Raw genomic sequence first — 72,089 nt, forward strand, 5'->3', positions numbered from 1 at the left:
AATTCGCAAATTACCACCAACTTTTAGTTGATGGTAACTTGCGAATTCTTCAAAAAATGCATATTTGAGACACCCCTGCACCCTTGAAATAATTCTCAAATTGCGATTAGCAAATTGCGAATTCGCAATTTGAGAATTATTTCGCAATCATTCCTATGGGCCTCCTGGCCCATAGGAATGCATTGGAAATTATTCCTTAATTGCGAATTCGCAAAATGCGAATTCGCAAATAAGGAAGATTAAGGAATCGCTAAATAATAGCGATTCTTTTTTCATACATACCATTTTGCAATTCCTAAATAGCGATTCCTTAAAAATCGCTATTTAGGAAATGCAAAATAGTTTGTTGATACATATGGCCCTAAATGATGCATACATTTTAGATTCAATATTCATAAATTTCAGATACGATGTTCATGAATTGTTTTTGTTGGTTGCAGAGCTGAAGTTATCACCCCTGGGGATGTGGATCTTAAATATTACAGTTGAGGACGATTTATATGAATAATGCAGATCTAACCCTCTTCCATCTAAAAAAGATACTCATATTGCAGTAAATAGAATTGCCTCTCAATTAGCAAAACATCTGAGAAAAACCAGAGAAAGCAAATACATACAAGACATTCTGTCTGCTAATGGAGCCATTGTAAAAACAGAAAAGGCATAGGCATTCAGAAATGTTTATAAAGAGTTATATTCTAGCAAACCCTGTTCTGCAGACTACCAACCAATACCTGAGCGAGATCCCCTGCCAACTCTATCACTCTCATTCTCTCGCTCTCTTTCTCACTCTATGCAGCGAGGGACAGAGAGATTGAGAGAGAGACGTAGGACATCCTTAAATCATCAATATCTAAAGAATGAATAAGACATTAAAAAAGATGAAGAAGAACAAGACCCCGGGGACATGTGGCATCTCAAGCAACTTTTATAAGAAATTTGCCTTCATATTGTTATCTAGACTGGAGAAAATATTCAATTACATGGTGGAACAAGGAGAAGTCACACCCCACTATTGGGGAAGCCAGCATTAGTTAAGCCGAGCTGAAATCCCAACTCTGATCCTCGTACAATCCTATAGCGCTATTTAACCAGTATTGCAGTATTCTAAGCAATATTCTAGCCACCTGAATAGATATTTTTCTCCTGGAGCTGATTAATGTCAACCAATTAGGTTCCAATTGCCTCACGACAGTCCCAAAATCTATACTACTATAATAAAGGAAGAACTTTGAGGCGGGTAAACTCGGGAACCACAGCGCCAATCCACACATCCGATACACCGTTGGAATTGTCAGGGTGTGTAGATGGTTATATAGCTATATAAATGTTAAAAAAAAACGTGAGGAGTGGCGGCTGAGGTAAGGGAGCGGCGGACATTGCGCGGGGGAGGAGCAGTGATGTGAGGAGCAGCGGACAGGCCAGCGGCGGTGCGAGAAGCGGACAGGCGGGAGGAGCGGCGGCTCAGGTAAGGGGACCCATGTCGGGGCAGGCGGGGCTCGGGGCAGGCGGGGGACGGGCCGGGCCGGGGCCCTGGCTGCTGCACAATGTCGGGGCAGGCGGGGGTCAGGGAAGCCTGTTGCACCCGGACAAGGTCGGGACGGGCTGCTAGTAATATAATAAAAGGCGCACAGTTTGGCTGGTTGAAAAAAAACAAAATAGGGTGTTAGGTTATTAGATTAAATTTCAACTATGGTAGAAATTTTCATTTTGTTCTTGTTGTACGCAACATTAATTTGTGTTGTTATTATGCTATTCTCTGTGGTTATTTTAGATGTGCTAAGAAACTTGTTAGGGCTGTTGAAATAAAAAACACTTTAGTTAACGTGTCTTTTTCATAGTGCAGTTTGTGTGTGTAGGTGTGTGTGTGTGATAGTGTAAAGAGCAAACTCGGTTTGTTTCCAATTACCATGGCATCCCTAAATGCCTGTTTCAGGACTGTTAGTAACGCAAAAGCATTGATGCCACTTCAACTATGTATTGGTTGGGGTTCTGTGGGACTACAACTGCTGACTTTCACTTTCAAACATTGTTGCATTGAACTAAGTTCACTTGTATTACTCGTGGGTGTGAAAACAAATCTTGTAGAGCTAAGTCAGAGTCAAACAGCCAGATTCATCAAGCTAAATTGCGCTTGCAAAGGGCCAGATTCTGAGAATCTGGCCCTTTGCGAGTGTAATTTTTGCATTTGGGATTCATCATCCCAAATGCAAAATTCGCTAATAAAGAATTCGCACATTTGCGAGGAATTGCATTTAAGTTATCTCTATTTGAGATTCCTTAAATGCAATTCATGAACCATTTTAAAATTGCGAAATCGCAATTTTGTGCCGCAATTTACCGCGAGGTCAAACCTCGTGGTAAATTGCGAAAACTTTTAAATGCATTTTTCTAAGTTGCATGTTACACACACACACATGTCCTTTGGACATGTGTGTGCGCAACACCAATGTAGATTACATTTCAGGGGTGCTACAGGGTGTCCTTTGGACACCCTGGCACCCTTGAAATCGCATTCTGATTTGCGATTAGCTAATTGCTAATCGCAAATAATGAATGACTCCCCATTCATTCCTATGGGCCTTTAGGCCCATAGGAATGAATGGGGAATTATTCCTTATTTGCGATTAGCAATTAGCTAATCGCAAATAAGGAATCAGTGGGAATCGCAAATTCAATTGCGATTCCTACATGAATCCCGTTTTGCAAATCCTTAATAGCGAATCCTTAAAATTCGCTATTAAGGACTCGCAATTCCTTACCTTGATGAATCTGGCCGTTAGTCTGCACAACACACCTTACTATGCAAATAAGGTGCCACTGCAGACAAAAATATTTTTGAATTAGGATAGGAAAACTGATTGAAACGAAAGGGGTGATATCCAAACTGTTCAAACTCCTCATAGAGGTCCTCCAAAATAAAGAATGGTCAGACATAAGTAGATGGTGTAAACATCTTGACAAACAAATTGATTCCAGGGTATAGGACACAGTGAGGTGGGATATTTGTAAACGCTCCATATCCTGAGCAATAATGAGATTTATTATAAGGGCCTCAGAGTCAAACAATAAACCTAATATTCTCAAGAGGTTCCAGTAGTGGCTGGGGGAAATGTGGAGTGGGGGAGACACATTGTACAGATGGTGGGGTTGCCTTAAGCTTTTATCCTTTTGGACACGGGTAGCTTAAACAATAACAACTGTGCTGGCGTTCCTACTCCACTTTCACCTAAAGGCATTGGTTTTACACAAAAGACCAGATAATTATGAGCACCTTGCAAGGGTGGAGTGATATATGGCTCTTCAGTGCTTTGATGCAGCAAAGTTATCTAGCGCTTTTCAGTGAAAGAGACAAGACTGCCTCTCTGTCATAAATATCATTCTTTCTTTACCTATTTAGGGCCTGAGTTCCCCTTCTGTGAACAATATGTGCTAACTAATTGATCAACTGTGAAAATGTGTGATTAAATCATGTGCACATTCTTTTAACCCCTTCCGTGCTCCCGTCGGCCATTGGCCGTTGCGAGCGCTACCTGGCTGGTGCTGCGAACGGCCGACGCAGCCCCGCCCACTCCTTAGAACGCCCGCACTGTGCCGAATTTAACGGCCGCGGTAAACGGGTTAATATTGTTCTGCTATTGCAAATATATTAAAGTTTACATGTATATAATCACATGACTTAATCATTGTAGTTTATCATCCTATGTTTAATCATAACGTAATGATGGAGTTTCTAGAAAGTTTATAATTGCGTGTTACATGGTGTTGTCTTTGCCAAAGAACGCCGCCAGATAGCGTGAAAATAGCCGAAAGGTCCTTACACCATTCCATTCGCTGTTGAATAGTTATTATTAAAGTCTTCAGCAAAGCTCTGAATTTTCTTTTAAAAAACTGTGCATACTGATCAAAAAGTCAGACCCAGGCAGGCACCCGCTTTAACTGGAGCTGGGAAGGAGTCAGCCTTCACTAGCTGTTTGGCTGGTACTTAGGGCCCGATTCACAGAACTAACTTAAGACAAAATCCTAAACTTACTACTTTTGGTATTCACAGAAGTTAGGATTGTGTCTCAAGTTTGTCTTAAGACAGACTTAAGACAGACTTAAGTTAGGATTTTGTCTTAAGTCTGTCGTAAGACAAACTTAAGACAAAATCCTAACTTCTGTGAATACCAAAAGTAGTAAGTTTAGGATTTTGTCTTAAGTTAGTTCTGTGAATCGGCCCCTTAGTCCTGTTGACTGTGCTTATCACAAGCACACACACCTGCCTTTGTGAGCAGAGAATAGAACTTATTGTTCTGGAATCACATATGTGGATGTGAAATATCTTTTAATGCACAAGAATGCTAAAATGAGTATAGTGCTTAGAAGTAGTCAGGATGCTACAGCTTTAAAATCTATAGCACAAATGTTGGGAGTACTTTCTGTTGTGCACATTACTCATGAATGTCATTGCTTCCTTACTGTTTGTTTTTATTGCAGTTACAATTCATCTTCTGTGCACCAGACAAGGGTTTTAGTTTTATACTGAATAGTTTACAACATGTTCTGTTTTCTAGAGATCTTTGAGTGTGTTGTTGATTTATAAAGAGGATTTACTGCTCCACTAATAGTCCGTGTCATGTTTTAAGGGACTGAAAGTTACCTGAAACACATCTTACACAAACATTTCTCAGTGGGTTGTGTGTGTGTTGCAGTCCAACTGGTTTTCTGATTCAGGTTGGCACATTGACAGAGTCTTCAGTGCCAGGGAGTCAGCAAGCCACCCCCTGAGACTCTAGAATAAATCTAGAGAATGTAACACCTCAACATCTCATAGTTACTACAGACTGTGGTCCGTGCAGGTGATGAAGAAATTCATAAGTGACATAGAGGGCACACACACTTTGTGAGGGTCAGTGTGAGCTGCTGATGAAATACTTTCTTGAGGGGATACCAGCTCTTACGGTGCCCTGAATTTTTTCAAATAAACTTTATTAGGTTTTTGTTTTCTTTACTGTATTTTCGTCATACATGAGTCGTGATACGTAGAGTAACTGCACAGTACCATTTCCTATGACTTATAATGCTTGTTACATACATGATTACGCCCTCAAACTCGTGTACGTTGCCCTGATAATCGAGAAAAAATTGGCATTTTTCCTCACGCTGAGGGGAAAAAGGATTGGGAACGCAAACCAGCCCTGGCAATTATGCCAGACCGGCCCCAGGGAGGATAAAGCATGATTTTGTTATTCACCTATATATAGTTAATGAGACTACAGTGCAATACAAAGCTTTTTGGGGGAGAGTTGTGGGGATTAGGTGTAGGGGATAGCTAACATGTTGAGGTGGGAAGTATTTTTTGTGAACACTGTGTACTACAATAGTCTATATGATCTGTGAATCTTCTTGTCTTGTTGAACTGTTAACATTCAATAATAATTAATTTGGGTACTAATGAGCAATGCCATCCTCCTTTATAATACTGCCGCTGGCAAAGACACCTGTTAGTTCTTTCTGGTCGAAATAACCACCTTCTTGTTATCTGTGTGACTCAAGACCTGGCTATTCAACTGATGCCACCTGAGCAGCTTAAACCTCAGCTCCTGGACACCCTTGCGGGTGATTATCTGTTTTTTTAATCCTGTTTGTTTAATTGATTGATTGAAGTCAGGGCACTGGGCTGCTGGAGTTAAACTAAATGTATATTTTCCAAGTACAACCCGTGTTCTTGGAAGCCTGCTAGATACAGTACGGGATTGGACCACATTTTACATCAGCAAACACAAGGAGATGATGGATGGAGCGCTGAAACTTTTCAGACACTCACCCCCAGTCACAGATCTGGGCTGAATTCATCATCGTTCTTTAGCTCACTTTGCCACCTTCAGTTCAGACCCAGCTATATGCAAATCAGTCTTGACCATGTGCCTCATGGGAACAGTTCAGCCCGAACTGTCCGGCCAGGTCTTCCCTACACTGGAAATAAGTATCCTGGGACCGGTTTTGGGGTAACACCCCTCATCAGCCAAGCTAACTTGAATCCAGTGGCAAAGTGAGCAAGGGACCCACGTCTAGGCATACCCTGCCAACTTAGGGCGTACAAAGCAAACACAAAGAGATGATGGACGGAGCGCTAAAACTTTTCAGACACTCACCACCAGTCACAGATCTGGGTTGAATCCATCATCGTTCTTTAGCTCACTTCACCACCCCAGTTCAAAACCAGCCATATGCAAATCAGCCTTGACCCTGATCCTTATGGGAAAGGCCAAGCCAGGTCTTTCCTGGACCGGAAACAAGAATCCTGGGAGCGGTTTCGGGGTAACACCAGATTTTACTTCAGACAGGCCCACACTGCAGGAATTATCCTGTTGAAATTTCTATAGCTGGTATTTTATTGGTAACAACTGCTTGAAGGCACCTGGCCTGATCCAGTGGATATAGTACCAGCCGTGGAGTCAGATGTAATGAGAGGAATCCCTTCCTCGCTTGCACTAGGCGACTCAGTTATTGGTACAACTTGAAAGTGACCATAGCAGATGTGGGTATAAGAATGTTAATTAATCGTTAGGCTATTCACCCCAGAGATCACCTCCATCTGAATGACTTCTCCTTACTGGAGCCACCCAGAATCCTTTACTAAAGCTCACGGCAGCACATTCCCTGTCCCCCTAAGTCCCCCTGCTAATGGTTGTCAGCACCAACCTCTACATCAAGCAGACATGACTGCATGATATAGAACAGGGGTAACCGGTGTATGATACATTTTCAGGGTAACTCTTTAGATGTTTAAATGAGATCAATTTACACTGACTGCATGTAAATATAGCTAAGGTGGTTGTGCTGATGATCTGGCCTTCTTGAACCCACATTGGACACCCCTGACATATAAGGGACAAGCTACGAGAACCGGTGCCTCATCAATGCGTTTACTGAATTGTTAATATAAGACCTTGTGAATGTGTTTGCTAGGGTTAGAGATGTTTTGTTACACTGTGCTGTGTAAAATTTACCATGGACCACCCTGCAATCTATGGAGGCTTCCGACTTTGATTAAATGTGCAGCAGAAGGACAGATTATTTCTGGAATAAGGATTATTGAGCAAAGACATCCTGCAGCAAAATCGTCTAAGAAGAGCACTGTGCGCGTAATGTATAGTCAGGTAGGCAGGAAACACATGCCTCGTCCCAAAAATGTACTCATCTCAGACATTTTTGGGAAATGGATGAGGAAGGCATTAGCTAAAAAAACGGAAAGGACTTATTTATGCACCAAAATTAGTAATGCATCTTTAGGAGAAATGTATCCATGTGAGAAATCTGCCTTCTCTGACATTTAACATCTGTATTATAAGCATTTTAAAACACACAGCTTGCCGTTTGTCTTTTGTTTGTCGAATCCTTTTAGAATAGAAAGTTAAATGTGTTTTAATGGGATGTATGACGTTACAACGCAGGCTATTACAACGCCTGCCTTTAAAACGCGGTTTTTACATCGCAATCCATTACAACGCATAGTGCTTTTGGGTGTTGGATAGTGAATTATTTAATTTACTATTCCAACACCAGTCCCCGTGGACACTAGGGAAGGTGTTGGATAGTAAATTAAACGTATTCCCTATCCTAGAGCGCCCCCAGTGCAATGCGTTGTAATGGTTTGCGTTGTAATGACCGCGTTGTAATGGTAGTGCGTTGTAAAAGTTTCGTTGTAAAGGTTGTTTACCCTTTTAATGGTCATGTAGTTAACCTAATCCCAACTTCAAGACTGAACACAAATATGTGTGGTTGTGGGCAAATTGCTCTATCATATTGTGCCTGAAATGATAAAATATGTGTGATTTTTACAACCCCTTGGTCAGTGTGCAGATGCAGTTGCATGTTCATGTCAACCTCCCTCCTCACACACTTATTTATGTAATTGGGTCTTACATGGAACCTATCACCTTCACACTGTCCGACTTACAGTCCCTCATGTTGAGGTGCTCAGGCTGTAATAAAAATACACCCAGTAAAGTGCTCACTGTTCTCTAGAAGTAGGCTTGTTGCAGAGAAAGAAACTGAAATAGATTAAAAGAGAGCTTAACAAGCAAATGGTCTCTTCAATTTTTAAACTAAAAAGAATAAAAGTAAAAAATATATGAAATGGGGTCAGATAAGAAGCAGTGTCAAAATGAGTCAGTGGACACTGTTCCTTAAGGGTGTTTTAATGCTTTATAAACCAAGGGTTCCTGAAAAAGTACCTGGATCTCTTAGCTCCATTATTATTCAGAAGAAATGCATTTGGGAGATCTGTTTTTGAATGTGTCAACATCTCTAGCCATTTTCTACCTTTCTATAACATTTGTTTAAATCCAAGGTATCTCTTTTTACTCTTTTCACCAGTGGAGAGTTTTTCTCAGCTGTGCTTTCAGTCGCCATGCTAACTCTCTTTAATGAATGTCACTCGTTTGGTGGGGAAAGAGTCATGAAGTGAAGAACAGAACTCTGTATTATTTTTCTCCTGGACAGTCACATTGTTGGGAAATGCATTTGTCGAGAAATGCCTGAAAGACAGACAGGCGAGTTATGTGTGTGTGTTGAGTAGAAGAGTGAACGTCCTCTCCTTTAAAGTAAGATGTAGCATTCAGAGTACACTTGCCCTAGCAAGAGAGCCATGCCTTAGTTTTAGATTGTCAATGAAGGGTCCATTCGCCATCATCATGGTCATCTCACTTCACCAATACTGAGAATCTCACTCAGTGTAGAGGACTGACTCTCAAGACATACTTTGCATTTTTGAAATTTGTCTAGGTCCTGGTAGACCCCTTGGAAGGTACACTATCACCTTCTCTGCATTTCCTATTGGCTAACATTTAACACCATCTTACAATGCTATCCTATGAGGTAGTATTTGTCTTGCGTTGATGCCTATAGCAAATTTTTGTTTTTCATTTTTGTGACTTCTTTTGATTATTTTGTCCTTTTAACTAACTTGGTTCGGATTTTTGAATGTTATTTCTTTGCAGTATTGTTGTTCCGCTAGTTGTTGCTCTTGTACCACATTCATTGTGTCTAAAAAAGCCTGGTTTCTTGTGCCAGGCTACCAAGCCTTAGCCAAGGCTTCCTACAGAAACCAGTTTACCTTTGGGGTCCAATAGTTTGGGCTTTATGGAAGGATAGTCACAGCTCACATTAAGACAGCGACTTCTTGTCTTAATACTCTAGGAGTCACATGTACTTTTGGTCAATTTACAAAATCCTAATTTGCAATTCTTAAGAATTCTCATTTTGTGATTTGATAAATGAAATGTACTTATTGCGTGTATGTTCCGAATAGCAATTTCTTAGGATTCGCTTACCTAAACTACCTGATGTAAAAAAAAAAATTGGTAGCATTCCAAAATTGCAAACGGCACCCAGATATGCCAAATGATAATGAGGAAATACAGATTGTTGAAATTTCATTCAAAAGCACAGGAGCTGTTGGGAAACAAGTTACCAGCTTCTGGATTTACCAGCAATCGTATGTCAGGAAAGGCCGCAGGAGGACTCTCCTGGAAAAAGGAATCAGACATTTTAGGATGAGGAAAGAGAAATCCAATGAGCAGCTATTTGGGAAAGATTCCCTAATTGTTCCTGAAGCAACTAAAAAGCACATCTGGAACCGGATTCAAGATTGAATTAATGCGGTGGGGGTTACTACGTGCAGTGTGGATGAGATACGGAAAAGGCGGGATTACCTTCGCTCCTGAACAAAGACGAAGTTGGTAAGTCAGAGGAAGGATGTTGCAGGCACTGAAGGGGGCCCTTGCTTCCACCAAGGGAAACAACATTTACAACGCAACCATTACATCGCACTACACTTACCACGCAGTCATTACATCGCAACATCCTTTACAACGCATGTCACTACAACGCAGGCATTACAAGGCATACCATCAAAACGCATGACACTACATCGCATGTCACTACAACGCAGGCATTGCAACGCATACCATTACAATGCATACCATTACAACGCATAGTACCCCTACACTATCCAAAACTTACCCTACGGTTGCACCCCCTGGAGTTAGAATTGTAAAGGTATAATGTGATGTAATGGAATGCGTTGTGAAGGTATTTTCTACAAATGCGATGTAGTGTCATGCGATGTAATGGAGTGCGTTGTAAAGGATGTTGTGATGTAAAAACTGCGTTATAAAGGCATGCGTTGTAAATGTATACGTTGTAACGTCATACATTCTTCCTCCAAGCCACCACCCACACCTTTGTATGAGGAAATGGAAAGCACCTTATCTACAGGGGCTTTATCTGGACTTACACATCAGAACTTCCTCAGCCAAACTCAGGTTAGTGTAAAATTGAAAAACGAATACATTATTTAAAATGAATGAGTCATGTTATTAGATATTAAACATACTTCTTATGAAACAATTTTAAGTTCACAAAAGTAAATTTCAAATAAAAATGCAGTATGTTTTGCTTACATGTGGAAATACATTTGGGGATTTGTAGTAGATTACAATTCTTACAACTTTTCTATTTCAAAATTAATTAACACTTCAATATATGATTTGCCAAGTGGAGCCTGTAAGAAAAAAAGTAAGCCATTAACTTTATTTTCAATATTCATGTAAAAAAAAACATTTATTAGAGACATACATTTATCATACTGTTGCTTGTATATATGTCCATTCAGCATATAACACAAACTAACATTTTTAACATATCATATTACACTATTTCCCTACAGGTATAGAAGCAAAGATTTCTAAGGGCCTTGATTATCACAATCTGGGTGAGGTAGAGTTTCAGAGCACTACCTGCAATGATCTTCCTACACCAATGGACATTACAAGGGCACCTACATTTTCTGAAACAAAAGTGTCTCCAGGAAGACAAGCTGCTAGAGCTTCTAGATATGTACGTGTGGTAACCCGACGCAAAACACAGTTTTGCATCCAAAGATATGGAGTCAAAGATTCATACCACTAGGACCACAGCTTTCTCAAAGGCATGATGGAAGAGGTGTAACACCATCTAGAGAAGAATGTGTGCATATAGCACAATCCATCGGCCAGATTCATCAAGGTATGGAATTGCGAGTCCTTAATAGCGAATTTTAAGTATTCGCTATTAAGGACTCGCAAAACAGGATTCATGTAGGAATCGCAATTGAATTTGCGATTCCCACTGATTCCTTATTTGCGATTAGCTAATTGCTAATCGCAAATAAGGAATAACTCCCGGCCTAAAGGCCCATAGGAATGAATGGGGAGTCATTCCTTATTTGCGATTAGCAATTTGCTAATCGCAAATAAGATTGCGATTTCAAGGGTGCCAGGGGTGTCCAAAGGACACCCTGTAGCATCCCTGAAATGTAATCTACCTTGGTGTTGCGCACACACATGTCCCAAAGGACATGTGTGTGTGTAACATGCAACTTAGAAAAATGCATTTAAATGTATTTTTCTAAGTTTTCGCTATTTACCACGAGGTTTGACCTCGCGGTAAATAGCGGCCCAAAATTGCGATTTCGCAATTTTAAAATGGTTCATGAATTGCATTTAAGGAATCTCAAATAGAGATTCCTTAAATGCAATTCCTCGCAAAAGTGAGAATTCTTTATTAGCGAATTTTGCATTTGGGATGATGAATCCCAAATGCAAAAATTGCACTCGCAAAGGGCCAGATTCTCAGAATCTGGCCCTTTGCGAGCGCAATTAAGCTTGATGAATCTGGCTGCATGTTAGAAGTTTCAAAATAAGCAATTGGATGCTATAATATGATTGGCAGAACCATGGAAGAAGGTTTGCCCGGAATGATTAACAGCACTGATAACTTGAATTAAATCATGAATTATTTTCATGCTATTCTTGGGGAGACTGGGCAACAGAGCAAAAGACATCACCAGTGCTCAAGATGCAAAATTATGAGAAGAGTGTTGACAAACTGGCAGCTGCTACGGGGTTACTCAGCAGGAGAAGCACACAGATTCATCAGGAAATGGCACACTAGAGCAAGGATGTTGCAAAAGCTTGGAGCGAGTTACAGCTTTACTGGAATTGCCGCAAAATATGCAAACAAATTCCTGTGATCAGGAAACCCCTGTTCTGGAAAGTGAGGAGGCTTCCAGCTACAACACTAGGCCTGTGCCTGGAGGTCATAAGATATAGGCATACTGGTAGTCAGGCTGATGAAAAAGAAGAGGATATTTTGCAGACAAACATACAGAGGCCCACTCCAATCAAGCTAGAATGAAGCACTGAAACCATTTTGTGATAATCAAAACAGAAATGTTTCTTTTTTTCTATCAGTTTGCATTTTTAAACATGCTTAAAGCATGTTTGCTTATTTTACCTTTGTGTATGTTCAAATTTCCTTTGAATAAACATGGAAATAAGAGTTACTTGTCAACATTGTGACTCTGAGTGTTAACTTAGAGATCACATGTACTACTTTTAATACACTCACCACAACATTTGTTTGTATTGTGTGTTCTTCCCTTCCACCTGCAGGCATGGTGGCATCTTGTGATGGTTTTGGTGGTGGACAATTTTACTCCTCATCTGAGCTGTCTACCTCATGCTGGATAGGAAGCCCCCGCCAGGTTTCAGTTTTGTGCAACATAGCACAAACTGCGACTATCTTGCAGCCACTGGTGGGGAATATTGAATAACTCACCCATTTTTATGACATCCCTGTTTCATCGGTGGGCAATCTTATATTTGCGTTAGCTACGTGTAGTAGCATTGAAGTATGGGGTCATAATCCAAGTCAGCAGGGCATAAGCACTGTCATCTAACACAAAAATAATGAAGAATTTTACACCTGTGCAAAACAACGTATTAATATAGATTCACATGAGTATTGTAGTATTTCACCCAACTTGGGGGCAGATTTACAAGCCCTTTGCAACACTTTTGCGCTGCCGTTGCATCACTTTTGTGGTGCAACGGCGGCGTAAAAAATGCAGCAAATTTAGAACGTGACGCATTTAGGGAGATGCGTCACGTTGTAAAGCCCTGCGTGACATTATTCCTGCGTCAGGTATAATGTATGCAGGGTGGGATTTCCAACGCAGGAAAGCCCTGTAAAAGTGGCGCAGTGAAATCTACAAGATTTCACTGCGTGACTTGTAGGACGACACTGCGTCAAAACCTTACACCTGCTTGAAGCAGGCGTAAAGAGTGACGCAATCTATTGGGAATAGGCTGCAACTCTCATTGCTGGAGTTGCGTCATGCTTGCGACACAACTCCAGCGATGCGCGACTTTTCCACCAACAGATGCGTCAGAATTTCTGCCATAGTGCACTGCATTGTAAATACGGCGCATCTATTGTGGCGCAAGGATTTTCACTCGGGCGCAGGGAAACTGACGCATCTATAGAGATGCGTCAGTTTCTTGTAAATTTGCCCATAGGTGTTTAGGCTTCTACCCTATCTTACAGCCCTTGCAAAAGCTCATTGCTTTCATTGGCCTCGCATGTAAAAGGAGATAACGTTTCTTACTGATGCGCTGCCACTTTTCACCCTGGGACCAAACTAAAGTTGAAAAGGTCCTTCAGCACATGCTTGGGTCCTTTAAGACGCATATAATCTCCAACTTCTAATTCTTTGATGTTTTTGGAATAATGACCGTCAAATCGTACCTCACAGGTTAGCCACTTTCTCTTCATCTTCCTAGAAACGCGATTAGTCACTCTCCCGATGTCACTTTCTCTAGCTTTCCACTCTCTCATCCACACCAGACATAAATCGGAATTCTCAGTTAATATTCGTAAGAGTAAAAAAAGAAAGTAGCTGGTAACACGATGCCTAGTATTTCTGTAACACCATAACCAGGGCTTTAAGTGGGATGAAAAAACTGGGGGGTCTCTCAAAGGGGCGGGTCCAATGTAATTAAGGGTGTGGCTTAAAGACTACAAGCTAAAAAATCTGTGCTTAGCATAGTGTGCCGCCCAACTTGTATTTTGCTGTTTCTGTCATTGCATCCAGATATATGATACAACAAGTAACATCATACCTACAACTAGCCAGGACTATTGGCTTTGCCAATGGTTGATAGTTGCACAAGATAAATATTCAGCAAATATGGCTAGTATAGAATATTGAACAAGCTTCCACTTAAAGCCCTGGTGACAACACCACAATGTTGCTGCTCCTGAGTTTCAAAAAGAGAAGGGAAATCCAGAGAGAAAATGAATCTTTAAAGGATTTACCTTCCCCATCATGCCTCAAATTCTCCACTTGTGAGAAGTGAGCAGCGCTCATCGATGTGCCTGCTGTCACTGCAGTCCAGAAAAAAACGGACCGTCTGTGCCAGGGCACAAAACAGAGCCCGATAGAGACCCGTTTCGAGGCCCCCTTTAAAAAACTGCCGGTGCTCAGACCCGGTGAGACCCACTTAAAGCCCTGACCATAACATGGATGGAGCCGGGTATGGTGGCTTAGTGAACTGAGGTGTCCACAGTAGGGACCTGTTTTCTACCTCAAGGTCACAATTCTGGTGGGTCCACTCAGCCTTTTATCCTTCTGAGGTCGATACAATGAGCACCATTGAGTTGGGTATGAATAAACATCTGTTTTTCAGCGGCAAGATACCCTTCTGGATGAACGTGTGCTTTACAAATACAAGTTACGATTGATTAAAGTACAAGCTTGCCACACAGGACTAGCTATGGTGCTGTGCACGTGTGGCTGCGTATCCTATTCTCATCGCCAGCTAAAGTAGTAATTACAATCCGAGTGAAGGAAGATTAAACAGTAAGATTTATTCCTGATCCCTACAATCCTGGACTGTGGCAGGTTGGAGATCTGCCGGGCTGTTTCCTTAACACCTTTGCTGCGGCGGCTATTCCGCCCATGCTGGTGACGGAACCGCTCCGTCACCAGCCTCGGTTGAGCTGTGCTCATGACGGAGCAGTTCCGTCATGGCCCAGCCCGCTCAATGGAACGCCCAGCACAGGCGCGGAATCCGCGCTGCGCAGGCGCGGCGAGCGGGCCATGATGGAACCGCTCCGTCATCAGCACAGCGCTATCGTGGCTGATGATAGAGCGGTTCCGTCATCAGCATCGAAGGAGTTAACTATCACCTCTCAGTGTTAAGCAGTCGTCACCGATGGTGCGAGGAGAAGCATTCTAGACTATATCTTGAAGGGCAGAAGCCACGTGCACAAATGCAAGGATATTACAGTTTACCTTCTGCTCCTTCAAGCACATCCATCTTGAGGAACACCAAAAAGAACTAATCAACCTACCCAGACATAACCAGCCCTCAACAGAATCACGTAAAACATGAAGCCCCTTTGAAAACTCAAGCCTTCAAGCCTAGACTGCACGGAAGTACAGAAACAAGTGATGATGAATGCTTGAATTAATCTCAGCCAGTGGTAAATACTCGGGGCGCATCCCAGTCCATTGTTTTTTGCTCACCATGCCACCTCAGTTTGGACCCAGCCGTATGCAAATCAGTCTTGACCCTGCTCCAATGGGAACAGTCCAGCCCGAACTAACATGCCTGGTCCTCTCGGCACCAGAACACAGGTAACCCAAGACCGGTTTAACCCTGATTAGGGCTCATCCCAGCCTAAGGCGTCAGCACCATAGTACACCCAAGAACTTACCGGATACAACATAACTGCACTGGCTGCAATGGAATAGCTCCCAGACTTCACCCTCATTTTGCCATAGGGGGTTATTTGATTTAAAGTCAACAGAGCACACATTACATAGGATGAAAGCTTTGAAAACGGTCTAAGGAGGCATTTTATATAAGACGGTGAGTAGCTGACATTGTTCTCAGCATCAGAGAACCCCTAAAATCCAAAGCAAATAACATTCCGTTTCTTGAGGTGCTAAAAGTCAATATGACTAGAAACCATGATGAAATAATACAGTAGTGGTACCAGCCCCAATCACTGACTCTTATGTCCATACATGTACCTATATATTTATTTTGAATTGCTTTAGGTTTGTTCGAAATGCGTTTATTTGTGCAAAGGTGTATTCCAATAGCCGGATCCCTTTCCGTCCCGCGTTTTGCCTTTGGGATGCGTTCATCGCTCCAGCCTCATTGCACGTGTCTGATAAGCCAGATTTGAGTGGAAATGGGTGGAATCAGGCATACGATGAATGCAATAACACCAGTGCACGAGTCGGGGATACACACGTGTGGACGGCATCGACCCACTTTTTTCACAGGGTGAACGCTGTCCACCCTGCAAAGAATTTGAGCCCCAGTGAATAATGTGCTGAACTCGTCTCTGTGTAATTTCCAAACACCGGGACACTTTCAGCAGCGCCTGCGCGTTGTCTGCTTTACTTATACAACAAGCAATAACGTGCAGGCCGGGACTGGGCTTTCTTATTTAAAGCCTCCTGTTGGGCCCATAACAAAGGCCGAATGCGAGGGGTCATCAGGCCTCCTTTTGTTCGAGTCTCCTGGCTGGGAGCAGTCAAGAGCCTCAAACCTGATGCAAATAAAGGCTCACACCTTGTTAGCACTTCACACATCCTTAAGAAAGGCAGCTTTTCACTTTGTTCAGTCCATGTATTGGTCTTTCCCAGTATTTACACACAGCAAATTGCATTTATATCAAGCTTACTTTCCCCGAGGAGAGTTGAAATATAAGTACCGCTATTTTTTCTTCTTGTATAGCCCTACTCATCCCAATGAAAGGTCAACACATCAACACGTGCATATTACTTGTACAATAAATTACATAAGTTTGTAAATTAATGTACAGGACGTGTTACATAAAACTGGGGGATTGCAAGGTGTGGAAGTCACATATCTTTCATAGGTCACTGTGCTATTATCCATGTGCTCAAATGTACTCATGATAGACCTGCTAAACATATATGTGAGGGTTTTATATCTGATGTCACTTCCTGTGATGCCACTTCCTGTGAAGCCACTTCCTGTAAAGTCGTGGCTTTTGATGATGCTTTCTATGATGTCAATTCCTGTGATGTCGTGCGCCATGATGTCATGCGCTGTGATGTTATGCGCTGTGATGTTGCGCGCCGTGATGTCATGCGCTGTGATGTCACTTGCATACTGGACACTTGTTACACTGCTCGACTTTCAGTTCAGTGCAAAAAAATAAGGAAGCCCTCAGAGAAGTCAATGTATACTCGGAAGTAGCGGTATATTCGTTTCATCCGCCCCACATTGACATTCACGCAGTTACCATAGGGTTATTCCTGTTAGTGTGTACTGCTAGCCTCATCCAGAGGCACCTCCAGTCTCGAGTGCAGTGTCCAGAGACAAAAGGACTTTCCCAAAAAAACAAGGTTAGGTTTAAAAAATGAAAAAGAGTGCCCGGAATTTTTTTTAATATTGGGCAAACTTACATTATTAAAAGTTGTGAATACTCATTGGTTGACTCCGGGGGCAGAGTCAGCACAAGGCAGGAGGAAGGACTCCATGCGGCTCTGTAGCATTTGAAGGTACCCCCGCAGGAAGCAGAGTTCGTCATCACGACAGATCGTGAAGAACATAATACTCAAATCAATGCATTGAGTTTGGGATTACCGCACAATTCGTGTGAGTAGTTTTTATATGTGTTTGTAAAAATTGTTTGTCCCTACCCTTTGTAAGTCCTGACGAAAGCTCTACAGACCGCCTGGCCAAATAGAGCTGAAACATGTCGACAACTCCAACTTAGTAATACCATATAGCCCTGTAACTCGGTCTACCAATGAGTATTCACAACTTTTAATAATGTAAGTTTGCCCAATATAAAAAAAAATTCCGGGCACTCTTTTTCATTTTTTAACCTAACCTTGTTTTTTTGGGAAAGTCCTTTTGTCTCTGGACACTGCACTCGAGACTGGAGGTGCCTCTGGATGAGGCTAGCAGTACACACTAACAGGAATAACCCTATGATAACTGCGTGAATGTCAATGTGGGGCGGATGAAACGAATATACCGCTACTTCCGAGTATACATTGACTTCTCTGAGGGCTTCCTTATTTTTTTGCACTGAACTGAAAGTCGAGCAGTGTAACAAGTGTCCAATTTTGCTGACTACTAATTGATTATTTTGGGGAAAGAAACGGACACTCTAATTCCTCATCCCTCCCTGTTGATTAAATACGTCACTTGCATACTGCCTTACTAGGTTAGTGCCCCCACTTCTTTTTTTAGGACTCGTGCCCTGAATAACCCACTGCTCGCTTAAGGGCCTCCAAAGATCCCTTTCTCTTGGGAAACCTTGACTTTTCAAGCTTGGGGGGGAAAAGTACCAATTTCTAAGTAATTCCCCTTTCCACGGGTTCAGATTCCTAAATTATGCGGTAATACCGCACCTGAAAATTACCCTGGCATCAGTAATTCTGGGTGCGATGTTACTCGCCCCTTCCTACATCATTCACAATAAAGCCCTGCGAATCGATATGCTGTTTTAGCACATTTTATTTTCCACTTCTCTTCAGGGTCTCATCTCACTTTCTTCCCCCGCGTCTTCTTCGCCTTTTGTTTTTAGTCACGCTATCGCGCACGCCTAAATTGACAGGCCTGCCATCTAAAAATACCCGTATAATCCACTTACTCGAGGCATGGCATTCTCAGCCCCCACTCCTTGCTTCCCCTTGTGAGATTCCCTTTAACACCGACGTGATGACGCCACAGCTCACGTGCTCGCCTTCTCTCCTCGCGCCTCGGTTCATTGATCAGATTTCCTTCTTTTGCTGTTTTTACTCCGTTTCCGGCTTGTTACATGTTGTTGTTTTTCGCATTAAATGCATTTGTTTAGGTCTGATGTTAGTTGACACCTTTGAATATTATTACAATTTTATGTACAATATAATTATAGATAGCCATAGAATAATTCCATTTAATTATATGGCTGTGGCGTTTTTCGCATAACTATGGACGTGCAACGTTTGTCACATAATCCATCATCTACTGCATAATTGCAGATTTTAACAAAAAAAAAATTCTAGCTCAAATGGATCACAAGTTACTGAAAATGTAGTAACGCGTTGTTCAGCGCAGCAGAAAGCCCTTCCCAAAGGTTGACTTTGCCTCTTCCACTTACCTTTGCTGTATTTGGGAGTTACACTTGTACTAAAAGGTGAAATCTTCAGCGAGAATGTTTTAACATGTTTAAAAGTGACAAAATAATGAAGTAATACTACCACAAAATGTGCCACATTTAGACTTTTCTTACTGCCTATTTAGTCAACCCGGCAGCATAATTTGGTCCTTCCCTGCTGCATAAAACCAGTGGCCTTGCTTATAGGGGTGTTCCGGCACCTCTCTTCATCCATTGGTCTTTGTTGTGTCATTCACATTTTACTACCACCCTCAACAGCCTATAGCATGGGACAATGGGTCAGCCCACTTCAGCCATTGGTCTTTGTTGTGTCATTCACATTTTACTACCACCCGCAACAGCCTATAGTATGGGACAATGGGTCAGCCCACTTCAGCCATTGGTCTTTGTTGTGTCATTCACATTTTACTACCACCCGCAACAGCCTATAGTATGGGACAATGGGTCAGCCCACTTCAGCCATTGGCTACATTCACTGAGTGACAGCATTCTGCTCTTGCACAATAGCACTTCCTCAACAGTTCTTGCATAATAGCTCTTGCACAACAACTCTTGCACAATAGCTCTTGCACAATGGGCACATCCGTGCACTGAGCAGTTCTCTTCAGTGCCAGAGCCATTTGGCGAGAGCCATTTTTTGCCACCTCTCGTCTTTCCCATTTTTTGGCTTATTAAGATACGAGATGGATGTCAGTGATGTAGGAGACCTTTAGACAGTCCACAAGCAAGACTCACCGAGGGGCAGATTGAGGCACCTGGCAGGGGAACTTTAGGGCCTGCTGGCCTTTTGGTGAATTGCTGGCAGGTGACCACAATCTCTCCGTAATTTATATGCCTCAAAATCCATGTTCTTGTGTTGCCCTTTTCTACTTAAAAACTCTGGTCCACTGCAGTTGAAAATAAGGACCTGGCCTGGCAGTTCGGTCTGGACTGTTACCATTGGACGCAGGTTCAATACTGATTTGCATATGGCTGGGTACAAACTGGAATGGCACGGTGAGCAAAAAAACGATGGATTTAGGCCCAGATCTCTGTACCGGGGGGAATGTCGAACATTGTGCTGCATTCTGTCCATCAATAGTTCTTTTTGCAATTGTAGAAAATAAAACAGTCATAAAGAAATGTTGTCATTGATTCCAACACAAACAGTTCAGGCCACTCCAGAAACGCCACCACCTCCACCTTTTCACCTGTGTCTACCCTCCTTAGGAAGGCTCTCTCTGCTCAGAGTAAAAGATGCTCTATGCTTGGCAAGGCCTCTCTGCTTCCTCACCTCTAACCAGATCCAAGACATTTCAGACTCATTTAACCGGTCAACACGCTCCAAAAGATCCTCTTGATGACATGTTTTATATTTTGAGCAGTGTTAGAGTCATCCAACCTCCCTCCTACCCATCTGGTTGAGGAATGGCCTGTGGACAGAGAAGAATGAAAAAGATTTTCAAAAAGAACTCTGTTACTATAAGCATTTCGGAACACCCCTGTGAGACCACCTCTCGATATGTCGACTATTGATCGAGCTGGTTGGTCGGCTAGTATTTTACTCAAGGTTTTGTAGTCCCTGTTGGGCATGGACAATGGCCTATAAGACCGTCTCTGTAGGAGGTCACACTGTGGCTTAGGGAGGGAAACTATTGTAGCTTTGCGCGTTGTACTCGGTAGTGTCACCTGAACTCTAGCCTCCTCGATTACCATAGCCAAGCGGGGGGGAGGGCAGCATACTAACTTGTGTCTGGAAAAATTTGAGCGGTGGGCAATCTGTGCTTGGGATCTTTCTGCTGGCTACCTTAAACGTTTTCCGTTTAAATGTAGCGGCTAGAACCTCTGGTTATTCATCATTCGGTGTTTGGAGGAAGCCATGTTCAAGGCAACTTGTGATTGCAACTTCGTCCGCAATTTTATCACAATTTGATCACTTATGGTTGCATAGTAATCAGTGAATAACAAGTTGATATCTCTCTGGGAGTACACATCCACTCCCTACTCATAGTGTATTGCCCTATGGGGGCCCCTAGAGTGTCTGTTCTTACCAAACAAGCTACCAGCATTGCCCTCTCCAGGTCCTTAATCTCGTTAAGTTCCACCTGCACCCAAATGATAGTTGAGATACAGAGGCCCCGTATTATCACCTTAAACACCTCCCATTCAGCAATTATGCTAGCTGCTTTGCCTGTATTCTCCACAAAATAATTTCTCATTTCCTCCTGTCGCTTTTCCCAGTATACATGGTTTTCCATTGTTCTGGTACTCAACTGCCTTGTTGGGGTGGCTGTGATAGTCCTCCTGCAATGTAGGGTCAATCAGTTATGATTGAACAGTGCATTAACAACATATTCTGCATTCATTACTGTGGTAAGGATGTGAGGTGTGCGCAGAATGATGTCCAATCAGGAATACAAGTGGTGCCCAGGAGGGTAAAAGGAGTTTTCACTCTCTGTGTTTTCTGCCCTCCATGCATCAGCTGATCCCCAGCGTTCACTCTATTTCTGATCACCCTTGCCTCATGTACCACAGAGGAATAATGAAGAGATAGGTGTTATCTATCATGGGAGATAGTTATCGTCCAGTTTGGACATAAAGACAGGATATCAAGAGTTTAAAAACGTTTCAATTAGACGTCAATATGGAAGAACAAATTAACAGGTTATTTGAAATTCTGGTGTTGTTGACCAACCAACACGTTTCGGCCCACAGACAGCAGGGAGGCCTGGATCTTTTTTTTACTCTAAAATCAACTCTAGAATCACATTAATCCTAACTGTCTCCTGCGCAAGTTTGACTTCAGATCATACTGCAGCACCGAGACTCCTGCCTTACACATCGTAGATGATGCCCTCTGGACCACAGATGAATATGACCCCTGCATCCTGATATTGCTGGACCTCTCAGCTGCCTTCAACACAGTTGACCATCCCACCCTCATGCACACCCTGGAGTCTCAAATGGATTTCACAGGCAATGTACCTCATTGGTTCTTCTCCTACCTTTCCAATCAGCACTATAGTTTAATCACATGGGCACCCCTGGTTCACCCTTTCAGGTCACAGGATGGGTCCTGGACCCTGCATTACTAGGGGCAGGCGTGGGCCTCTGCACAATGCCAGGAATAGGGCGATACTAGTATAAAAGTCAGGATACTAGTTTAATTTGCACTTGGGCATTCAGGGCAGGGGTACATGCCCGATTAACATGGAGGAGACATTATTGTCCCAACACAAAGATTCACAAAGGCACCAGAACTTCACTGACCAGGGAATCGAGGCAAGAAGACAGGTGTGCAGAGGATATGGTTGGTTGACATCACCTGGGGCAGGATTATAACTTCATCTCGAATGTGTCTAATCTTTATAGCTCAGTATACCTTTTACTTCCTCGTTCTACAAGTTCCTCGGTGGAAGGGCCAATGGTGTAGCTTGTGCAGTAACAATGTCATAAGGAGTGTCCATCTCAGAAAGTGCAGAAGGAAACCCAGGTGTTTGCTTGATGATGGGGAAAGGCAGGAGTTGTGTGAGTCCATCTGTAAAAATAACAGGTCTTTGTGTTCATTATCATATATGTTCATTATTGTACAAATGGTAGGAAGGGGGCAAGAGAGAGAGAGAGTCAGGTGTGAATGTAGAATGTGAGGGGTGATGGTAAGAGAATAGGGTGACAAGAACGGTGAAACAAGAAAGATCAGAAAAGAGAAATGAACACTGAAGAGGGCAACATGAGAGAGACAGGGAGAAATAGAGGGAGAAAGAGAAAACAGGGAGGGAGAGAATGAATAGAGCTAGAGAGCAAGAGAAGAAGGAAATATCTCATTGACAAGGGAAGTAGAGAGCAGGAGGGACAATGGGAGCAGGGGATATAAGCGCAGCATTACGGTACATATTTTAATTTTTGCCATTTTGTCTTGGGCCGGCCTCCACGGCCGGACTGAGAACAGAAACCGGCCCTGGCAAACTGCTCAGCTGCCCCTCCCCACTGCCGGGGTGAGGGGGAGTGCAGCTGAGCAGTTTGCGAGGGCCAATTTTGTTACATATTGTTACAATATTGCCGACCCCGGTAACAAAAGCGCCCCCTCCCAGGGGCCCAAAACCGGCCCCCACCCTAGCGGCCTACCGGGTAAACGCCTGGTGCCCGCTATGACCAGTCCGGCCCTGCTCGCTCCCCTCCCCCTTTTACACCACAAGTAGGGATGCTCTCTGTAAAGGTATTGCAAAGCGTCAGCTGTGAGATCCTAGGTTCATTGATGGATGTCCAAGTGAATAGCAGCAGTGGATTCTGTGGAGAGTGACAGCAGCAAGACTGAAGGATATGACAACGAGAGTTGCAGCAGTTATGGCAAGACTGAGAGATCCCAGCAGGACTTTCAGGGTCTGACAGAAACAGCATGGACAGCGAATGCAGGAGACAGAAAGCAAGCCCTGGAAAGCCTAACATAACGTGTATTTGTAAAGAGTATGTTCCTTGGCACTGAATAACAGGTGTTTATGTTACGCAATTCAACGGTGCTCATTGTATTTACTTAAGAAGGATGAAAGGCTGAGTGGTCCCGCCAGGATTTGAATCTGTGACCATGAGGTCAAACACAGGCCCCTACAGTGGACTCATTAGTCCACTGAGCCTCCATCCAGAGCCAGCAGGGTGACAGTGGTGACAGCAGTACAAAAGGGGGTGGTGATGGACGGAACATCTGAATCAATCAAACACTCACACCCAGTCAAAAGATCTGTGTTTAATCCATCACCGTTCTTTAGCCCACTCTGCCACCCCAGTTCAGACATGGCTATATGCAAATCAGTCTGACCCTGTGCCTCATGGGAACAGTCCAGCCCTGTGGTGGTGGTGGTGACAGCACACACATATTCACTCACTAATACTCCCAGGGCCGGACTAGGAACCAAAACCGGCCCTGGCAAAGTGCTAGGCCGGCCCCCCCTCCTAGCCGGGGGGGGGGGGGAGGAGTAAGGGGGGTGGGACGCCACCGGGCTCTTTACCAGGGCCGCTTTTCCGCCGAATTTGTTACAGGGCCGATTTTGCAGCTATGCTGCAAAAACGGCCCTGTAACAAAAACGTCCCCTAGGGGCCCAAAAACGGCCCCCACCCTTGCGGCCGACCGGGGGATTGCCCGGTGCCCGCAACGGCCAGTCCGGGCCTGAATACTCCCATCTTTGTGGACTAAACACGTACTCTTGCGATCAATGTGAGAGACACATACCATTGAGGCCGGAGCTGTGCATGTTCTCTATGTGATGGAAGATTGCAGTACTGAAGGTTGCAGTACTGAAGATTGCAGTACTGTATCTATCTCTTCAGAGAAGCAAGGTTTGCGTTGGTGCACAACAATTAATCCTGCTTTGGGGCTGCGTGTTCCACGTACCAGCACCAACAACCTCCACCCCTTAGGTGATTAATTGTGGCAACAACAGCTGAAAATATCTGACGAGACACAAGATAGAAAAGTAGAGTGTGTCTCCCCGCTTACCGAGCTCACACTGAACCTAGAATTTGTCATGTAAACCTGCGTTGAATTGGTGCAACATATGTTGTAGGTAGAGGTGGCCGGGCCACTAAATGCTCAAGCCTGGTTCAAGCCAGATGCTTGGCTCTGGTTCAGTTCAAGGTCCTTTCGGACCCTCAAACTGAAAACGAGCCGAGCTTAAATATGTCTTCTGCCCAGGACTCAGCTGAAACACCGGCTTATTGTATAGACGCCATGGCGTGGTGCGAAAGTGCTCGGAAAGGGGCGTTATGTTTTCAAGCAGCATTACATCCCTCTCCAATCACTTTCACAGGGGTGCACCCTGAACCTCAACCCCAAAATGACAATGGTACTCAATATTGAGGACGAAATATAGCTTTAAAAAATATTGAATGGTAAGTCTAGATTTTCTATACATACCTCCACATGTATGTACCTATGTGGTACATATATCTTCAAGGAACATAGACGTGAATTGAGGAATAGTAAATATATACTTCTGTATACGCACATACCCTTTGATATTCTGTCCTAGATATTCTTGTACCACAATATTCGGTTGGTCGATATTCCTTGATATTCTTGTACCACAATATTCAGGTGGTTGATATTCCTTGATATTCTTCTACCACAATATTCGGGTGGTTGATAGTCCTTGATATTCTTGTACCACAATATTCGGGTGGTCGATATTCCATGATATTCTTGTACCACAATATTCGGCTGGTCGATAGTCCTTGATATTCTTGTACCACAATATTTGGGTGGTCGATATTCCATGATATTCTTGTACCACAATATTCGGGTGGTCGATATTCTTGTACCACAATATTCGGGTGGTCGATATTCCTTGATATTCTTGTACCATAATATTCGGGTGGTTGATATTCCATGATATTCTTATACCACAATATTCGGGCAGTCGAAAGTCCTTGATATTCTTGTACCACAATATTCGGGTGGTTGATAGTCCTTGATATTCTTGTACCACAATATTCGGTTGGTCGATATTCCTTGATATTCTTGTACCACAATATTCAGGTGGTCGATATTCCTTGATATTCTTCTACCACAATATTCGGGTGGTTGATAGTCCTTGATATTCTTGTACCACAATATTCGGGTGGTCGATATTCCATGATATTCTTGTACCACAATATTCGGGTGGTCGATAGTCCTTGATATTCTTGTACCACAATATTCGGGTGGTCGATATTCCATGATATTCTTGTACCACAATATTCGGGCGGTCGATAGTCCTTGATATTCTTGTACCACAATATTCGGGTGGTCGATATTCTCGTACCACAATATTCGGGTGGTCGATATTCCTTGATATTCTTGTACCACAATATTCGGGTGGTTGATATTCCATGATATTCTTGTACCACAATATTCGGGCGGTCGATAGTCCTTGATATTCTTGTACCACAATATTCGGGTGGTCGATATTCCTTGATATTCTTGTACCACAATATTCGGGTGGCCAATATTCCTTGATATTCTTGTACCACAATATTCGGGTGGTTGATATTCCTTGATATTCTTCTACCACAATATTCGGGTGGTCGATATTCCTTGATATTCTTCTACCACAATATTCGGGTGTTCGATATTCCTTGATATTCTTTTTTTTTTGTAAAAACAATTTTTATTGGCATTCAAGTTCGGAAAAGCACAGTACAAAGGAGAAAGCAATAAGTTATTAGCCAATAAGTCAGGATAACATTACAATTCCGACAAGACACCTTTTATATAAAACATTCCCCCAAACCGATCCCACCCCGTGTCCCAGCCCCCTAGCCAGTGTGCCGTAGTCTTCTCTTTCAATCAGTCAGGTATTAACATAGTCATTTCCTTGGTAGGAACCGTAGTAACAAGTAAGTAGCGCTTGTCAATGGGGGATCTGAACTCTCAGAACCTCTATCGTTACTTGTAAGTAGTGTGTGCCTCGCTGGAAGTGAGGTACCCCTTTAAGCAGTGCCCCTACCGTGGCGTCCCCCCCTCGTCTTCGCTCAATTCGCCTTCAGGCTGCTGGAGTGCAACAACCAGGGCCTCCCACGCTCTGGCCACCTCCAAAGCCCTGTCACTATCTAGGCTCCTGGCCTGTCGCAGCTGCAAAGCACTCTCCGCTTTTGCCCATCGCTCCAAAGTGGTCTTCCAACGCAAGTAGCTGGGTCCCTGGCTACATTTCCAGTGCATGGTGATCTCTCGTTTGGCTAGTATCAAGCCCAGATCGTAAAACTTACTGGTAACGCGAGTACGGGGGGTGTGAGGGAACCATAATAATAGGCAGGTGCCCATCTCGGCATCGATCTGCCGGTCCGTGACAGCATTCAGGCAGGACATCACTGCCTCCCAGTAACCGGCCAACATTCTGCAGGTCCAAAACATGTGGGCGAAGTCCGCGTCCGTTGTCCTGCATCTAGGACAGAGCGATGATGCACCTTCGAAATATTGCGAAATCTTATTTGGTGTTAGGTATGCTCGGTGTAGGGTGAAAAACTGAATCAGCTGAAACCTGGCATTCCTAGTGCCCTTCCATGCCCGTCGCAATAGCTGCGGCCATGTCGACTCAGGGATTGGTCGCCCAATATCCCCTTCCCACTTGGTTCGCAGCTCCTCTAGGGGCCGCAGAGTGGCAGTCGACAACCTCCGGTAAAGGCAGGTGATGGCCTTGTAAGTGCCAGCAGCCATGACCACATATTGACAGCACTCCGAAGTCGGTGGTTCGGCGAGCCCACTCTTCCAGTGTCTGCGAATACCAGCCACTAACGAGGCATGCAGCAGAAAGTCACCTCTCGGAAGATCGTTAGTGTCCCGCAACTCTTGAAACGTGAGCAGTGACCCATCCTTGTAGAGATCGCCGATCATGTGTAAGCCAAGCTCCTCCCATGTCGCCAGCGCAGACCAGTCGCCGCCGTGTGGAAAGGCCATACTCATTCCTAGCGGGATCTCAGGGGCATAAGGGCGAGCGGCACCGGAGCGCCTGTGGCAACGAAGCCAGCAGCTACGAATCGTACGTTCTTCCAGTGTGAGCTGGGCGAGGTCTAATTTCTGGCCCAGGATTATAAAGGAGATGACGTGTCTCGGGAATAGTCTGCCCGCTACTCCCTCAGGACCTCGGAATTCCAAAGCCACTGCCTGGGTGAGCCACTGCAGTTGCGCCGCCAAGTAGTACCATTCGAAATCCGGGGCCGCAAGTCCCCCGTCCGCCCTGGGACGCATCATCGTGGCCAGCGCAACTCGTCGTCTACCCGACCCCCAGATGAACCCAGAGGTTAGGGAGCGGAGTCTGTTAAAAACCGACGCAGGGATCCAGATCGGCAGAGTGCGAAACAGATAGAGCAATCGGGGAAGTGCCACCATCTTCAGTAACGCCACTCGTCCCGCGACCGAAAGCGGCAGCGTCCTCCAGAATCCCATGCAGCCCTGCAAGTTCCGAATTGCTCTGTTGATGTTACCCTCTAAGAGGGCCGACGGCGAATGGTAGATGTGAGTACCCAGATAAGGGAGGCAACTGTATTCCCATCGTAATTCGCCCTCCGGTTGGGAGTCATCCGCCCCCGGCGCCAGCGGGAAGAGGCAGGATTTCCCCCAATTGACTTTCAGTCCCGAGAGGCGGCCAAAGTCCGACAGCAGCCGCTCGGCCCCACGCAGGGAACCGCCCGTGTCCGCCAAGAACAGCAAACAGTCATCTGCATAAAGAGAGATGTAGTGGGTGTCGGCTCTTAGAGGAAGGCCTGCATACGCTCGACCCATTCGGGCGTGAGCTGCCAGTGGTTCAATGGCGGGCGCAAATAACAGGGGGGACAGGGAACATCCCTGCCGGGTCCCCCGACCTACCGCGTAGGGGGCAGAGATGGCGGCCCCCATCTTGACACGGGCACTGGCCGTGGCGTAGAGCAAGGCGGTCCATTTCACAAAGCGCTCACCCAGTCCAAAGGCCTCCAGCACACGGAGCAGGTATGGCCACTCAACACTGTCAAATGCTTTCTCGATGTCAATCGAGAGGACAGCGGCACCCGGGCGAGCAGCGGCATCGCCCCCCATGACCCGGAGCAGCCGGCGCACACAGGTGGCGGTGGTGCGCTGGGGAATAAAGCCCGCTTGGTCGCAGTGTACCAAGGTGCGCATGTGTGCCAGAAGCCGCGTCGCAAGGACCCATCTCAGGATCTTATAGTCCGTTGTGAGCATGGAGAGAGGGCGGTAGGCCGAACGGCAGCTCGCATTGCCTTCCCGCTTCAGTAATGGTATCACCAAAGCCTCGCGAGTAGACGCCGGTAAGATCCCGGTGTCCCAGGCCTCCCGATAAACCGCCTGCAATTGCGGAACCAGTACATCCGCGTAGGCTGCATAGAATTCAATCGGCAGCCCATATGTGCCAGGGGTCTTGCGGCGGGCCATGTGTCTGATGGCCACTCTGATCTCTCCCTCGGAGATGTCCCCCCCCAGGTGGTTCGAATGCTCTGGGTCGAGCCGGGGCAGCTGCGCCGCCAACAGGAACTCCTCCAGCTCCACCGGGGCGTCCGGCATCCTGCTCCTATAAAGGTGCGCATAATACGTGAGGAACTGGTCGTTGATTTCCGATTGCGTATAAACCATGCGTCCCTCCGGGGTGGCCAGCGCCACTATCGGAGTGCCACGGGTCCCGGGGCTGGCCAACCACCCCAGCAGTGAGCCCACCTTGTCACGCTCAGCGTGAGCTCGAACAAGAAACTCCTTATAGTCAAAGCAGCGCAGCTTTTCCATTGCCGACGCCACTTCCTCCCGTGCGGCCGAAACCGCTCCGTGAGCCGCAGGAGTCGCGTGGCTGCGCCGTTCCTCTTCGCGCAAGTGGCCCTCGCTTCGCTCAACATCCTGCAGGAGGGTCTTACGGACCCCTGCGGTAGCTGAGATACAGACGCCCCGAATCACCGCCTTAAAGGCGTCCCATTCCAGCGCCCTCCTGGAAGCCGTGCCCACGTTTGCATCGAAATAGCCTTCCACCCCAATGCGCACATCGGCCTTAAATGACGGGTCCTCCAATGCCAATGGGTTTAACCGCCACGTCGGGATAGCTTGGCGTCGCCTCATCCATTGGACCATTACTAAGCAAGGGTTATGGTCGGATATTGTCCTGGCCAAGTATTCGCTGTGGCGGACCAGGCTTTGAGCGTCCGGTGAGCAGAGAATGCTGTCAAGGCGAACATGCAGATCGTGTGGGGGGAGTAAAAGGAGAAATCCCTCTCTGCGGGGTGTTGTGTCCGCCATGCATCGACCAGGCCCCAGCTACTTTGCCACTCTCTCCTGCTCTTCGCTAGTCTGTGAACTGTCGCCTTCGCCAGTGGTGGGTGAGATCTATCTAAGTCTACATCCAGTACAGAGTTAAAATCCCCCCTGAGCAGGACCATGCCGGCCAGGACAGTAGCCAGTTTCCCAGACAATCGCGCAAAGAAGGCAGGTTGTTCCACATTCGGGGCGTAGAGGCTGCAAAGCGTCACATCCCTCCCATCTAGGCGGCCCTGTAAAGCCACAAACCTCCCCTCAGGGTCGACCACTGTTACCAAAGGTTGGAAGGGAATCCCCGTCCGTACCCAAATCAAAACCCCCCTTGCAAAGGCCGAGAAGGTTGTGTAAAACATTTGTCCCCGCCATCTGCGCTGTAGAGCCCGCCCCTCAGTTTGGTCAATGTGGGTTTCCTGCAAGAAGGTAACCTGAACCCCCCTGCGAACAAGATAGGCATGTACTTTATGACGTTTCAGCATGGAATTCAGTCCCCTCACATTCCAGGTCACACACTTCAGCTCAGGTAAGGTCCACATTCACAGTAACAAGTACAGTTCCATAGAAAGAAAAAAGAATTGTGTGCACACTGACAACCCCCCATAACCAGAACCCTGATGCCACCCAACAGTCCCACATCCCACCCACCCCCAGAATAGGTCCCAAACAGTAGAAACCCATCCAAATGCTTAAATCCCAAAAAGAACAGTCCTTGGTAACTACCAGAGTCCCACAATAGGTGTGAGATAGGGAGGGTGGCCTGTCGCTATTTCCAACGGACCGTAAGCAACATTTATCTCCCAATCAGCTCTCCTCATCGCGCCCTAGGCGCCCCGCATCCCCTCCCTATTCATGGCAGGAGCCACTGCAGAAGGTAGCCGCCCAACACCAGCTCTTCGCCCACCCGGGTGACATGTCTCCTCCCCAAACCCAGATCAGGAACACAGCAGCTTATACAATATCACTTCGGGGGGGCCATTAAGATCATTCGTCCAGCAAATCATCAGCAGTCCCAGGAGTGACATGGGGCAGCTCGGGGCCACCAGCCTCTGACTCCTCCGATGCCACCTCGTCGGTGACCCCTCGGGAACCCGACTCCACTGCAGATGTCGATCCCACCGTCTTGGATATGGTAGAGACCGCCCGGAGGGCATCCCTGCGTTCCAGCTCAGTCTGTGAGATAGAGGGTGTCCGAGCGTTCGGCGGTCGTCTCTTGGGCCTCCTGTTTCGCCTAGGTCTCGGCGTCGCCCTTCGCCGTTCCCCAGACGTCCGATGTGCATCCGCGCCGGTCCTGTACAACTCCAGCCAGTCCCATACGTCGTCGGGAGAATCGTAGAAGGAAGATTGGCCATCCACCATGATCCGCATGCGGGCTGGGAACAAGAGAGAGTAGCGGATACCCTCCTCCCGAAGAGCCTTCTTGACCGCCAGAAAAGTTGATCGCTGCCTCTGAACTTCCAAGGAATAGTCCGGATATATGGAAACCTGGGCGTTGTCCACCTTATATGGCCCCAGTGCTCGCGCCTTTTGCAGGATGAGATCACGATCCCTGTAGTGCAGCAAGCGCGCCACCACTGGGCGAGGAGGCCGACCCTCGGCCGGGGGCCGAGCCGGCACCCGGTGGGCACGTTCCAGAGTGTAGAACGGCGATAAGCCCTCCGGTACTACCACGTCTCGCAGCCAGGACTCCAGATAGCCCAGCATGTCTGTCCCTTCAATCTTTTCAGGCAGGCCCACCACGCGTATGTTGTTGCGGCGGTTGCGTCCTTCGGCATCCTCCGCTCTCTGCTCCAGCAGTTGCACCCTCTGTTGCAGCTCCCCCATCAAGGCCTCCGTTGCCTTAGCCGCGGGTTCCAGGGCATCCACCCGGATCTCAGCCTGCTTGACCCGGTCTGCCAATTTGCCGTGGTCCGCACGTAATAGGCCCAGACTCGTGGACACCTGCCCGATGTCATGGTGCAAGGCCTCCCTGGTGTCGGCGATGGCCTTCAGGATCTGCTCCAGTTGGCCCTGCGGCAGGCCCGTCGCCGATCCAGTGTCCGGAGTGGAGTCCTGGCTATCCGCCACTCCCCCCAGTAGCTTCGGTGGGAGGTTTTAGGCGCTTCCCCATGGAGACAACCGGTTTCGTCTCTCCCCAATATCAGGAGTGACGTCGTCCCCCAGGTATATCCGTCGAGGGTGCACGCTGCGCCGGTTGTCCAGGCCCAAGGCCAGCAGCCCCCTGCCAGCGCTAGGCCCACACGCTCCGCAGCCCAGGACACCAGCCACGAGGGGCCCTCTCAGGCGAGCCGCCCCTCCGAGTCCAGGAGCGACAGTCAATGCGGTCACCACAGTATGGCGTCAGAGGCAGAGATCCAAGACCCCAACCACGAGGGGGCCAGGGAGAAGCACACCCGGCGAGAACCGAGTCTGGGAAGCGGGCCCGCCGCGTCTGTAGGTTCCCAGGCCGGGACCCAGCTCCCCACGTCCACAGCAGTCAGCAGGGTCCCAAGAGACCGGGCCACCTCGGGGGTCCACAGCACCGGCCCGCCAGGCCTCCCAGCGTCAGCAGGGCACTCCGGCGGCAAGCAGCAAGCCTGCAGTATTGGTCGAACACTCCCCGGGTAGGCCGTGCAGGACCGGGTTCCCCCCGATCCCGCGCTCCGCGTCTGGTGCTCGGCAGGCCCTCGGGGCCGTAGAATGTGTCCGGCCTCCTCACCTTCGGGCGTCACCAGATTAGCCCCTCCAGTGCACCGCTGCAAGGCAGCCCAGGTTCAGCTGCCGCCGAGAGCCCGCAAATCCGGGGCTCCGACCTTCCCGTGAGCCGGCGGCTGGCCGGCCCCCCACCGTAGGCCGGCCTCCTGTGTAATCGAGGCCGGGGATGCGGCCGATCACCTAGGCCGCTGAAAATGGCCGGCGCCGCCCACAAGATCCTAGGCGCGGTGCGGCTCCACACGGCCGCAGGGTCGACCCCCTCACCACCGATCAGGCCACTCTGTGTGGGGGAGGAGATGCGGGCAATTTCAGGGTCCCAGGGTCGTCAGGATGCGCTCTATCAGGATTAATAGGGGAGGCCGCCTCGGAGCTCAGCGCTCACCCGTCCATTTTCATCGGCAGCCAAGCCACGCCCCTTCCTTGATATTCTTGTACCACAATATTCGGGTGGTCGATATTCCTTGATATTCGTGTACCACAATATTCGGGTGGTCGATATTCCTTGATATTCTTGTACCACAATATTCGCGTGGTCGATATTCCATGATATTCTTGTACCACAATATTCGGGAGGTCGATAGTCCTTGATATTCTTGTACCACAATATTCGGTTGGCGATATTCCTTGATATTCTTGTGCCACAATATTCGGGTGGTCGATATTCCTTGATATTCTTGTACCACAATATTCGGGTGATCGATATTCCTTGATATTCTTGTACCACAGTATTCGGGTGGTTGATATTCCTTGATATTCTTGTACCACAATATTCAGTTGATCGATATTCCTTGATATTCTTGTACCACAATATTCGGTTGGTCAATATTCCTTGATATTCTTGTACCACAATATTCGGTTGGTCGATATTCCTTGATATTCTTGTACCACAATATTTGGACGGTCGATATTCCTTGATATTCTTGTACCACAATATTCTTGATATTCTTGTACCACAATATTCGGTTGGTCGATATTCCTTGATATTCTTGTACCAGAATATGAAATTAAATGACTTCGTACTTGTATAGCGCACTTATACCCTGAGGTGCCTTGGCGCTGTACGCATACCACTGTAGAACCCTTCCTGGCTTTTCCCTGTGAAATGCCCTCTCCTGGGCACCCCCAAGGTGAAGCCAGGCATCCCAGCGCTGTTGGGGTCGTTATGGAAATTAAGCAAGCTATTGCCCAAAGTTGCAGAGTGGGACCCATGATTAGAATAGGCACCGAGGCGAGAATTATCAGGTCCGAGGAAATTGAGCCCAAGACCCGCCAAAGCGGGAATTGAACCCTGGTCCCGGGCAAGACCTCTGCATCAGGGGCTGCTGCTCTAACCATTGAGCCACACTTCTCCAATATTCTTGATATTCTTGTACCACAATATTCGGTTGGTCGATATTCCTTGATATTCTTGTACCACAATATTTGGGTGGTCGATATTCCTTGATATTCTTGTACCACAATATTCTTGATATTCTTGTACCACAATATTCGGTTGGTCGATATTCCTTGATATTCTTGTACCACAATATTCGGATGGCCGATATTCAGTAGTACAATCACTTTCACCACATCTACACAACCAGTGCATCTGTAATGAATCGACCAACCTCTCCCCAAGCCCCACCCGAAACCAAAACAAACAAAATGTGACCTTGTTGAGTCTGGCTCCAGCACAGCTGTGTACTTGCCTCAGTGAAAACTGGCCACTCTGAGGTTCCATTGTTTTGCAAATGTGTGCTCTTGCTGAGGTAGGCGTAGCATCTCTTTAGAAGACATAGTCCCTGGGTTGTGTACCCAACCCCTCCTTCCATTCATGCTCAGTCTGGGCATCAAATTCATTTGGCACTGTGTTACAGCACACTTTGCAAATATAAACCTTCCGAGAATGTAATGATTGTACTACTGACTATCAACCCCAACAATATCGTGATACAAAGATATCAAGGGCCAATATATCGAAAGGAGAGTGCATATCGAGAATTATGGATTTACCATTCCTAATTCCATCTGTGTACCTTGGAGATATATGTACCACATAGGTATAAATATGTGGCATTAGAGTATAGAAAATCCAGGCTTTCCTAACTGTCCATATTTTATTTTTGATTTTCGGTCTTCAATAAAGAGGAGTTGGCCTAACGGCTAGGGCGGTCGATCTCGAATCTGGGGAACCGGGGTTGAGTCTCTGCAATGACGCTGAACATCCTGTGATTCTGGGCAAATCACCCAATCTCTCTCTGTCCCTAACAAAAATGAATGTGTGTCCTCATGTAACGCAACTGGTGCTATGTAAAGCGCTCTGACACCCGATCAAGTTCGCGCTATGTACAACTCAGTAAATAGAAGTAATAAAAATAGTGTGTTCCATCGATATTGTGGTTTTGATATTCAGGGGGCACACCGAATATAGGGCTAGATGTAGGTAAATGGCATTTACCGATTCGTAAATACCGAATTTTACCGATTGGGTAAAATTACCGAATTGACAAGGGGGACAGGGTGTCACTTGGACACCCTGTTGCACCCCAGGGCATGTATGTGTGCCACATGGCACAGGTGTACATGCACAGATGTGCATGTACACAGGAATTAGTTATTTACCATCAAATAGTATTTGAAGGTAAATAACGAATTCTGAAGGGCCTGTGGCATTGTTTTCAGTGCCACCTACATCACAAATTACCGAATCTGTAAATTTACCGAATCGGTAATTTTAAGGCCCCCTACATCTGAAACTCCAAATACCGAAACTCCGAAATCGGCCGTTACCGATCGGTATTTGGCCACCTACATCTGGCCCATAATCTTTTGGCGGTGATGTGGCATGAGTGTTCTGCATCTGTGTGCTATTTCATTGGGTATCTGAGTGCAGCTCATTAATTTTTCTACTACCGTGGTCCCAACTGCTACTTGCTTTCTTAAAATCTACTTCTTTCTCCTTCTTTGTGCAACGAGATATACTTTTGAGAATTACCGCATCAGCATTTGCTCTCCATCTATGATCTATTGTAAGCTGTTTATTGAAATATTAAAACATTGTAAATACCATTCTCAACATTCCAGCAGTCTGGCCACGCCCCTTCACAATTCCTTCTCTTTGAAAGCAGAGCCTTTGCTCTATAGAGAAAAATCATTCAGTTACTTAAATGCATCAGAGCTGGTGAAAAGGGGAACATGGTTTGAGAACAAAACATGTTTCAAGCCCTAGCAATTTTACAATGAAGCAAGATGCTTGTCATGTTTAGATGAGTTTTATTATCCATTCGCCTCATTAAGTTAACTGCAACTGAATGCCATGTAAGGACCAACACAAACAGAAGGACAGATAAGTAAGCCGTATTAAGTTACAGGTATATGAAGCGGAACTGAGAGCCGCATAAAACTGGGCGCCATGCTTCCGCTCAACGTCACCGTATACTTTTTAGAAGACTTCTTGAGCCAGCTTGATTTAAACATTGATAAGTGTTATTTATCAAACTCAATGTACTAGTTTAACTCTTCAAAAATTAAACACAAAGCACTGTCCTTTGGTATTAAATGGGAGAAAGGATGAAATGTACATACATTGGCTGAACTGCAAAATGTGTCATCGGAAACTTGAGTTCAGTACCAGCTACTCACTTGACATAATGTATCAAGCAAATTCCTATTCGCAAAGGCTGAAATTCGGAGAATTTCAGCCTTTCCGAATGCGAATTTGCTAAATGGAATGTATTAAGAAAAATGGTGCAAAATAAGGAATTGCAAAATTTGCGATTCCTTATTTTGCAATTGCATTTAAGGAATCACTAATTTTGAGATTCCTTAAATGCAATGTATGTAGCAAAATGCCCTTAAGGAATCACAAATTACCACCAACTTCTAGTTGGTGGTAAGTTGCGAATTCCTTGAAAAATGCAAATTTTTGCATTTTTCAAAGAGCCATGTGATGCACATACATGCCCTTAGGGCATGTATGTGCGCCACATGTGCACCCATGCATATTTCAGGGGTGCAACAGGGTGTCCTTTGGACACCCCTGCACCCTTGAAATTATTCTCAATTTGCGATTAGCAAATTGCGAATCGCAAATTGAGAATAACTTCCCATTCATTCCTATGGGCCTTCTGGCCCATAGAAATGAATGGGAAAGTATTCCCTAATTGCGATTTGCAATTTGCTAATCGCAATTAAGGATTTTTAAGGAATCGCAAAAAAAATGCGATTTTGTACATACATACCCATTTGCGATTCTCAAATAGCGATATCTTGATACATATGGCCCAAAATTCTGTGATTTAGACAACAAAGGGCCAGATGTAGGTAAATTCAATTTAACGAGTCCTTAATAGCGATTTTTACTGAATCGCTATTAAGGACTCGCTAAATTGAATGTAGGTAGGAATCGCTAAAATATTAGCGATTCCTTAAAATTCCTTAATAACGAATCGCAAATTGAGATTCGTTAATAAGGAATACCAACCCATTCATTCCTATGGGCTCAGAGGCCCATAGGAATGAACGGGAAGATATTCACTATTTGCGATTTGGTATTAAAGAATAACAAATAGCGGGAGCTATTTCAAGGGTGCCAGGGTGTCAAAAGGATACCGTGTTGCACCCCTGAAATGTGCATGTGTGCACATGTGACGCACATACATACCCTAAAGGCATGAATGTGTGCCACATGGCACTTTAAAAAAAGCAAAAAAGTGCTTTTTTACAGGAAATCGCTAATTACCACTAACTTGAAGTTGGTGGTAATTAGTGATTAGTGATTCCTAAGCCTAAAGTGCACTTTCTTTTGTGCTGCAAATCTTGCGATTCCTTATTTTGCTAGTAGGTTTAAACTCACCTACATTCCTCTCAGCCATATACCGGTCGGTAATGCAGGAATTCTGCACATTTCTGCATTACCGCTCGGTATTTAGCCACCTACATTTGGCCCAAAGTTACTTCACAACTCCTCCTTTTCCTGATAATCACATTTGAGAGTGCCTACAAATAATTCAAGAGCACGTCCTTAACATGTGGAAGCGTTTCACTGTAGTATGTTAGATTATACCACTACAATTGAGGGGATTTATTAGAAGTGATAGTTTCTAAACATGCATATCCATGATATCCGCCCCTGCCGTGACAACTTTGCCATTAGTGAACAAAGAGACAAGTCAGTTCTTCAGCTGTCATGTGCCCTGTACAGATGGCCAATATTGTTATTGATGGAGCTCTATTATAGCTCTATTATAGTCTATTTAAGCATACACAAGAGAGAGTGTTGTGCAGTACACATCCAGAACTGAATTCTGAAGAGTCTTTATCATACTTGTACGAGACGTTTGTCGCGGGGTTTATTTGCTAAGTATTTTGAAGGCACGGCTCGTGCTGGGCACTGGTGCTTTTAGCTGATCCTCTCCCCTGGCTCGGATCTCCATATTAATTTCCTGGCTCACCCACCTCTAGCAGAAGGTGTTGCCAAGCTTGTACCGCCAGAGGCTCCCTCTGAAGCAGCACATTTGTTTCAAGGCCCACTGTACTGTTCACTAAGGCAGGTCTAATAGCGTAATAGGCTAAAGCATCCACTGTAGGGACTTTTATTTGATCTCATGGTCAAAGGTTCAAATCCCAACAGGCCCCCTCAGCCTTTCATCCTCTGAGGTTGATAAAATGAGTGCTGTTGGGTAATAATACGGTACAAAAGGCGATGGTGATGAACGGAGCATCTGAACCAATCAAACACTCACCCCCTGTCAACAGATCTGGGTTTAATCCATCACCGTTCTTTAGCCCACTCTGCCACCCCAGTTCAGACATGGCTATATGCAAATCAGTCTGACCCTGTGCCTCATGGGAACAGTCCAGCCCGAACTGCCAAGCCATGCCTTCCCTGGACCGGAAACAAGCTTCCTAGGACCGGTTTTGTCCCTGGACCAGAAACAAGCTTCCTAGGACCGGTTTCTGGCAGAAACCGGTCCCAGGAAGCTTGTTTCCATTCTCAAAGTCTCATTACCGGTAACCCTAGGTCAGTGTTCTCATGTCAGTCCTCCTCATTGTCTCATGTTCATGTTATCATTGTTAGTGCACTTGCGTCAGCGTTCTTGGGTCAATCTTCCTGTGTCAGTTTACCAGTGTTAAAGTCTGTGTCAGAGTCCTTGTGTCAGTTGTTGGGGTTCAGTATCCCTCGATGTCTCATGTTTATGTTACCATTGTTAGTGCACCAGCGTCAGTGTTCTTGTGTCAGTACTCGTGTGTTAGTTTCTCAGTGTCACTGTCTGTGTCGTAATGTCCTGTGTCGGCATTCCTGAATCCCAGTGTTGAGTGTTCTCATTGTCAATGTCCCTCTTCCAGTGTGCTTTTGATAATGTCCCTAGGCCAATGCTCTGTGAAAGTGTTTTATTTTCACTGTCCTAGGATCAGGGTGTTAGTGCCCAAGTACCCCCTTGTAAATAGTGGTGTAGCTGGGGGGAGGGAGGGGGCTGCCATCTCCCCCTGCTCCTCAATGCGTTTGCTGCACGGGGTGGCAAACTGACAAAAAACTTGCCAGCAACCCCCCCCCCCCCCCCCCCCCCCGCTCTTCACTGCGGCCGGCGCAGGGCAGCAAACGCAGAGACTGCCGCGGGCACCCATAAGGCTAGCTACGCCACTGCTTGTAAGTGTCCTATGTCAGTTTCATAGTGTCAGTCAATTCACATGAGTGACCCCATGCCCATCTGTATGTGCCATTGCCCCGGTACCTCCTTGTCAGTGAGAGTATCCCCATCTGCCACCGATGCCTGTGTTTTGGTGCCCCAGTCACTGTCTCAAGCCAGAGTCCATCCCTTGTGTTCTTGTTTCCCTGCCCAAATGTCAGTATCCTAATGTCAGCGCCAATCGCGGTGTCGCGCATGTATTCAGGTGATTAGATGTTGCTTGAATACGGCTTCTAGCAGCTTACGGCCACTTTAGGTTGAGCGTCTGGGCGGCGCTGGTCATCCAGGTCTGGATGATGTGGAGGCAGTGTTTGAGGCATTGGGTGTTTGAAGCATGCGAGACTTTCAAGTAGAAGTGTGTATCATCGGCATATTGGTGAATCTTGATGCTGTTTTGTGTGAGTAGAGCCCCAAGCGCCTTCGTGTATAGGCTGGAGAGACAGTATCTACCCCTGCGACTCCGCAGGTGGGAGGGATCTTTGGGAACCGAAGTTGCCCATGTGAACAATGCGCATTTCGATGGGAGAAGTCGACGCAAAATAGAAGAGGGAGCCCCGGGACGCCGCGGACTAGGTAAGTGCTTTTATGTACTTTTATTGTACTTGTTACTTAAAATTATGTATGTAGAAGAGGGCGGGAGGGAGGCGGGTGGCGGGCAACTTCGCTCCGTCCACAGAGCGTGCGTAGTGTTGCCCACTACGCCTTCTTTGTAAAATGCAAAGTAGGCAACACTACGTACACTCCGTGGGCGGAGCGTAGTCTTGCGACAGGGTTACTTGAGACCCTCACGGGTGAGTAGCGCGCTTACATTTCCCTGATTGATTGATTGATGGGTAGCAGGGTTTCCGGGGGCTGCTAGCCCACGTGGGTATAAGGAAGATTACCAGAGGTGGTCGACTGAGTTTATTGTTACCAGTAACATGGGAGTCATCTGGGAATCCTGTGTCCACTGAATGTCTTTTTTGCAGTAAACTTTTCTGCTGCTTCATAAATGCTCCGGGTGTGTAAATACACGGCCAGCAACTAATTAAAATAACTGTTACAAAATTAAATAGTTTCTGCTATTTCCCTATGAATCAGTCATCCGGGTTTGACGAATGTCTGAACACCCACAAAGTAAATATATTTTAAAGATTAGGTTCTACTGTGCTTTCGGAGAAGCAGTTTATGCCTGACCGCCCTGAGAATATTTTTATTAATGCAGTTTCTAGTTGCCGCCTCGTCCTGCACACGCTGCACTGCTCCCATTGGGTCTTCTTGGCTAAAATCCCTTTTTAGTCATGTCAGTTTTTGAGCTGTCAGGTCCCCATATGCCAGCCGTGTGACGTCACTTCCTCCCCCAAGGTTCCATTTGGCGCGGGTCACCAGTACTGTGTGCCCAGGGGCACGGGCGAGGGAGGGAAGCAGATTAGGAACCTTTAAACCTGTGACGAAAGATGACAGGAAATGTTTTCAACAGGTTTTAATTATACCCGAGTACAGGGGGGGGGGTGCTGAGTTCATAAGGAATGTGTAACTTGGGCTGGACTGGTCAGAAAGGAGGTTGCAGCCTTTGGAGGGAGGGATGGTGCAGTCACATGCCAGCACTGACATCACTGACTCTCCCCAGCCCAACCGACCCTGCAGACAGTTCTAACAGGAATGTTGGTGTCCCAATGTTATGCTCCGCCCCTCTGTAAGGAAGAGCTCCTCAGCTTTACCCCCTGCTTCCGGCGTGAGTAAAAGCTGCGGGCAGTCGAGGGCGTAAATGGGGCCTTTGCACGTGTGAACACCAGTCGCACATTCTGAGGGGCAGATTTACAACTTCTGGCGCATCTCCGCAAATCAGCAGGGATGCGCCAGAACAGATGCGTCACGCAATCTCCCCCTTGTGCCACCTCGGATGCGTCGTATTTACAATGCGGTGCACCATGGTGCAAGGAGGGGCAGATGTGTGACGCATCTGTTGGCGTACGGGCGGCGCATTGCTGGAGTCGCGTCACTAGCACGACGCAACTCCTGCAATGCACAGGGGCAGTCCATACTTAACGTGGTGCGTCACTCCTTACGCCTGCTTCAAGCAGGCGTAAGGATTTGACGCAGCAGCGTCGTAAAACTGACTCCGTGAAATCTTTTAGATTTCACTGCGTCAGTTTTACGGGGCTTTCCTGTGAGGGAACGCCCACCCTGCGACAGAACGCCCACATGAAACCTGACGCAGGGTTTATGTGGCGCAGGGTTTTACAACGTGACGCAGCTGCCTAGATGCGTCACATTGTAAATAAGTGGCAACATGGCGCATGGTTTACGCCGCCGCTGCATCACAAAAGTGATGCAACGGCGGCGTAAAAGTGTTGCAAGGGGCTTGTAAATCTGCCCCTGGGTTTTTACATATTTGTGTTCGACATGCCTTCATACTCTGGAAAAAGTATGAGATTTACTCCTGCCGAGAGCAGGAGTAAATCCCTTTTCTGGGTGGGAAGAGAGACAGAAACACCTCCAAACCTGGCGTGGGCTAGGAACTTTTGTCAGAGGAAAAATATTTTCTTCATGGATAAAAAAAATGTGCTAGAGCGTTTGTAATCTCGTTGGTGACTTTTTCATGCAAAAGTATGTGTGTACCTTACTCATGACAAAAAGAAATACCCAACGTTTCCAAAGGTGTTTTCTTGAAAACCCGTGTCTGTTGTAGGTTTCCATAAATAACCTTAAAAACTTTTGTTTTACCTCATACACCATTTGCTCTCTCGCTTTGCTGTTCGTTTTTAGAGATTTACTCCTGCCGATGTTCAAAAACATCTGGGACTGTATGTTTTTTGAACTGGGCCTTTTGCCCTCCGGAATAAACTCATTTCTTTCGCTTTCTCTCCTTTGATCTAATGTTTGAACGTCATGATTTTGTCATCAGATGGAAGGGAAACAAGATTGCTGTGGGATTCCAACCACATTCAGATCTTCTGCAGAACAAAAACAAAAAGTTAGCCAATCAGAGAGCTTCTTTGTATTTTTTTTTTAATTGTTCCAAACTTTTCAAGCAAATCAAATGATATTCCAAGAACTAGAGCATGAGTATGTGACAGCTATTTTTATGTCTTTTTATGGCTGTCTTATAACATCAGCAAAACAATGGCCCTAGACTATTGATTAAATTGACTTAATCCACAAAACAATTTTTAGATTAGAAATGCGATTCAATCTGCATTTATAGAATTGAGCTACATGGGAGAAAAAGTTATTGAATGAGCAATGAACACCATAACCACATTCCAAAATTGTATTTATCAAAACACAAACTAACACAATTATTTACATTGTCAAAAGAATTATACTAATACACGGCGCAAAGACTAGAAGAGCTATAGTCAAGGGTGAAAAAAAGGGGTGCTCAAGTGAAAAGAAGGAAATGCAGAGGCAGTTATGATATACGTTTCAAATATTTACAATTGGTATGCTGTTGGAAAGTATGGGTGTGGTTGTTGTAGGTACACGATTTCCTTTCCGATGTCATTTTACATGCCTTGCAACTTCCGCATTTGAAATGCCCTAGCACTGGGGGGATGTTCCAGAGTGATCATTCAATAACTTTTTCTCCCATGTAGCTCAATTCTATAAATGCAGATTGAATCGCATTTCTAATCTAAAAATTGTTTTGTGGATTAAGTCAATTTAATCAATAGTCTAGGGCCATTGTTTTGCTTATATCATTGATACCCAGGTCCTTGGATTTTGTGGGTGTTACCCCATTGATTTAATGGTGTCTTATAACATCACCAGATTTGGAAAGGGCAGCATGGCCAATCCATGCGTGGGACCTAAATCTAGTGAATTTTTGTTCAGTGTTCTTTTTTAAAAACTTTTGCTGAGGAGGAGGATACGTATGAAAATTCCCATTTTAACCATTAAAAACATTTTTTGGACCCAAATGTATGAAGGCTTTCCTTGATCAATTTGTTCCAAAATTGGCAGTGTACTCACATTCCAAATTGAAGTTCAAATGGGACAAAGTTCTTAGGGATACCAAACCGATTTTGCAAGGGAGGACTGTGTCATCAGAGACTCGAAAGTTGCCAACATGACGCACACACCATACAGACAGGCGCGCGCACACAGACAGGCGCACACGCGCACACACGCAGGCTTGCACCCCTCCTGCTGTTGTGTTATCGAAGAACAAGAGGAGGAACTCTCAGGAACTTTCAATATCAAAGCTTGATTGAGGATGAGGAATAAACTAGAATTCGCCAAGAGTTGGAGAAAATATTAAGCCTGGAGGAGAATCCGCAGGTGGAGATTCCTGTACAATAGCCAGAGTAATATGGAGGAATTCAGTTGTGGATTAAAAATGTATTGCGATTTATATAGCGCACGTATCACCCGAAGGCATCAAGGCGCTTGCCTTGGGAACCCGTCCTGGCTTTTTCCCTGTGAGATAACCCCTACTGGGTATCCCCAGGGTGAAAGCCAGGCATCCCGCAGCGGGTGGGCCGCCGTAGTGGAGATTAAGCAACTATTGCCCAGAGTTGCAGCGTAGGACCCCATGATTAGAATAGGCACCGAGGCGAGAATTATCGAGTCCGTGGACATTTTTGGGCTCAGGACCCTGCCGCGTCGGGAATTGAACCCTGGTCCCGGGCCAGACCTCTGCATCAGGGTCTGCCGCTCTAATCAGTGAGCCATAATAAAGGTCAAGAAACACAAAAGAAAGGGGCGAGAGGTCTCTCACCTTTTCCATCCTCCCTTTCCAATGACCAAACACTTACACAGAAAGAGGAAAAGGAGGAAGTAACATTCTTTACCAGAATGACAACCTCTCAAGGAAAAATGCAAGGTTTTTTAAAGTTGCCCTTATCCACTAATAGTGGCATGCTTTATCACTGGACGTACTACAACATCCCTACACCTGGGATGGAGCAAAGGGTAATGGGGAAGACAAAACACACATACAGAGGGATCCACAATGCAGGAAATGGCCTAATTAAAACTACCTCGGGAACGTACCTGGTTCCTCTTTTGTATTGGGCCCCCCAGATAGGATTAAAATTAATAACAGTAATAAAAAGGGGGACGTTAGTGCACCTTCATCCCAACTATCTGTTATTTCATCGACATGTTTCTGCCGGTTTTCATCGCCCTACTGGGTCGTTCGGCCTTCCTCAGGACTAAAGATTCCACACTTATACCCCCCTCTTATTTTATCATTATTAAGTGGTTGGAGGTATATTTCCAATATACGGTGACCTTACTTGTCACTCCTATGTAACCACACTTGTAGTTATCCAAGGCTCATTAGGATATTCTCTGGGAGCGGGGTTCAAGCGGGAGCATCTCCCTGAAGTCATGTAGGGGCCAATTCACAGAACTAACTTAAGACAAAATCCTAAACTTACTCCTTTTGGTATTCACAGAAGTTAGGATTTTGTCTTAAGTTTGTCTTAAGACAATCTTAAAACAGACTTAAGACAGACATAAGACAAAATCCTAACTTAAGTCTGTCTTAAGTTTGTCTTAAGTCTGTCTTAAGAAAAACTTAAGACAAAATCCTAACTTCTGTGAATACCCAAAGGAGTAAGTTTAGGATTTTGTCTTAAGTTAGTTCTGTGAATCGGGCCCACAGTTTTCAAGGGACTGACAACTCTCAGTCTTGCCACTCACTGCCCTCCGAAGGTTTAAAAAAACCTTGCATTTTTCCTTGAGAGGTTGTCTATGTGATATAAAGTTTTACTTCCTCCTTTTTCTCTTTGTTTGTAAGTGATTTTATGTCAAGACCATGGAAGATTGAGAATTTCTTTAGCTACCCAACTCTAAATCAGGTTTTAGAGGTACTGAGCACACACAGCGCTTCCTAACACCACAGCAATGGGAGAACTGCGTAGAGCCCTGTAGAACGACAAAACAGTGTGTGTGGAAATGCTGCAAGAGCCAACATTCAGAGGGATGCTCGTTAGAGCCATGGTGGAGCATAAAAACACAACAGATAAGCACACGCAAGATAGTGCGAATCAGTATTATTAGAAACAACATCTATCACGTTCCCTCTATTTTTAACATGAGTAACTGGCTGCTGCAACCAGGTGGCATGAAAACTGCTGAAATACATCAACACCTGCAGATAGAAGACAGTGCTCCAACCCACAAATGAATGTTTGACACCCCGGTGCATGCTGGTGAGACGTGGTATATTTTTGGATTTTTGTTGCAAGGCAGTTGCCATTACTAGACAAACATTTAAAATAAAAAGGGCAGATCAGTCTAACTGCTGAAAAATACATATGATGGAGCAGTCTCATGCAGGAGTAAAAAAATAAATAAAATAAGTGCAACATGTAGGTATGAAGATAGTTTTTGAGAAAAGAAATGCAGGAGTTCCACTCAACAGGGGGTTGTGCGATCACGGTTAGAAAGATACCTCGATGATGTTTGGGTACTAGGACCCAGTACAGCTGAATGCTTTTAAGCATCTGCAAAACTGGGATTGACAGTGTGCATGTGAATGTTGAGGTCCTGAGGCGGAAGCCGGGACTGCTGTACGAGTGAGCTATTGATTTTACTGCTTTTAAAGATTTAATTTTAAAGTGTAATTGTGTATTTTACCTGACTGCTTTTAAAAAGACTCACATTTTAAAAAGCGAAGTTGTGCACCTCGATCTGAAGTTGATATTTAAACTTACCGATCGCTGACCGATCGTTCACTTGGGCATATTCTTAACCTCTCCTGTCCCGACCCATTAATCTTGCTCGCCCCTGCAGCCGATTAGGCGCTGCCGGGGCTAGAGCGCAAGCCGCCATATTAGGTGAGGAGCAGGCGAGCGGCACAGTGCTCGGCCCCTCCCACCTTTGACCAGATAAAAACGCCAGTTACGACCACGTGCACCGATTGACAGTGTGCACGTGAATGTTGAGGTCCTGAGGCGGAAGCCGGGACTGCTGTACGAGTGAGCTATTGATTTTACTGCTTTTAAAGATTTAATTTTAAAGTGTAATTGTGTATTTTACCTGACTGCTTTTAAAAAGACTCACATTTTAAAAAGCGAAGTTGTGCACCTCGACCTGAAGTTGATATTTAAACTTACCGATCGCTGACCGATCGTTCACTTGGGCATATTCTTAACCTCTCCTGTCCCGACCCATTAATCTTGCTCGCCCCTGCAGCCGATTAGGCGCTGCCGGGGCTAGAGCGCAAGCCGCCATATTAGGTGAGGAGCAGGCGAGCGGCACAGTGCTCGGCCCCTCCCACCTTTGACCAGATAAAAACGCCAGTTACGACCACGTGCACCGATTGACAGTGTGCACGTGAATGTTGAGGTCCTGAGGCGGAAGCCGGGACTGCTGTACGAGTGAGCTATTGATTTTACTGCTTTTAAAGATTTAATTTTAAAGTGTAATTGTGTATTTTACCTGACTGCTTTTAAAAAGACTCACATTTTAAAAAGCGAAGTTGTGCACCTCGACCTGAAGTTGATATTTAAACTTACCGATCGCTGACCGATCGTTCACTTGGGCATATTCTTAACCTCTCCTGTCCCGACCCATTAATCTTGCTCGCCCCTGCAGCCGATTAGGCGCTGCCGGGGCTAGAGCGCAAGCCGCCATATTAGGTGAGGAGCAGGCGAGCGGCACAGTGCTCGGCCCCTCCCACCTTTGACCAGATAAAAACGCCAGTTACGACCACGTGCACCGATTGACAGTGTGCACGTGAATGTTGAGGTCCTGAGGCGGAAGCCGGGACTGCTGTACGAGTGAGCTATTGATTTTACTGCTTTTAAAGATTTAATTTTAAAGTGTAATTGTGTATTTTACCTGACTGCTTTTAAAAAGACTCACATTTTAAAAAGCGAAGTTGTGCACCTCGATCTGAAGTTGATATTTAAACTTACCGATCACTGACCGATCGTTCACTTGGGCATATTCTTAACCTCTCCTGTCCCGACCCATTAATCTTGCTCGCCCCTGCAGCCGATTAGGCGCTGCCGGGGCTAGAGCGCAAGCCGCCATATTAGGTGAGGAGCAGGCGAGCGGCACAGTGCTCGGCCCCTCCCACCTTTGACCAGATAAAAACGCCAGTTACGACCACGTGCACCGTTTGACAGTGTGCACGTGAATGTTGAGATCCTGAGGCGGAAGCCGGGACTGCTGTACGAGTGAGCTATTGATTTCACTGCTTTTAAAGATTTAATTTTAAAGTGTAATTGTGTATTTTACCTGACTGCTTTTAAAAAGACTCACATTTTAAAAAGCGAAGTTGTGCACCTCGATCTGAAATTGATATTTAAACTTACCGATCGCTGACCGATCGTTCACTTGGGCATATTCTTAACCTCTCCTGTCCCGACCCATTAATCTTGCTCGCCCCTGCAGCCGATTAGGCGCTGCCGGGGCTAGAGCGCAAGCCGCCATATTAGGTGAGGAGCAGGCGAGCGGCACAGTGCTCGGCCCCTCCCACCTTTGACCAGATAAAAACGCCAGTTACGACCACGTGCACCGATTGACAGTGTGCACGTGAATGTTGAGGTCCTGAGGCGGAAGCCGGGACTGCTGTACGAGTGAGCTATTGATTTTACTGCTTTTAAAGATTTAATTTTAAAGTGTAATTGTGTATTTTACCTGACTGCTTTTAAAAAGACTCACATTTTAAAAAGCGAAGTTGTGCACCTCGATCTGAAGTTGATATTTAAACTTAGCGATCGCTGACCGATCGTTCACTTGGGCATATTCTTAACCGCTCCTGTCCCGACCCATTAATCTTGCTCGCCCCTGCAGCCGATTAGGCGCTGCCGGGGCTAGAGCGCAAGCCGCCATATTAGGTGAGGAGCAGGCGAGCGGCACAGTGCTCGGCCCCTCCCAGCTTTGACCAGATAAAAACGCCAGTTACGACGACGTGCACCGATTGACAGTGTGCACGTGAATGTTGAGGTCCTGAGGCGGAAGCCGGGACTGCTGTACGAGTGAGCTATTGATTTCACTGCTTTTAAAGATTTAATTTTAAAGTGTAATTGTGTATTTTACCTGACTGCTTTTAAAAAGACTCACATTTTAAAAAGCGAAGTTGTGCACCTCGATCTGAAGTTGATATTTAAACTTACCGATCGCTGACCGATCGTTCACTTGGGCATATTCTTAACCTCTCCTGTCCCGACCCATTAATCTTGCTCGCCCCTGCAGCCGATTAGGCGCTGCCGGGGCTAGAGCGCAAGCCGCCATATTAGGTGAGGAGCAGGCGAGCGGCACAGTGCTCGGCCCCTCCCACCTTTACGGCCATAAAATGGACCCCCCTCCGAGGAGGCGCAGCGGACGAGCGCAGCGGGCCCGTCTGCACCCGTCCGCGACCTACCGGGACCTGGGGCGTTCCAGACAACCCGCCCTACCCACTACTCCAGGGCCGATCTCATGGCGTATAATAATATGGCACGGGGCCTTCTTCCGACTGAAACACTCAGTCGGCTTTGCAAGCTTGGCATCCTGATTAAGGGTTGCCACCTGTCAACCCCTGCATATAACCAGGTACAGGCTGACCCACTCCCTATCTTGCTCACGATTCTTTACTTAAATACCCGCTCCCTGGTAAAACACCAGGCTGACATTTTTCTGCTGTTAGACTCGGAGATGCCGGATATTTTACTACTATCAGAAACGTGGCTCACCCCTGACTCCGCCCCGACATAATAGCGGCAATTCCACCTAACTATTATATCATCCAGGCAGACCGTGACACAGGGAAGGGGGGGGGAGGAGTCGCGGCAATTATCCGCACAGATTTGGTTGTTACTAACCTGACTTGCCTCACTTTAGTAAATACAGACAACCTAGTCTTAAAAATTACTACCTCCCACACGACTATACTCGGTGTCCTCCTTTATAGACCCCCCAACTCGATGCCATCATTTCCCTTGGCCCTTAGCGACCAAATAGCTAATCTGTCACTCGACTATGCTAGAATTTTCATAGTAGGTGATTTTAACTACTGGTATAAAGACCCCTTGGAGGGCCCCCACTCGGCTGAGCTGAGTGACCTGATGTCCAACCTGAATTTCACTCAATTGGTGCTTTCCCCTACCCACCGCAAGGGCCACATCCTAGATCAGGTGTGGTCTAACACCACATGCGTTACTACTCCATCTATTCTGCCATGTTTATGGTCAGACCACCTAATCCTGAAATTCAACCTACGTATTACTCCTGCCAGGCCCACTGCGCCAGTCGCCGGCGGGCGTGCAAGAAACTGGAATGCAATGGACAAAACCGCTTTTTTACAAACACTAACTAATACGGTTCCTCCTCTCCCTAGTGACATTAATGCCTCGGTATCTACTCTCTCAGATTGGCTACAAGCGGCTAGTAATCACCATGCTCCTTACAAAACCATCAGATTGGCCCGACGTGCCGACGCCAACAGATGGTTTTCCCCCGACCTAAAAATCCGGAAATTGGCCCTGCGGCAGCTAGAACGCCAATGGCGCCGCGAATACGATTCTGAGCTAAAAACAAAATACACCAGGGCCAGAAAGGAGTACATGAATGCCATCTCGGCCGCTAAGACGACCTACTTCTCCTCCCGTATCCTAGACTCCTCTAACAGATCTAAGGATATTTTTTCTATCTTCAACGAATTGACGAATTTGGACAATGTCCGCCCCAAAGTAATCCCCACCCAGTCTCTATGCGACTCACTAAATACCTACTTTAGCAATAAAATAGCAGACATCAAGGCCAGCATTCCTCATTCTGGGTCCCCTGTCTCCACTGGCATGACAATTAAGACAAACCCGGCCATGCTTACCAACTTCCCGCCCATAACCCAGGACCAGTTTTTGGATCTCTTGTCGAGAGTTAAATCTGGCGCCCCATCAGACAACTGCCCCCCTCGTATCATGAAAGAGTGCTTTTCCATCATTCCGGCCCCTGCCCTTACACTCTTGAACGACTCCCTTACTTCTGGTACAGTCCCTCTAGCATTTAAAGAAGCCACGGTTATACCACTCCTGAAAAAACCTGGGGCTGACCCAGCTTGTAAGGCTAACTACCGTCCCATTTCATTACTGCCATTTCTGGCAAAAGTCTTGGAGGCCCATGTGGCTAAATGCTTATCTAACTTCCTTGAGGAGTCTTTCTGCTTTGACCCCCATCTGTCAGACTCCGCCGACTGTCGCGCCTGCCACACCAAAAAACTACAACTCCCATGAGTCTGGCGGCTCCTCACAGGAAGTACATCTGGGGAATAGATGCGCTTCCGGTTGCGCGTTATTCTGTTTGGAGTTTGCCTTCGGCGTGAGAGCGGCTGCTCTGCACGCCAGTTTTGAGTGTCCTGAATCGCCCAACGGCGCTGTTGGTGTTACGGGACCTTCTGATCCGCTGTGTTATCTGGCCTGTGGGAGGACACCGCCTTCCTAGTTCTGCAGTAAGAATTGGGCAGTGACCGCAGGTATTGTTGACCTGATACTTCGGCCGCGTCTGGCGGCCAGCTGTGTGCTTGTGTTGGTGCTCGGGATTGTACTTCTGTAATGAGCTCACTTTGCATTTCCTAAAGAGCTTTTGGTTTACGGGTGTAGCGGAACACAGTGGCGGTCGAAACCACGTGTTACCGTACATCCCTGATTATCCTTGATCACATTAGTAGCGGGGCGCTGTAGTGAGGATAACTACGCGTCTCCGTTATCTTCCTGGAAATTGTGTGGAATTAAAGAGCTGGGCGTGTAGTGAGGATAACTACGTGTACCCGGGTCTTATGATCTGTCATCCATTGGGTGAACTGTGACAGAATTCAGTGGTGGTCGCAACTACGTTTTTCTGTTTGAAAGTCTATTTATCTTTTGGGTCATTGTTGGGGAGCGGAGTGTTGTAGTTATTGCTTCCTACACACTGCCGTATCTCACGTACTGTGTATGGAACGAATATACAATGCCTTCAGATTTCTTGGACCCCCATTTATACATTGAGTCCTCTGAACAGTATGTGGTATGTTGTGAGTGGTGGGTTACGTGTCTCAGTAACGTGTGAATGCGTCTGTTAGGTGAGGATCTTCATTCACCTTGTGTCTATGTGTTCCTTAGGTTATCCTCACAGGCTGTGGCAGAAGGGCTGTGTTGGTTTACTATCAAAAGTCTTGTTTCCCTTATCTTCAGGTATATATATTTACATGTATTCTTAGCGAGACTTTATGAGAGTAGAACTGTATGGCCGTGAGCACTTATTTGATACCTGTCTTGTTTTTTGTTACAGGCATCCTTTCCCTGCTGACCCTGACCTTTTCCCTTCCCTCATTTTTTATTTTAGTTTGTTATTTTTCTCCCTCGCCTAATGGCTCGAACACCCTGTGTTTACATTTCAGGGTGTTGGTGACATTTGGAGGTGGAACCATTGTTGCGGCGACTGGATCCCGTGGAGTATACCTGACACCATCAGGCTGGTTTCCGTCCAGCACACTCGACAGAGGCAGTTGTTACCACAGTCCTGGACACACTGCGGGACTGCGCCGGCAGACGCTCCCCCCAGGCCCTGGTATTACTGGACCTGTCGGCAGCATTCGACACAGTCGATCATAACATCTTGATCGACCGTGTCGGACAAGCTGGCATACGGGACACAGCGGCCTGTTGGCTGAGGTCCTTCCTGGAGAACCGTACTCAAGCGGTGCGCCTTGGAGACCTAACCGGAGCCAAACAGTCCATCACGTGCGGAGTACCACAGGGCTCCTCCCTGTCACCCCACCTATTCAACCTGTATATACTCCCCCTGATCCAGACCCTTAGAGATGATCAGGTGAGGGTCTTCAACTACGCTGATGATTTACAGCTACTCTTCACGATTGACAATACGGCTGACTCCATCCTACACTTCCAGTCAACCATGAGATTCATTAAAACCTGTATGGACCAAAACCAGCTGAAACTAAACCCAGGAAAAACCGAGTTGATCCTTACTGGGGACAGCGCTAGGCACTGGGCCCTCACTATTGGCCACCAGAGCTGGGTGTAGTCCCGACACCCTCACCATCGGCTAAAACCCTTGGAGTTGTCGTGGACTGCGACCTCTCGCTAAAAGCACAAGTGAGCCAGGTGGTCTCTAGATGCTTATTCCAACAAAAAAAATCCGAAAGGTCCGGCGCTTACTCACGACGGAGGCAATCACCCAATGCCATCTACCTGGGCCTCCCTAAATATCTATCTAAACGGCTACAGATGGTTCAGAATTACGCCGCGAGGCTAATCCTGAGTCAACCGAGGTGGCATGCAGCTACTCCCCTACTTAGGAAACTGCACTGGCTGCCGGTTTCCCAACGCTGTGCTTTTAAAGCAGGCTGTATGATCTTCAAATCCCTGTATTGCAAAAGCCCCAAATTCATTGATCAACTAATCACCAGATACGTCCCTTCCCGCAACCTCCGCTCTCTCCACCAAGGCCTCCTCCAGACACCATCCTTCAAACTCAAGCGCGCTGGAGGCCGTAGGTTCGCGACACTCGCTCCTTGCCTGTGGAACACCTTCCCTCGGGAGATCCGGAACTGCCAAGATCTTCTCTCCTTCCGGAAAGCCTTGAAGACCTGGCTTTATGGACAAGCTTTTTAATAAACTCCCCACCTTTCATCTATGCTACTGTTGATCTCAGCGCCAAGAAACTAATCAGTGATAGTGCGCTTAAGAAATATTTTATTAACATAACATAACATAACAAAACAAGTTTACAACCAAATAACAAACAAAGAACATATCTAATTGGAGGGTGAGATGGGTTCCAAAGGAAACCAGCTAGGAAGAGATTTATGTATTCGGATGCCACTGTGTAGTTATAGTTAGGACCTCGTTATCATAGGAAGAAAATTGTTTGGTTTGCTAATAACTTTGGTGCCCTTTGAGGAATCTTCACAAAACTTTCCGAAAAAAAGTTCAACCACCTCAGCTCCTTCCTGGAAGTTTTTGGGATGATCCCTCAAGCAGAAGCCAAGAAAAAGAAGGCCTCATTAAGCATTTCCCCATACAATTTTCCATAAGGAAATTGAACAGCGATACTGCGAAAACAACTGAATGGAATGACACCAAATTTGGTAGAAAGGTAGATCTTAGTCCAGAAAGTGTGCTTTAGGTGATTTGGTGTAAACCTGTTGCGTCATTTTTGAGAAGTTAATGTTCATAAACTTGTTATATCTGGATAGTTGCTTTTGCAGGATGATTGCGCGAGTCCCGTGATCACGCAACTTCAAGTAACAGATCAATCTGTTTGGCCAAGGGAGCTTTTTTCCAGTCAGCTACAGCCCTCCCATTGAAGCAAAAGGCTCTAACAAACTCCCACGGAAGCTCACACTCTGATTGGCTGGCTGCAATATGGCTCGGTCTCTGTGGCCTGAAAATCTAAAAAATAAAAGTTATAATTGGGCAGGGTAGGGGGACCCCCTGGACCTTGGGGAGCCATATTTTGAATATGTTTTGTGAGTGGAAATCTGCGATCCAGCCAATGTCTGGGGCCAACCTGCCTCCTGCAAAAGCCTCTCAGGCTTGGGAAAATGTTTTAAAAAGTGGGTGCAGGGCCTGAGCATCTGCATGTGTTGCAGCAAACAAGCATAGGCTGTGAGAAGTGGGGGGGCATTTGGCAGTCCGAGGGGTTGAGTGCAGGGTGCAGTCAAAGCCCAGGCAATGCTGCCAACACCATGCCGCACTGAATGCAGTGCACATGCAAAAACATGGAATGGATGGAAGGCTTGAATTAATCTCAGCCCCTGGCAATTGCTTGTGGCTGCATCCCAATCCATTGTTTTTGCCCACCATGCCACCTCACTTTGCAAATCAGTCTTGACCTTACTCCTCATGGGAACAGTCGAGCCTGAATTGCCAAGCCAGGTCCTCCCTGGAGCGGAAACAAGCATCCTAGGACCGGTTTTGCCATGCACAGCAGGGGTTGGCCTTACGTATGATAATAAAATATTACTTTACATTACAAAAACCTAGAAATTCCCTGAAAAAACGAAAGGTTAAGTTATGTTATAGTTCGGTATGGTAATAATATCTAACTTTGCATTAAAAAAAAACTCAGAAATTCACTCAAAAAAACAGAGGTTAAAGTAACATTATAGCTAGGTGAAAAGGTCAGTTTAAACATAAAGTTTGAAACTAAAAAAACACTGAAATTCAATAGTTATAATCATTGCAAGTAACTATACCCTCACATGTTACAACACTCATGACATGTTCTAAGACATCATTGATAACATTAATCCCTTTGCCGCTGCCGCGATTTCGCGGCAATGCGGCACTTCCGCAAAATGGGCGGGGTCGCGTCGGCCGTTGGCACTAGCGAGGTAGTGCTCCCGTCGGCCGTTGGCCGACGGCAGCCTGCAAGGGGTTAATGATGGCAACTTAACTCACATTATTAGTGACAACACTGTACTGGGTGGGGGCAACTGTAGCAATAAACATGCAGTCACACATTTATTACAATAATGTAAAGTTCAAAGAACTGCAAATGTTACACGAGAAAAACACTTTTTATTGCCTCACAGATCGTTTGTAGCAGTTCCTTTACAAACGGAAACAACTCTCCTAATAATTTTTTTTAATTTTTTTTATTGATAAAGTTTTATATAGCACGAACATGATCCCGAGGGATATCAGAGCGCTTTACAATAGGAGGGAGAGGAAGGTAAAAGTTGCAGTAGATGTGTCAAATCGGGATACCAAACAGAGCACATATGAAAATAGAACTCACAGATCAAGAACGGATACAAATGCAACGGGTCGACAAAGAGTAAGATAATAACTGGTTATTGCAATTTAACCCATGCATGCCATACATCTGTAGGCAATTTATATTACACCTCAACATATTTGATCAAGTTGATGACAATAACATTGGCATGATATAGGTTCCATCACGTGTAATACCATATAAGATACCTTCTACATATTATATTTGTCTTCCATTCACTATAGTTATTTCAGCCTGGCCTAATTGTTTTTGTTCATAATTTTAACTATCCTGCTTCTTGTGACCCATGCTCTCTGGAAGTTGATGTTACCTTGACGCACAAATGTAACCCCTTTAACCGTGGTTTTTCAGCATCTGGGCTCTATTGTTCCTCTTTGGTATTATGGTAGCCACCCCTAGTATACTGGCTTAAAGCTGGGGTCCGCACAGGTAATTTTCATCGTAGAGCTCTAACTCAAGTGGGGGGGGGGGGCAGAGGCAATACGGGGACTTAGTGATTGCCCATTCTAGCAGATTGCTTCTATCAAGGATGAACAGAGAAGGTATATTATTGTGGGGAGCATCTTAGGCCCCAACCAAATCACATACTTGAACGTTTAAGGCCACCTCACCAAGGGCCATTATCTTTGCGCGAAATACAAATAAAGGTTTAAAAAATAAATGCACCAATGTCACTCCGATGGTCAGTAAATAGATGTTGGAAACAATCCACTGTGGTCACCGCCAGGTCCATGTCACTCAGGCCCATAGACCGTGATGTCCTCAATACTAAACGTCTGGTGGGATCAAAGACTGGGGGGTCCGGTTTATCATGAAACTCCAGAAGCTTGGCAGCAGCTCAAGTGTTTACATGTCTCAGAAGGCATAAATCACAACACAAGTACTCCCTGGTATCAAACACATACATCCAGACATACAAAGCCTAAAGGAAAAATAGCAAAAATGACAAATTACCACTTGATTTGAAAGAAATGTAACACCAGTTAAATACCTCGACCAATAAAGGGTTCCTACATTCTTAGCACAGAATGAAACAATATATTAAAATGGACAGTTAATACATTTGTTATATGCTCTTATATATAATACATTTATTAAACTACACATTGCAAATTGCCTTCCCATTCGCAAACCATTTACTGTGCAAATTGCACATCACTGGTTTGCAAATGTAAGTGATATTTCTGTTATGTCTGTGATGTTCATATAGCACTTACTACCCTGAAAAAAACACTTTATGGCAGGTAGCATCCCATACTGGAATCCAGGGTTAGTGGTTAGTCTGGTGGTTATTGGGGATTATTTTGGGTTATTGGGTTTAGTCTTGTGCTAATGTAACTAAATCAATGTGGACGGGCTCACTATGTGTATGTGAATACTTGTTGTCACTGTTAGTGGCATGAGTTGAGACCCATTGGGTTTTTAAAAGACCCCTCACACACCAACCTGGTTGGTGTCATGCTTCATCATCGGGGTCCCAACCGGGTGGCCGAATGGCGCCCGGTTGTGCTACGACACCTGATTACAGCAGAGCGGGTGTTGGTGCAATAGTGTGATGTGAAGTACTAGTGTTAAAAATATCTCTGAGAATAGTCTTGTGCTCTCACAAAGTTGTTTCCGGCATTACCTCCCATTTCTTTGTTGTAGATTGGGTGTGTAGGATTTAGATAAGATCCTTAATGTGAGGTCATGCAAATGGAAGGTGAGATAAACAGGCTAGCAAAGATTACATATTGTCAGTTTATAAGGAAGATTGCAGAGAAGGAACATTTGTGATTGAGGAATCGAGATATGGCCAATTTGGAAAAATATAGTGGCGAGTAAGGCAGACAGGCATGCAGCAGAGTAGACTGTACTTAAAGACCGTAAGACATACCGCAGAGGATTGTACCACTGAATATCGAGGCTAAGTACATCGAGATACAAGAATATTGTGGACAAAATATAAAATAACAAAATATTGAAAGTTAAGGGCATGTAGAGGAAGTGCAGATTTACTATTCCACAGCTATGTACCTTGGAGATATATATATCATCAAGGGAATTACCATGTAGGGTGTTATGAAAATAGTGGGCAGAGGCTTTTTTGAGATAGCATGCCTTCTGAGAATGTATACAGTGCACAAACTGTAGAAAGGAGAGTCGATGACTGTCGCATGTGGGCAGGGGCTTTGTCGTCACAACTTTGATCTGTTTGGATGGGGATGATTGTGAGAAGTTGGCCTGATATGTGATGTCCACTATTCTAGTGAGCACCCTGTATCAGTCCAAACAACCCTTATGGTGATGGTTGTAAAGTCATCCTTATAGACCAGCTATCCTAGGGGTAGCATGGACCTAAGCAGTCTTAGGCTAAACTCAAGAGGGCATGTGAAGCCAGCTGTTTTACCATATGTAATCCCTTGAATACCAAATGAAAGGACACCACACAGGTTATATATAAAAATATATATGTATTTATTACTAACACAATCCTCTGAATTCTTTATGAGGTCAGAGGCATAAGCACATAACAAGATACTCAATTATCATACAATAAGTTGCACAAAATACAGTAGAGCCCTAGGGGCACGTAAAACCATATACTAACATAGTGGTATAAGGACCACGTCACGAACAAAGGATAGGCCTAGGGCCTAGGGAATCGCTGGGGCTACGCTGTACTACCAAGAGTTAGGAAGCAGGAGACCCACGGGAGGCGTGTGCAGTGTCTTAACACATACGCGAGTTACCATCGAGTTAGAATGGGAACGAAAGAATTGGAAACTAGTTCTTTTAGGACACTTCTGGATGGACTAGGAGAAAGCTACTTGAAACTTAGACACTAGGATAGTCAATACCCACAGGAGCACCAGAGTACTCGCGTTACCTCACCCACAGGAAGCGGGTGCAGAGGTGTCAAAGTGTCGGGTTTCGTCGCTGAATCCTATGGAGCCGTGAAGAAAGATGCTGCAGGCGACCAGGAGGGAAGTGTCCGGTTGGATATAATGGCGGATCGAGGATGAAGAGTACCTGAAAGCAGAGGGGAAAGAGTCTGGGTCACTAGCCAGTGACCAGGATGGAACCAGGACGGAACCAGGCGATGTTGCGAAGCAATCAGGTGATGTCGTGAAGCTTGTCTCTGCAGCCACGTGGACCAGGAGGTGTCGACGACAACCAGGAGCTGGATACGGACTGTCCCACAAAGGCTCTCGCTGTCGGCGGTGTCGGCTTCTGGATTGGAGTTAACAAGCCTTGGCAAAGGCAACCCACGCAGGATTCAAAGATGGCTTCTTGGTCAGACCAGCAAGGTCTGATGGGCTTCTCCTTTTCAGGGAAACAAGGGCCAGCCTGGAGCAACCAGGCCAGTGGTGTAGATTTGAAGGTTCGTCATCACAGAGGCCACTAGCCAATAGGCAAGCGACCGGACAGACGCGTGAAGCAGGAAAATGCAGAAGGGCCCCACGTGGCACTCGTGGAGTGTGGAGGGCTGATCTTCGGGGAAGATGGTGCTCGGGGCTGGGGCTTCTCAATCCCCAATGCACAACTTCGAGGTTGCCTCAGAAGTTGCACGGAAAGCAATTCGCTGGCTTTCCAAGATGGCCAGTCCCACGTCTCTCGTCGCCTCCACGGGTCTCAGCTTTGCTGTGGCTGTGGATCGGGCTGAAGGAAGTCTGAAAGTCCAGGTCTTGTCAGGCTCTGTGCTCAGGCTCCAGCGGGAGCGTCAACAAAGCAAACTGTTGATCGCTTGATGGTGCCTGCTTACACAGGGTGGTCACTCCTTCACCACAAGGGAGATTCTTCAGTGTCTTCTATCTTCAGGTAGAACGTCGAAGGTCCAGAGTTTTGTTTCAAGTTTCAGTCAGGATAAATCTAAAGTCTCTTGACTCAGCTCCTACCTATATACTAATCTGGTGGGCTGGATTACCTGCTAGGTCCCTCCTAAGGGTGGGACCCGGGAAGGGGGTGGTTACACCCCTTTCCCTTTGTCCAGTTTTGCGCTAGAGCTGGGGCTGGAGTGCCCCAGCACCGGTTTGAACCGGACTATGCATGGGACACCTTGTGTGCCCCAGGCAGTGTCTCATTGCATTCAGCCCTCCCTGCCCCAATACACTATGGCCTGTCTGGGGTGGTGTTAGCACCTCCCCAGACAGGAAACCTATTGTCCAAGCCTCCCTCGCTGGAAGGACTCCCAGCAGCAGGAGGGCAGACTTGTGTCTGTGGCAGCAGCATCCATTTTGTGATGCTGAGGCTCTGGTTAACTTTAACCGGGAATAGTAGGAACATGTCTTTTCCCTCTAGAAGGGTGGAATACTACCCCCGTTGCCAGAACTGGCAAAGGGGTAGTATTCCAAAGCGTATGACACCTTACAGGACATGTTTTGATAAAGCCAAACCAAAGTTAGCATTCGACCGCGAGGATTATAATGCACTTAAGAGTATATGGTATGGCTATATCCTAGAACAGCTATAAGGACATGGTTCCGAAAGCTGCAGACAGGCTCAGCTCATGCTAGAGCCTCATCTCACATAAAACCAAGCACTCTGCCTTCAGGATTGTTAAAGCCTGCCATAGGAGTGACTTAGAGGTGCATATGTGTCTATATATAATGGTAGGTATAGGAATACTGTACCTAAGCAAGGGGTGATTACACGACCTTGCCCCAGCTGAGTGATCAGCCAGTTGTGTCCGTTTGTATTGCCAGCCAGGGGTGGCATAAGATATGCTGCAGCCCCTGGTAGGCCTTGGGTTCACCTATGCCCTGGGTACCTATGGTACACTGTACAGGGACTCACAAGAGTGACCCAATTCCCAATTGGTGATGTACCTAAAGTACATGGTGTCCATTTTACAGTGAGAGCAGATAGCCTGGGGCCCTGATTAGCAGGATCCCAGGCCAACTAAGTCGAAAACCAGCTAAACACAAGGCAAACATCTGGGGTAACCATAGTCAGGTATCCACCTTCCTACAATGATATTAAACAATTGATCTTTTGACAGGTTATTTCCATTCTTTATGACTTTGTACTTGGCTTTTTCTAATGTGAGGAGCTGTGTTATGTGGTATGTCCACAGAGCTGGTCCTTGTGGTTTGTCAGGTAACATAAGGAGGCGTTGGCGACCACTGCTATTTGCATCCACCATTCATGTATGTATTTCGGTGACATATGCATGGGTGGTATGTTTGTAGTATGTTCTACTTCTCCCCTAATATTGTTAAGGGGGTATTTATAAAGGGATTGTGAGGACTGGGGGTTTCCATTGATCTTAGAGGGCCCTGCAGGAGCATCTGTTTGTAGGCAGACTGACCAGAATGCTCGAAGGCACTTATAGTAAACAAGATCATATTGTTTCTGTGATGAATATCTTGAAGAATCAACAATTCTTCTGAAGTCCAAGCGATCACAAATGGCGGCCTCTACATGGGGCTCCACATAAGGGTGAACATTGTACAGAAAGGATGAAGCATTGAGGGTCTCTTGCTTCAATGTCAAGCAAAACTTTGAGCATCACTTTGAAAACTATTGTTGTATGTTGGTAAGAGAAGACTTACACTGTGCTCAGAGCTATCTGAGCACAGTGTAAGTTATACCCACACAGGTGTAGAGGTGAAATCAAGAGCTGCCAAGACACAGAAGATGACTAGAAGGCAGGGGTGACTTTTGTGATCCAGAGGAAGTTGTCAACAAACTGTAGGGGTGCAGTCTCTGTCCAGCATCAGGCTCTGAAGCCAGATTAGTAGGCCTACAGGAGGTTGTGTTGGTCAATGTGTTTATGAAGTGCAAAGCTCCTGCTTTTCAACAATTGTTCCCAAGAAGGAGATGTGAGTGACAGGGCGGTAGTTTGTGGGTTCAGAATCCAAGTTGGGATTTTTCATCAAGGAAGTATTATCCAGTTTTCAGGCCTGGATGGAATGAGCCAGTAAATAGGGATGTGTTTACTAGGTCTAGGTGGGGGATGGCAGTGTGAGAGAGATGTCTCGAGAGAGGGAAGTATGTTGTTGTCTCAGCATGCTGCTTTAAAGGAGTGAAGGATGACAAATATATTATCACGAGTGGCAGAAGGAGTTGTCAAAGGGGGGGTGACATGTAGATGTGATATGAGTATTACCCGTCTTGTGAGTTGGAAAAGTAACTGAATGTACATATGGCTTCAGTTGTGTGTGATTTAGTTGCTTCCTCAAGTGAGTGCAAGAAGATAAGCTTTGGGCATGGGTTTGCCCAGTGACTGCCCTAAATAGTGGACTTTAATGTATTATACTGGTTTGCCAAGGCAAAGGACATATTTGCTGGCACTGAAAGTGGTTTTGAGAACAACAAGATCTTAATGCATTCTAGATGAAAGCCAGCTCTTTGCTGGCTTTCTTTCTGGTGATGTGCTTTGAATAGTTGAGGTGAGAGGAGTTCCACTGGGAGTTATGCATGAGTTTACGCTTTTAGAGTGAGCGCTTGAGGGTATCAGTTTTATCGGGGTAATGGAGTGAGGCAGCGAATAGGGCATGCTGAAAGGACTCAATGCGCAAATTCTTGAACAATTAGAATGTTGGGGTGCAGTGTTTGTATTTTTTTTTTTTATATAGAGTTTTAAACAGCGCGAACTTGACCCGAAGGTATCGGGTATCAGAGCGCTTTACATAGCACCAGTTGCGTTACATGCAAACACATTCATTTTTGTTAGGTACGGGGAGATGAAGTGATTTGCCGTGAATCACAGGATGTTCTGCGTCATTGCGGAGACTCAAACCCAGTTCCCCAGATTCGAGGTTGACCGCCCTAGCCGCTAGGCCAACTCCTCTTCCCATGAGAGGAGTCCTCTATGAGGAGACTTAGTTAGAGAGACCTGTCCCTTTGAGAGGCTGGGCTTGTAAGCACATGAGGGAGATAAAGTCAGATAATGAGGTTGTTGCCAGCAATGCTTAATTTCAGCCAATGGTTGCCAATGGGGGCCCCAGACCTACTTTTTTGGGATCACATTTCCATATCAGACGTTTAGGACCCCAAGATAGGGAAAAACACATACAGCAGATAGACCATAACAAAGGTAGAAACAGACATTTTCACGAGTGAGATAAAGGGGCAGGGAGTGTCTGGGAGTGCATTAAAGAGGCCTGAGGTGGGCTTTAGAACTACGCGTCCTTGGTATTCGGCGCTCCTCCATTTAATTGCACCGGCTGCAAGCTCCTGAGCAGAGCCATGGGCACCGTCACTCAATGTTTTACAACTTAACCCCTTCGCTGAGGGGCATTTTCACCGCCTGTGCTGGGGGAGGGGGGGGCGCGCGTTGCACCGCCATGCTTGTGACGAGCTCGGCTCGTCATGAGGCACAGTGGAGCTGTGCTCATGACGAGCGGAGCTCGTCACGCCCACACCCGTTTTGGGACGTTCAGCACAGCGGGGAAATTATCCCCGCGTGTGAACGTTCCAACGGCCATGACGAGCTCAGCTCGTCATGAGCACAACTCAACCGTGCCTCGTCATGAGCATGGAAAGTGTTAAGCACTAGGAATTTGCTAATGACACTAAGCCGGAGTTGGTATCAAGTGTATCACAGACAAGGACTACTTTCATGATTTTACTCCTAAATGTGCATTGGCGTGGGGCGCGCGGTCTGCAAACGCGTACGCTGACCCACCGTTAAGTTGGTTCCTCCTGTTCCTATTTCAGTTCCAGTTGTCTTGCTCATCTGGGATCCTCTATTAGCTTTAAAAAGCTCTCTGAACTCTCCTTTGAGCCTCTTTTGGTGATTTCTGTAAGGCTTTTTGTTCCCTGAGCCCATTGAATGCTGACAGTCATTACTTCCTCTGGTGGCAGAGAGAGCTGGGCCACCTGATGAAGAGGCTCCTGTGTCTTCAGGGTTCTCAAGGTCATGGTTTGGCTTTGTAACTCATGTATTTTTATTCTTTCAGGCAGAGCAAAGAATCATCATTATCTTTCCTTTCTTTCTTCACTGATCCTGGCCCAAGAATCCCACAGGGAAAAATAGCTGCAGAGAAATGGAGCAAAAATAGGACACAAAAATGATGGTGGGAAATAAATGTGACGACAGAAAAGAAATCACAAGTGTTCTGATGCATCTTTTTGAGATCCAGGCCCACAGGAAGAAGTGTGTGTCTTAGGGGGTGTGACCTCTTGTAAGGACAAGAAAGGAAAATGATTAGGTTTGGATCTCCAGCAGAAATTTGTTTAAAAAGTAATTTTAGTGTGAGTGTAATATCATACGGCCTTTTTACACCCAAAAAATGCACAAAAATATAATAATGTATATTTGAAAGCTCACTGGGCTAGAAACTCGTGCCAGTCTGGCCCTGGATTTCCACCGCTTGGTGATAAAGCGTTTTGCTGTTATTAAGCCCAGATCTAGGAAACGGGTGGTAGCCCACTGTTTTTTATTCCTGCTAAACAGGTGTAATATGTGTACCTCCCATCGAGGTGGGACCACGCGATGTGCGCAGGCAGCTAGTGTACTTGTCACACCGCTCCAGTATTCGACCAGGACTGGACAATGCCACAACATATAGAGGAGGTCGACATCTAACTGCCGGCAACGAGGACAGGCCGCATCGGTACGGAGGAAGTATCTAGTAATTTGAGCTGGGGTGAGATAAACCTGGTGTAACAAAAAGAATTGGATTTTCTTAAACTGCTGGTTAGGTGGAAGGTATGTCGGGCTGCCCCGAACTGTAGTCCACTCTCTATCTGTGAATTCCCTCTCCAAGGCCCCCTCCCAATGATGCCTCAGGTGAGCGAGATCGGCCTCCGTGTGTTGACGAATGGAGGATGCAGGGGCACCTTATAACCAATCACCCTGCCCTCAAGACTGAAGAGCCTGCCATAAGGGTGACGTATAGGTTTTAAATGTAGTGACATCAGATACAAGGAAACGTACATTGTTCGTGAGAGGTGCAAGCGCCAACTCACACAGGTTGCAAAGGCAAGCCTATAGTCACAGTTTGAGTGGTCTCTCATGGGTGGCACAATGCATGCTGCAGCTCACGCGAGACCCCTGGTGTACCTATGCCCTGGGTACCTTAGTACCATATACTAGGGACTTACCGGGATGCAACAGAAGCAATTGTGGATGTACCAATGTACTTACCAATGTCAATTTAGGGAGACATCACAGAGACTGGGATCCTGATTAGCTGGATCCCAGTCAAACTAATGAAAAACATACTGACACCAAGCAAAAAGTGGGAGTAACTATGAAAGCAGATCCTGCTTTTCTACATACTGTGTCAGCAATTCACTCTCAGTGCAGTTGTGTTTGCTGTCACTGAGGAAGTATCCCTGTGGCAGAGCCAGTGTTCACATCACCCTGCCACTGCCCCTGTGCCACTGTCTCAGAGTCAGCCCCATTGTCAGCAATGCTCCTATAAGTATCATCATATCAGTGCCTAGATATCAGCATTCCTTCTATAAGTATCATCATGTCAGTGCCTCATTGCCAGCAATCCTCCTATAAGTATCATGTCAGTGCCTCATTGTCAGCAATCCTCCTATAAGTATCATGTCAGTGCCTCATTGTCAGCAATCCTCCTATAAGTATCATCATATCAGGACCTCATTGCCAGCAATCCTCCTATAAGTATCATCATTTCAGCGCCTCATTGTCAGCGATACTCATATAAGTATCATGTCAGTGCCTCATTGTCAGCAATCCTCTAAGTATCGTATCAGCACCTCATTGTCAGCAATCCGCCTATAAGTATCAGCGCCTCATTTTCAGCAATCCTCCTCTAAGTATTATCATATCAGGGACTCATTGTCAGCAATCGTCCTATAAGTATCAGCGCCTCATTGTCAGCAAACCACCTCTAAGTATCATCCTATCAGGGCCTCATTGTCAGTAATCGTCCTATAAGTATCTTCATATTGGCGCCTCACTGTCAGCGATCCTCCTGCAAGTATCATGTCAGTGTCTCATTGTCAGCAATCCTCCTATAAGTATCATCATATCAGGGCCTCATTGTCAGCAATCCTCCTAGAAGTATCATCATATCACGGCCTCATTGTCAGCAATCGTCCTATAAGTATCATCATATTGGCGCCTCACTGTCAGCGATCCTGATATAAGAATGATCACATCAGCGCTTCATTTTCAACAATCCTCCGAGACTTATCATTGTGTCAGTGCCTCATAGTCAGTGCACACATGTTCACTTACTCAGTGTATGAATCCATTGTCATTGTCAATATTCCAGTGGCATGTCCCCTTCTTACATGTCGTTCTATTCTCTAAGTCTCATCACCGGTAACCCTAGGTAATCCGGTAACCCTAGGTCAGTGATCTTATGCCAGTCCCCTCAGTCTTTCATGTTCATTTTATGATTGTTAGTGCTTCAGTGTCAGTGTTCTTGTGTCAGTATTCCTGTGTCAGTGTCTCAGTGTTAAAGTCTGTGTCAGTCTCCCTGTGTCAGTTGTCCAGTTTCAGTACCCCTCAGTGTCTCGTGTTCAATTTATCATTGTTAGTGGACAAGCGTCAGCGTTCTTGTGTTAGTATTCCTGTGTCAGTTTCTAAGTGTTAGAGTCTGTGTCAGGATTCCTGTGTCGGCATTCCCTAATCCGCGTCGAGTGTTCTCAGTGTCAATGTCCCTCTTCCAGTGTGGCTTTTAACAATGTCCGTGGGTCAGTGCTCTGTGTAAGTGTTACCAGTTCAGTGTCCTAGGTTCAGGGTGTCAGTGTCCAAGTAACCCCTTGTAAGTGTCCTATGTTAGTTTCATAGTGTCTGTCGATTCACGGGTGACCCGGTGCCCATCTGTATGTGCTATTGATTCGGTACCTCCTTGCCAGTGAAAATGTCCCCATGTGCCAAGATGCCCTTGTTTTGGTGCCCCAGTCATTGTCGCAAGTCAGAGTCCATCTCTGGTGTCCTTGTCTCCCTGCCCAAATGTCAGTATCCTAATGTCACTGTCTCCGCGCCGTATACAAGGGATTACATGTTGCCTGAATACGGCCTCTAGCAGCCTAGGTCCACTTTGGGTTGGGCGTCTGGGCGGCGCTGGTCATCCAGGTCTGGATTTTCAAGTAGAAGTGTGTATCATCGGCATATTGGTGAATCTTGATGCTGTTATGTGTGAGTAGAGCCCTAAGCCCCTCCGTGTATAGGCGGAAGAGACAGTATCTACCCCTGCGACTCCGCAGGTGGGAGGGATCTTTGTGAACCGAAGGTGCCCATGTGATCGAACTGGTGAAAGGTTGGAGAAGGACAGGGGCGTAACACAGGCCCACGCATCCCCCGCAGTGCGGGGGGGGCCCTCAAGCTCAAGGGGGCCACCTCAGCACTGCACTTCGGCCTGAGAGCTCCTAATAGAGTCCGGAGGGGGCCCCTCCACGTACCTGGCAGGGGGGGCCCCTCAATTATCGTTACGCCACTGGAGAAGGACCAATAAAGGGCATTGCTGGTGAATCCCCGTTGAGACTCGAGGGTTTGTACGACTGTGGAATGGTCGACTGTGTCGAAGGCAGCTGAGAGGTCCAGAAATCTCAGGAGGCAGGTGTCATCTTCACCGGTGGTCAAGAGGGCATCGCCTACAAATGTGTCAGGTGGGGGTCTCTGCACTGAAGCGGGATCTGAAGTCAGACCGGTCGATGTGCAGGAGATGGTTGGCATTGATGTGAATTTGGAGTTAAACATCTGCTGCTTTTTCAATCATCTTGACGATGAATGGTAGGCAGCCGCGGCCCGTGGAGGGAGTTCGGTGGGGCAGGGTGGGGGGTGGTAAATAACGGAATATGGATAATTGCAGGTAAGTAAACAATTTAATAAATAAAAGTATTTCGTAGCGCGCGCCGCATCGCATTTTGCGATTCAGGGTGCGCTACGAAATTCGTTTTATTCATTACATTGTTTACTTACCTGCAATTATCCATATTCAGTTGCTTACCACCCCCCCCTGTCCCTCCCCCGCACCGCCTCCCTGCCCCATCGAACTCCCTCCGCGGGCCGCGACTGATGGTAGGTAAGTGACGGGCTGGTAGCTGGCGAGATCGGCAGGGTCTAAGGCAGGTGGAAGAAATGAGAAAAACATTTTGAAAAACATCCTTGCTTTAAGAAGGGATAGATTCATCTAAAAAGGGACACCTGGCAACCATTTAAATACAATTAAGACTAAATTACACCACCTTGCAGCATTTCTATTGATTTACTGTGTGCAGACTCACTTGTTCTCAGTGGAAAGGCAGTTTGCTGCTTTGTAAATGTTTGTTTTATTATGCCGAGCAGGTTTGCACTTTCTCTTGCATGTTTTATTACAAGGTGCATTTTGTGTTTAAGTGAGCTGGGCATTGCATTTACTGCGGCTACCACCGGGCCTTCCTGTCTTGCAGGGAATTTAGGAAGGGCCACACATCAACAGGGGGTGGGCTGGCCCTCATGGGGGGGGCCCCATGGCCCCGACTCTGTCGGTATTTAATAAAACACTAGAAAATAAGGTTGGTTCAAGCCACATTGCATCGTAAAAGAAGAAAAGACATGTATTATCACAGACAAGAAAGGCTCTTAAACGAGGAGCAGGAAACCCCGCACATTTAATGCGCAGCTGGTTCCATATTTAGCTCTCCCCGTGCCCCAATTTCAATATTTTTCCCTGCGCACAGACTGCTGTCGCCGGCATCTCGCGTTGGTGATAAGGAGGCACGGGCCTGGCGGTCACATCTAGATAGCGCTATCCAGAAGGTCGCGCGACCTTCAGGCGCTGTCTTCAAGCTCCACGGGGTGGCCTTGACGTCACAAGAGGCCTTAAGTACCCCGAGGGCTCCCAGCCTTCTGATAGGCTGCCAGAGGGAGGAGCACGCTTTCAGGAGACGTCAGACCAAGCGGTGGCGTGTCCCGGGGCCTGTAGTGCTTAGGGGCAGATTCACGAGCCCCTTGCGCCACTTTTGCGTCACTTTCCCAATGTTAAAAGTGACGCAAAAGTGGCGCAAGGGGTTTGTAAATCTGCCCCTTAGTTTGGCCGCTTATAACGGGAAAGTGTTAGTAGGAGAGGGGAGGTGAGAGTAGTGGGACCAAGTCCAAGATTAAAGTCGAGTCAGTGAACTTGTGTCCACCGGTACATCAGTTAATTAAAAAAATATATGTTTATTCATTCACACTTTGATCTGGCAACATCCTGGTTCTGGCTCGCACATGTTTTCCCCTGCACAGACACTCCCAGATTACATCATAGTTTGAAAAACTTTGATTGGGATTGAGTTGAAAGGAAACAAGCATTGGCATTCAACAGGTCTCGCATTTAGGAGTGTTTTAGCTATTGCCATTGTAATTGACAATGCCAAATAGCTTAAACTCTGGCAAATGGGAGCCATGCTGTTTTCAGGTATGAACTTGATGCTCCGCCCACTCTCTGCCCATATTTTTCATTGGCTTGTGTCCTTGTCCTTTGTAAACTGTGGCTTTTCATTGGTCACAAGGCTGAGTAGTCCTTTCTTAGTACCGCCTTGTCTCATTTTGTAACCTCCCTTCAGGACACCCCCTGTTACCAGGGCCGGACTGGGAACCAAAACCGGCCCTGGAAAAGTGCTCAGCCGGCCCCCGAGGGGTTGGGGGTGCGGCCGAGCTGTTAGCCAGGGCCGGTTTCAGCCAATGTTGTTACAGGGGCCGATTTTGCAGTGTAACAAAAACGGACCTTAGGGCCCAAAACCGGCCCCCACCCTGGCAGCCCACCGGGGAAATGCCAGGTGCCCGCAACGGCCAGTCCGGCCCTGCCTGTTACCTGTGTTGTTACTCGGTAGGCTTTAATTATAACCTCCGAGCACTATTTTGTTAAATGGTTATCTCCTGCCGGCTGTTGCAGGCAGGCTCCCCCAATGCTTCTTTTTTTCATAGCACAGCACGCCACGCTGATACAGTGGTGGCCGTGCCTTTAGTTTGTTGTTTGCAGTGCCGAACTTTGCCGCATACTTTTTTTCTTACTATTTGTTCACTTTTTTTTGTTAAAAGCATCTCATACCACACTTTCACTTTAATGCGGCTCATCTAAAGGAAAAAAGCATTTGAATCCTTTTCAACTTGACAAACAGATACTTTTTTTAGGAAAAGTGCCCAATACCGCGCTTTCACTATAATGGCGGCCGGGCCCCTTTCTTTAGATGTGCTGGGTCAAAAGAAAGGGGAGCGGCCGCCATTAACATGAAAGTGCGACATGGGGGCGCTTTTACAAAAATAGAATCTGCAATGCAATAGGTCTCACATTTGTGAGAGTTTAAGATGTTGAAATTGTCATTTACAAGTGGGCGGAGCTTCAAGTTCATACCTGAATACAGCATGCCTCGCAAATCAGCGAATGCGCTGCCCAGGCTCGACCTAAAAACACCGGCACAACTCTGCCCCTGTCCATTTCCAAACAGCAGTACCCGTGAAACATAGTGCAATATGGCGCCTATCACACTCCATTGGCACAGCCCCAGCTCTGGACTGATAAAGGCAGTTCTGGCATCTGTACTTTATCAATCAATCGATCAATCAATCAGTCATTTGTTAAGCGCACTACATACCCGCAGGGGTCTCAAGGCGCTGGGGGGGGGTTAGGTGGGGGGCCGCTACTGATCGAACAGCCAAGTCTTTAGTATCCTCCTGAAGGTCAGCAGGTCTTGGTTCTGTCGTAGACTCAGTGGGAGGGTGTCTTGGTGGTGAGGTGGGAGAAGGATCTCCCGCCGGTGGTTGTTTTTCGGATGCGCGGGACGGTGGCGAATGAGAGGTCGGCGGAGCGTAGCTGGCGGTTGGGGGTGTTGAAGGAGAGCCGTCTGTTGAGGTAGGCTGGGCCGGTCTTGTGGAGTGCCTTGTGTGCGTGGATGAGGAGCTTGAAGGATATCCTCTTGTTGACGGGGAGCCAGTGTAGGTTTCTCAGGTGGGGGGTGATGTGGCCGTGTTGTGGTACATCGAGGATCAGTCGTGCCGAGGCGGTTTGGATGCATTGTAGTCGATTGATGAGCTTGGCCGGGGCTCCCACGTAGAGGGCGTTTCCGAAGTCGAGCCTGCTGCTGACGAGGGCCTGGGTGACTGCCTTTCTTGTATTTGTCGGGATCCATCTGTAGATCTTGCGGAGCATGCGGAAGGTGTTGAAGCAGGAGGAGGAGACGGCGTTGACTTGCTTGGTCATTGAGAGCGTTGAGTCGAGGATGATTCCCAAGTTGCATGCGTGGTCAGTTGGGGTCGGGGCTGCCCCCAGTGCCGTTGGCCACCAGGAGTCGTCCCAGGCTGACAGGTTGGAGCCAAGGATGAGGACCTCCGTCTTGTCCCAGTTCAGCTTCAGACGGGTGATCTTCATCCAGTCGGCAACGGCCTTCATTCCTTCATGGAGGTTGGCTTTGGCGGTGATGGGGTCCTTGGTGAGAGAGAGGATCAGTTGAGTGTCGTCGGCGTAGGAGATTATGTTGAGGTCGTGCTGTCAGGCGACTTGTGCGAGCGGGGCCATGTAAATGTTGAACAGTGTCGGGCTGAGGGAGGATCCTTGAGGTATGCCGCAGATGATCTCGGAGGCTTCCGGAACGGAACGGGGGGAGGTGGATGCTCTGGGTTCTTCCAGAGAGGAAGGAGGTGGTCCATTCCAGAGCCTTGTCTCGGATCCCTGCGGCATGGAGGCGTGCGCGTAGTGTGCGGCGGCAGACGGTGTCGAAGGCGGCGGAGAGGTCTAAGAAGATGAGTGCTGCAGTCTCCCCGTTGTCTAGCAGGGTCCTGATGTCGTCAGTGGCGGCTATGAGGGCGGTCTCGGTGCTGTGGTTGCTGCGGAACCCTGCCTGAGAAGGGTCCAGGATTCTGTTCTCTTCGAGGTATCGGGTTAGCTGTCTGTTAACAATTTTCTCGATTACCTTGGCCGGGAAGGGGAGCAAAGAGATGGGTCAGAAGTTCTTGAAGCCTCTTGGGTCTGCCTTGGGTTTTTTGAGTAGGGCATTGATCTTGGCGTGTTTCCAGCTCTCTGGGAAGGACGCGGTCTCAAGGGAGAGATTGATGATGTTACGTAGGTGGGGTGCGATGGTGCTGCTTGCTTTGTTGAAGACGTGGTGCGGGAATGGGTCTGACGGAGAGCCGGAGTGGATTGTGCTGGTCCAGGCTAGCAAGGGGATGTGGTCGATGGTGTGCGGAGGGTCTATTGTGTTGCTGTCTGTTGGGGCTGTCTGGGTGTTGAAGCTGTCGTGGATGTCTGCTATCTTGCGGTGGAAGAAGGTGGCGAGGGAGTCGCACAGGGCGGACAACAACCATTACAACGCGGGGATTACCCCGCACTACCATTACAATGTGGGGATTACAACGAAAGTCATTACAACGACTTTCGCTGGAGGGCGCTGTTGGATAGGGAATAGTTTAATTTTCTATCCAACACCTTCCCTACTGTCAACGTGGGCTGGAGTTGGAATAGAAAATTAAACTATTCCATTATCCAGCGCCCTCCAGTGAAAGTCGTTGTAACGACTTTCGTTGTAATCCCCCCGTTGTAATGGCATGCGGGTTAAAAGCCCGCGTTGTAATGACATACAACCCACAGGGCTTGCGACGGCAGGATGTCGTTGGTGTTGGAGCTGGGGTTGTAGAGTTCCTTCACGATGTTAAAAAGCTCCTTGCTGTCGTGTGCATTGTTGTCGAGGCGGTCTTTGAAGGAGGTCTTCTTGGCAGCACTGATGAGGTGGTGGTGGTTGCGGGCGGCGTCCTTGTGTGCTGCGTGGCTGTCCGGAGTTTGTTCACTGTGGCATTTCTTCTCTAGTTTCCGGCAGGCTTGCTTGGAGTCTAGGAGTTCTGGGGTGAACCAGCTGGCCCTCTTGCTGGTGTTTCTGTGGGGGGGTTTCTTCAGCGGGGCGTGGGTGTTGGCGCAGTCCTCGGTCCAGCATCTGAGGTTGTGGGCAGCGACTTTGGGGTTGGAGGGTTCTGTGGGTGGGATGAGAGCAAGGTTTGATTGCAGTTGGTCTTCGGTGCTTTTGCTCCAGCAGCGACGGGGGATCTGTTGGGTGCGGTGATGTGTGGTGGGTTTCTGGAAGGTGAAGTGGATGCAGCGGTGGTCGGTCCAGAGGAGTTCGGTGGTGTGGCTGATGGAGACGTACGGGCTTGAGGAGAAGACAGGGTCGAGCGTGTGGCCGGCAGAGTGGGTGGGCGATGTGACGAGTTGTCTCAGTCCGAGGTTGGCGAAGTTATCGATCAGGGTTGTGGAGTTGTTGTCGTTGTTGTTCTCAAGGTGAAAGTTCAGGTCTCCGAGGAGGATGTAGTCGGTGGTCAGGGCATGCGTGCTGATGAAGTCGGCGATGGAGTTGTTGAACTGGGGGTGGGGTCCGGGGGGTCGGTAGACGAGGGTGCCTCTGAGGGTGGAGTTGGGGTCTGTGTGGATCGGGAA

The sequence above is a fragment of the Lissotriton helveticus genome, chromosome 9 (genome assembly GCF_964261635.1).
Source record: "Lissotriton helveticus chromosome 9, aLisHel1.1, whole genome shotgun sequence".
NCBI lineage: Eukaryota > Metazoa > Chordata > Amphibia > Caudata > Salamandridae > Lissotriton > Lissotriton helveticus.